The sequence below is a fragment of the Pleurodeles waltl genome, chromosome 9 (genome assembly GCF_031143425.1).
Source record: "Pleurodeles waltl isolate 20211129_DDA chromosome 9, aPleWal1.hap1.20221129, whole genome shotgun sequence".
NCBI lineage: Eukaryota > Metazoa > Chordata > Amphibia > Caudata > Salamandridae > Pleurodeles > Pleurodeles waltl.
In genome coordinates this window covers 186,016,834-186,088,922 of record NC_090448.1, presented here as the reverse complement: position 1 = coordinate 186,088,922, position 72,089 = coordinate 186,016,834, and positions in this window count along the sequence as shown.

Below are 72,089 nucleotides of genomic sequence, written 5' to 3'. Positions count from 1 at the left end.
TTGCCAGCCAGCAAGCTCAGGCAGATTACCCAGGGCAGCAAAGTCCTCCGCAGTTGGCTCAGGGGCCTCCTCCTCTGGGCCCCCGTCAACCACCACGCGAACTTCTGGGACCAGTTTCCCATACCGCTTGCCCCTCTCCTTTGAAGTTATCTGGGCCATTGTTCCAGGCTCCAGACGGCCTTGACTCCCTTCCCTGGCGGCCAAGGAACTTGTGGTCATGCAGACCCACTCAGGCAAACCTAACATCTCCGGGTGAGACTTGAGCTCTACCTCCTTCCAGGTAGTATGTTCAATGTTGTTGCCTAACAGACAATCTACAGGCATGGCAGGACTCACAGCTACTTTTAGAGTACCAGAGACACCCCTCCACTTTAAGGGAATGAGAACCACTGGTAGGTGACTCTCACGATTGTCAGCAACTATGACCTGGTTGAATTGTTGGAAAGTGGATTATTGGTAAGGGCAGGTAAGCACCTACACAGAGCAATAGGCCACTAACACCCACTACATTCAGTTAGGTCGCAATAAATTAACCCCAGCTCAACCCTTGGTAGCTTGGCAGCGAGCGATAAGGCTTAACTTAGGAGACAAATAGCTTGGCAATGAGCGATAAGGCTTAACTTAGGAGACAAAGGGGGTCATTCTGACCCTGGCGGTAAATACCGCCATGGCGGAGGTTGGCGGTAGCACCGCCAACAGGCTGGCGGTGCTCCGCCGGGCATTCTGACCGCGGCGGTACAGCCGCGGGCAGAAGCGGAAAGCCGGCGGCGTACCGCCGACTTACCGCCGACTTACCGCTGCCCATGGGAATCCGCCATGGCGGCGCAGCTTGCTGCGCCGCCATGGGGATTCTGACACCCCATACCGCCATCCTGTTCCTGGCGGTTCGCCCGCCAGGAACAGGATGGCGGTATGGGGTGTCGTGGGGCCCCTGGGGGCCCCTGCAGTGCCCATGCCAATGGCATGGGCACTGCAGGAGCCCTCGTAAGAGGGCCCCACAAAGAATTTCAGTGTCTGCTTTGCAGACACTGAAATTCGCGACGGGTGCAACTGCACCCGTCGCACCTTCCCACTCTGCCGGCTCCATTCAGAGCCGGCTTCCTCGTGGGAAGGGTGTTTCCCGCTGGGCTGGCGGGCGGACTTTCGGCGGTCGCCCGCCAGCCCAGTGGGAAACCCAGAATGACCGCCGCGGTCTTTTGACCGCGGTACGGTCTTCTGGCGGTTCCCGCTTGGCCAAGCTTAGAATCAGGGCCAAAGTGTAAAGCATTCAAATGTCACAAAACAGTAATTAAATAAAACACAGGAAACAGTTTAAAAATGAGGAACCAGAGATATGAATGTTTAAAGAATTAAAGTGTTTTTTAACGCAGAGAAACGATTAGCACCAATATGGTCATCTGGTCGCACCTCAACAGGGGCAAAGTCAAAGTTTAAGGCCGACTGCGAGAGAGCCCTGCTCGGCTACAGCAAGTGGGGGGCCTTGGTCAAAAGTTTACCTTCGGAGTTAGTTGTTTTCTTGAAAATTTTCTTCAGCAGGAAAAAGTTGCCAGTCCGATACGACCTCCTGGAGCCCTTCCTCGGATATGCATTGTGGGATTCCTCGATGAAGATTTCTACGTTCGGACTTAGACAATTTTTCAAGCTGAAAATCCTTCAACCAGGGCAAACCTGAATCTTGATCCGACACCCCTGGATCCCCCTTCGGATGCCCTGTGCAGTAGGTCCTGGGTCAAACTTCTACATTCAGACTTAGTCACTTTTTTGGAAATTTTCTTCAGCGGGACAAACCTGCAAGTCAGGCCGGGTCGCGGTTGAGTCAAGCCAGCTACAGCTGTCCCTGTGGGTCAGTCCCTTTATAGAACTTTTTCCAAAAAAGTTTGCCAAACTTCCGGATCTTCTTTCAGAAGGTCTTTTAGGAGTCCACAGCTGTCCCCAAGGTTCCAGTTGCTCCTTGAGAGTTCAGACTACAACTCCCAGTATGCACCTCGTGCAAACTGGAAAATGGCTACTGGACGGTGGTCAGCTTCTTCAGGAGTTGATGCAGGGAACTCTGGTTAGCGTGCAACTGGTGCAGTCCTTCAGAGTGCAGTGTCCAAGTGCAGGTGAGGGGTCCAGGAGGGCAGTCCGTCTTCTTCTGATGTTTTTCATTGTAGGGATCTGAGGGGGTGGGTGCAGCCCTGCCATATTTATCCAAGCTCTTGGGTGAAAAACAGGGGGTCCTGGTATTCCAATCAGATGAAGGGTTCTTCCCCCTGTAATGACCACTTCCTGGGAAGTGTGGCACAAATCAATCCCAGGGAGCGACATTCTTCAAAAATCCATCATGGTTGAAACTGATTTTTGGAGGTTACGTCTGGCTGAGCGCACACACTGGTGTGGCTAAACATCCTATACACACCCCTCTTTTGCACTCTCCCAATCTAATAAAGAGGGCACCTTATTGTCTGGGGTTACAGGATGTGAGGGAGGTGCTGTGTTGCTCCCAATGTCCTTCCCTTCCTTTGAAGACCAGTTTGGAAGCCCTCCCCCCTTCCTGCTTCCCCATCTGCTGAGGGAGTTAAACTCCCCAAGGCACATTCTTTGTGTTCAGCCGGGGCCACTTCAAACCACATTAAGTCATTCTGGCCAGGCTGCCAGAGGCTGGCCAATCAGGGAAGGGCACTACAGAGCTGAAGTTGGCAACTTTTATAAATTAAAATAAAGTCTCCCCATTTTAGTATATGAAGGCGGTTCACTACAGTGAGAGAAAATTTGGCTATTTTGCCTCACCAGGGCTTATAAAACAATTGTATAAGGTCCCTGCTTATAGTTACATGAAAACCAACCCTGGGTGCACATAGGGCACACCTTAGTGGTGACTTGTATGTAAACATAAAGAAGTTTAAGACTTTGGAAGTACTTTTAATTTCAAAGGTTAAATTTGCATATAATTTTAATTTGACAGCAGCCAGCACGGCAGGCCAGCCTTCAAAATGACACTGGGCACCTCAGCATTGCATCTATGAGTGCACTACCTATGCTTGGGTCCCTAAACCTACATGCCCTACCATATTCTAGGGAGTTAGAGGTAGGTTGATACTGCCAATTTGAATTAGCCTAATTTGCATATCCACTATACACAGAGCACTGGCCCTGGGACTAGTCAGCAGTACCCAGGGCACAACCAAGAGTCAGCAACCACCAGTATCTGTCCAAAGAGTTTGGGGGTAACCAGGGCAAAAAGGAGGACTTTCCTACAGGACTGTATTGGGGATGACCTGCTCTGCTGACACCAGCTGAACCCTGACAGTAATCATGCTGGCTCCTGTGTCACGCATAGCCTCCACCCTTTGTCACTAATGGTGACCCACTGCCTATATTTGGAAGTATTTGCAGGCATGTGGCATTTGGCACCATTTCCTCAACTCCCAGGGACACTAGGGTTACCACTATCCCCCCCCAAAGCTGTATGGGACTACCTCCTACCCGAGTGCTAAACCTGCCAGCCCAGTTGTCTGCTCTCCAGTGGGGGGCTGTGCCCTCTTAGGACACTTCAAGTTGCCCTTATAGTGACCGTAGTTGGTGCACTCTAAGCATTGGGGTACAAACCTCCCTTTCTTCTTATCAAAGAACCCTGGTTTCCTTTCATAATCAGGTTGGGATTTGATACCACCATGCATGTGGCAAAATCATTTTAGGCCTTTTGAGAACTCCTTATTTTTAAGTTTTTCACCCCCCTCTTTCTTCTGATGGGACCGTGACCACTTTTGTGGGTATCCCGCCAGATACCTTTTTGGACACTCTGGTGCTAGCCCAGAGGTCCGTCTCCTCAGCAAGCTTCCTATGATCAGTCAGCTTACTGTTAATCAAGTGCTGGTGCAGCTCTGTAAAGCAAACACTGAGCATTTGCTCTCTCAGGATAAAGTATACAACCCCCACATAACCATTTACTTTACTGCCCTGCACCCATCCATTCAGTGCCTTACCGGAAAAATCAAAAAACTCTACCCAAATTTGTGTGGAGAGTTTGGTGCTGTCCCTGAACCTCTGATTGTACTTCTCAGGAGTCAGCCCAAACTGCAATCAAAATGGCTTTCATGAGGAGGGATGTATTCTGATTCTTTGGGGCTAATGTGAGGAGTATGTCCCTCCCAATAGCTGGAACATGTTTCCACAGACCCGCCCGCCATTGATCTTCGGAAACCCCATGGGCCCTTAGTGCAACTTCATATGCAGCAAACCATTTATCAATGTCATCTCCCACCACATAACCGAGCACTACTTCTTTGGGCATACAAACCTTATTTTCCTCAGCAGGTCTTGCATGTATGCTGCCACCATCACTGCTGGACTCAGACTGCCTAGAATTGAGCTCTAGCTCTTTGAGCCTCAGTTTGTGAACCAGAAGAAGTTTCTTTTCAGCCAAGGCCCTTTGAGTCTCAGCTTACTGGGCTTCTCTCTCAGCTTTCCTCTCCTCTGCCTCCATGTTTTACCTTGCCAATTGCAGTTGAAATTCTCTCTCCTCTCTCCTTTCCTCTGCAGTCAGGCCATGACTAAAAACACTGCTCCCCGGTTGAGCAGGGGGCACAATTCCAGGGGTAACATCCCCCACTGTTGGTGGCAAAACCTTTGGAGAGCACTCTTTTTGGTCTCCCAATTCAACATTCTCCTGTAAATGGGCTTCTCTCCAGGCCCCCAGCCCCTTTTTGTACTCCTCCTTCTTGGAGGCACCCGGGGTAGATACTCCCATACCCTTGCAGAACCCTCTCAGCTGGTTAACAGTGTATGTCTCCAGCTTGGCTAGGTCCAACTCTCCAACTTATCCTTGAGACCAAGCCAAAGACATGTTGTTGAGGATTACCATAAAATATCAAGCAGGAAAAACGAAATTGCAGAAAAAGAGAAAAAATCAAGTTAACCTTTCACTGTGAATAGGTAGTGTACACTTAGCTATTGTAGTTTACTGCACAAACACAAGTCCTATACTCACACCGATCACCAATGTTAGAAATGGGGTCTCTAGTTGGTAGAGGTATACACCCTTGTACAAGTAGGGACCACAATCCTAGTCAAGGTAAGTCACACACAATCCAAATTATCCTGTGCCCAACCTCTGGTAGCTTGGTGATGAGCAGTCATGCTTAACTTAGAAGGAAATGTGTGAAGTATTTGTGCAATAAAACATGCAATAATACAGTGAAAACACCACAAAAATACACCACACAGGTTTAGAAAAATATAAGATATTTATCTGTGGAAATTAAGGTCAAAACGATCAAGATTTGATGAGCACAAGTTGAAATATCACTTTTGCAATGATAAGAAGAGACTTGAGTCTTAATAAATCAACAATTGTTCTGTGTGCACAAAGTATCTGGTATGCGTCAAAATTACATGCACAAAGACCACAGAGGAGGAGATGCATGGAAAAAGGAAGGTGTAGTCAGATTTCCTGATGTGCACAGACGATGCGTCTATTCTTCCTATGCTGCGTTGGCTTTGAGTCGATTTCCAGCACGCAGTCTTAGATCCTCACTGTGATGTGGGATCTGGGCGAGCGGGGCAAAGTCACTGGGGCTGCATCGATCCGGTGTTGCGAAGCGTCGGAGTTTCTGTTTCATGGCAGCCACTGCATCTATTCATCACGCAGGAAGTTGGGCTGCGTCATTCCGGCTCAGCAGTGAGTCTATCCGGTATGGCTGTGCATAGTAGTTCTTGTTTTAAGGCAGGTGATGTGTTGATCCCCACTCAGGGAGCTGGGCTGAGTCGTTCCAGTTCAGCGACGCTGTGATTTTTTCACTACTGGGCAGACTGTGCATCAATTCTGGCAGGCTTTGCATCGATTTTCGCTGCACAAGCAGTTTCCTTGAAGAATAGAAGTCTTTTTGGCCCTGGAAAAGGAACAAGAGGCAAGCTCAATCCATGTCCTTGGAGAGTACTTCTCAATGGAGCCAGAGGCCAGCAAGGCAGCAGGGCAACAGCAAGGCAGCAGTCCTTCACAGCAAAGCAGCCCAGGTGAGTCCTTTGGGCAGCCAGGCATCTCATCATGGCAGGTTGCAGGATCTGGTTTAGAGTGTCTGTACCAGGTTGTGTCTGAGTTGGTGGGGTCAGGGACCCAAGATGTATACCCAAAAGTGCCTTTGAAGTGGGGGAGACTTCAAAGAGTGGTTTTGAAGTGCACAAGGTCCCCTTTCAGGATGGGTCTGTCTGCCAGTGTCCCAGTAGGGGGTTTGGCAGTCCATTGTGTGAGGGCAGGCCGCTACCCTTTGAAATGTAAGTGTCATTCCCCTCCACCTTTCTAGCCCAAGAAGACCCATTCAGTATGCAGATGAGTGCAGGTGTATGAGTATCCTGTGTTTGTGGTTGCCTGGGTGAAAGGCACAAGGGAGCTGTCAAACAGCCTAGTCCAGACGTGGACTGGAGACAGGCTGTAAGGCACAGATTGATTCTAAGTGCAGAGAAATGCTCACTTTCTAAAATTGCCATTTCTAAAATAGTTATATAAAATCCAACCTCAACAGTAAGCAGGATTTTGTATTACCATTCTGGCCATAACTAATATGACCTGTTTACCCGTTTCTGATGGGAATCTACCACTCGAACAGTATATGAGGGTAGCCCTAACGTTAGCCTATGAAAGGAGCAGTCCTCACAGCAGTGGAACATGAATTTAGGAGTTTGTCAGTACCAGAACATATAAAACACAGAGGTATATTTCCTGCCTTTTACCTACAACACACTCTGCCCTATGTGTTACCGTGGGACTACCTTAGAGGTGATCTATAGGTAGAAAAATTGGAGTTTAAGGCTTGCCAAATACTTTTAAATGCCAAGTCAAAGTGGCAGTGAAAATGCACACACAGGCCTTGTAATGGCAGGCCTGAGACATGGTTAAGAGGCTTTTTATGTGGGTGGCACAACAAGTGCTGCAGGCCCACTAGTAGCATTCAATTTAAAGGCCCTGGGCACATGTAGTGCACTTTACTAGGGACTTACAAGTAGATCAAATATGCCAATTAGGCATGAACCAATGTTACCATGTTTTAAGGGAGAGAACAGATGCACTAGAGCACTGGTTTGCAGTGGTAACATGCGCAGAGTCCTAAAGCCAGCAAAAACAGTGTCAGAAAAGTGAAGGGAGGCAGGCAAAAAGTTGAGGGGTGACCACCGTAAGGCTGTCAGGTCTAATAGCTCCTTTGTCTGAAAAGTGGTACCTGAAAAAGGCAATGCCACGCTGCAAGAAGACACACTTCTCACAATGCAGTGTCAGACCATGATCCTGCAGGTGTTTGAAGATGGACCTGAGTCGTTCCAGATGTTCCTCAATGGTGGGGGCATGCACCAGGATGTCATCACGAACGTGTATCACTCCCCCCAGTCCTGCTAGCACCCCCCTGACCATGTCCTGGAAGACCTCGGCAGCACTGGACACTCCGAAGCTGAGGCATTTGTGTCTTCTGAGCTGAGCATGTGTGGAGAACGTGGTGATGGACCTCGATTCTGGGGCCAGCAGGAGTTGGTGCTAGCCTGCCTGCAGGTCCATCTTTGAAAACCATTGAGATCTGCTCAGCTCCGCCACAATGTCGTCCACTGTCGGGGTTAGATAGCATTCCCGGTGGATAGCCAGGTTTGGTAGTCTCATGTTGATGCATATCCTCACCTCCCCCGACTGCTTGGACTTGCGGGTGATAACAATTGACGAGACCCATGGAATTGGTCCATCTACCCGTCCATGATGTCAGCAAGGTCTAGCTTCGGCAATTCCTCCTCCACTTTGGAACACAACCCCGCAATGTTTTAGGGCAATGGGTTGGATCGATTCATCAATGTCAAGTTGTATTAGTCTTCCTGTGAGACACCCAATGCCTTTGAATAGCGGAGAATACTCTGCCACCAGTCCCTCAATGCTCTCACGATGTATACTGAATGCAAAAGACACCAGGTTCAGTTTCTCCGCTGTCCAACTCAGCAGCATGCTGGAACCTGTCTTCATGACATAAACTTAGGCATGGACTGTTTGAGTCTCGTGAGTAATTTCAGCCATGAAAACCTCTGCCAGAGGGAGTGGCGTGGGGGAGCCAAAAGCGAAAGCCTGAGGGGTTGTGGGGTGGTGAACCGGGCAGATCCTTAAAGTCTTTAGAAACGGACTGAGTAACGATGTTAATGGACGCTCCTGTGTCATTAAGGGTCATCACTGGCCGCCCAACCACTAGTAGGTTGCATCTCGGAATTCGATTCCTGGGGCCTTCCCCTGGTTGCATGGTGTGAACTACGTGGACAGCCCCATCCACATCATCATCATCCACATCTCTTTCACTTTCAAGGGGTGCAGACATTTGTGCGACATGGATTGTCTTTGCTTTGGTTGATTTTTTCGATAGGGTAGAGTGGCAGACTTTAGCAAAATGGTTGGGCATGTTGCAGTTTGTGCATCATTTTCCTTGGGCAGAAAGGGAACCTGGGTGAGGATAGGACCCTCTTCACATGTAGCACACTCAAGCCTTGGTGATGGTTTTTGGTCAAGGTTTCTTCCTGCCCGAGGATGCTAGGTTTACTGCATTCACCAGTTCAGTCTTCATTTGTCACTGCAAAGCCGCCTCCATGTGTGCTGCATGAACATTTGACAACTCCTTCGTTCGGCCCATTATGAGCATATCTGCCATTTACATGGCCGGAACTTGCAGTATACTCTCTCTCAGTTTCACCGAGCAGCAGCCTTGGATAAATTGTGGTCTCACCTCATCATTGGTGTCGGGAAATGTACAAGTGCTCACTAGTTCTCTGAGTCGGGCATAGAAGGTGTCAACTGTTTCTTCTGGAAGTTGTTATGTCTGCTGAAAAAGGAATCTTCCATAATCGGGATTTGCCAGAGGCTCATGGTTGGCAGTTAGAACTCTTTTCAGTGTCTGATATGTAATTGGCGGTCCTGCCTCAGCTACTGATTTTATAAACTGTTGCCCCTTCCAGATGGAGCAGCATCAGTCATTGTCTAGGGCCACAGTGGCAAAATAGGTCTCCAATCTTTCAACCTACTCTTTCCATCTGGCCACCTGTGCAGATGCCGGTCCATTGGTCAAGAATGTCTCTAGCGCAGGTATGGACAACATGATGCGTTAATGAGTGTAGAAGCTGTCAGGGAACTCAAGCTTGCTATGCCTGTTGAGATTATCTGTGTCTGGTTTGGCACCCTGCTGTGGGTGTGGGTAGCAATGGACTCCTTTACCTTGTGCCAGGCCGTGACTTAGTCCATTTGGGGCCTCATGACACTTTTGTTATGACACTAGCATCAACTCAGACAATCTTGCACCCTACTGGATGTGAGGGAAGGCAGGGGTTTCTTTGGTTGACACACCATGCGTCGTGCAATACCTTATGTCCAGTTACATTTATATACAGTATGTTTCTTTTGTCCCTTTTCCCTCTCAATGCCTTGTAGAATGGTGGAAACCATGAAATTATTCAGATATATGGTGTAGCCACCTGAAGTGGCCCACAGTGACAATAGCAGCTCTGCCCTACTGGATCCTGATGACCAGCCCGGACCATCGTGGGCCTCGGGACAGTCGGTTCCCCTTGCACAGGCACAGCCCAACACTGACCTTCCACCCTCTGGTAACACCAGCACAGCACCCACCCAGCGGGCCCCAACCTCCCTACCCAGGACAGGTCAATCAGCGGTGCGTCCACCACTACAGGGAACCCAGGATAACCCACCACCCCAACAACAACAGGGACCTGGGGGCAGTGGTAGTGGGCACACGGTCCATGGGACGGAGGCACTGGAACACAGGGGAACTGGGAGGGCTGCTGTGCGACAGGGGACGGACAGGCCAAGGGAACCCACTCTCCACGAGGCCCTATCCTCCATCATGGGAGCATACCACCACTCCCAGGAGACGATGGCGACAGTCCTGGACAAGTTGCAGGAGACCCTGCGCCTGCAGGGGAAACAGTATTTGGGGTTCAGGGAGGAGCTCAGGACCATCAGCTCCGTCTTGGGCACCATCGTAGGGGTGCTGAAGGACATACAGCAGACCATGAGGGACACTGTGGCACTCCAAGCGGCCCCTGACATTAGCCAGGACGATGAACTGCCCACCACCTCCGCCGGTGCTAGTGGACAGGACGCCCCGCCACAGGACCACCACACCAGCACCCCACCCCCTGCAGACGGACAACCACCACGCAAGCGGTCCCTCAGATCCAGGAACAGGACAGAGCAAGATGGCAAAACCCCCACCAGGAAATGAGACCACCCTGTTTGCCCTCCCACTGTCCCACCTTGTTACCCTGTCCATACTTAAACTGCCCCAGCTCCACTTCCTGTGCCCAGATGGGCAGTGCACCTGTGAGACTAATAGACTGGACTCTGCCATGGACATTCCTCCGCCATCACCCATCCTCATTTTACAACCCCCTCCCATTTCTGAGCACTTTAATAAACACCCTTGAAACACAAAACAATCTTGAGTCAGTCTGTGATTTTGTAAATATGTATTATCAATGACAGTGTCATAATGTGTTTCCTATTGTAAGGCTAACATACCTATGTCACACATCACAAGTCCTTGAAGGATGCAAGCAGATGAAACGTTGGTAACCACACCTGTGAAACCGTAATGGAAAGGTACAACTCAGTTACCAAATAGTGGTTGAAATTGACAGACAGGATAGAGGTAGAAGTGTGAAAGTTCATGTAATGTTAAACATGAAAATGTTCTCACCTGTGTGTCACTGGAAATATTGCTGTATGACTGACTCCCTGTTGTCGTTGTCTTCTTCCTCAGCTTCCTCCTCATCACTGTCCACAGGCTCCACAGCTGCTACAACACCGTCATCTGGATCATCCTCCTGCAGAAAAGGCACCTGGCGTCGCAAAGCCAAATTATGAAGCATGGAGCAGTTGATGATGATCTCGCACACCTTCTTCGGTGAGTAGAATAGGGATACACCTGTCATATGGAGGCACCTGAACCTGGCCTTCAGGAGGCCGAAGGTGCGTTCGATCACCCTCCTAGTCCGCCCATGGGCCTCATTGTAGCGTTCCTCTGCCCTGGTCCTGGGATTCCTCACTGGGGTCAATAGACAGGAAAGGTTGGGGTAACCAGAGTCCCCCAATAGCCATACACGGTGCCTCTGGAGTTGACCCATCATATCAGGGATGCTGCTATTCCACAGGATGTAGGCGTCATGCACTGAGCCAGGGAACATAGCATTTACCTGGGAGATGTACTGGTCTGCCAAACATACCATCTGTACGTTCATAGAATGATAACTCTTCCGGTTCCTGTACACCTGTTCACTCCTGTGGGGGGGGACCAGCGCGACATGGGTCTCATCAATGGCACCTATGACGCTGGGGATATGTCCAAGGGCATAAAAGTCTCCTTTAACAGGGCAAAGACCGCCATGGTGGAGACCGCTGAACAGGGCAAGCACCGGGTAGGAATGAATAGACCGCCACATCAGGCATCCTTATCCCATGTGCAGCTGGGACAGTGACAGGACAGGAACTTTCACGGGTGGACTCATCCAGTCTGGGCACCAGTCCCCCTCCAGAACCAGTGGAGACATGCATCCACTACTTCAGTCCTGCACAGGATGAAGCACTCTGGGCACCAGTCCCCACCAGTACCAGTGGAGACCTGCATCCACTTGAGAGACTGTGGCTTTGCACTCCCCAGGATGGCACAGTGGGCAAACCACCCACTGTAGAGACTTGAGAGACTGTGGCTTTGCACTCCCCAGGATGGCACAGTGGGCAAACCACCCACTGTAGAGACTTGAGAGATTGTGGCTTTGCACTCCCCAGGATGGTACAGTGGGCAAAAGACCCACTGTAGAGACTTGAGAGACTGTGGCTTTGCACTCCCCAGGATACATCAATGGGCATGGAGCCCCGTCGTGGACTGGCTTTGCAGTAATCCGGCTGAGGTGCCCCCCCTTCCCTTCCCCCTGAGGTGCCTGTAACATTTCTATCTGATGCCCCGGCAGTGTTCCCTCCGATTGTGGTCAGGTATCTTTTGTGGACCTCGCCAATGCATTTTTGGACTGTTGGTGCACGGACATTGTTATGTACATATCTGCACTACTTCTCGTAATGTATAGATTTCTGACTGAATTTCGTATATATCTGTATATTTTTGTAAGACATGTATATTGCAACATTACAATGTTTGAACAAATTACGCTTTGTCTTTTCCTTATTCCGGGGGGATTGTGGGTTGTTACTGTGATTTGTGTGCATGCATTGGTGTATATGTTGTATTATGCGAGGTTGGGGGTGGGGGTGGGGGTGTTTGGTGGGTGTCCCCCTAACTTTTGCCTACCCCCTCCCCCATGTCGTAGGTGCAGTACTCACCGTTGTCTTCGGCGCCTACGTAGATGATGGTCGTAGAGGAGCAGAAAGACAAGGGCAGGGAGTATTTGGAGTTCCGGGTCCATGGAGTCCTCGTTCCTCGTGGGATGTGTTCAAGTGAGCGTTTTCCCATTGAAATGGCTGTTTCTGCCGTGTTTTTATCCACGGTGAATCAACCCCGGAAAAGGTGGCGGATTGGTGGGTTGTGATACTATGGGCGGTACATTGTCTCCCACCTGTCTGTTGGTGGTGACCGCCGCGCTGCTTGTCTGTACCGCCGTGGCGGGCGGTGTGTTAAAGTGGCTGTCTTTGTTGGCGGTTTCCGCCAGGGTCATAATTCCCTTTTTTTATCCACCGCCCTGTTTGCGGTATTACCACACCTTTAACACCGTCCGCCAGGGTTGTAATAACCCCCTACATCTTATTTGAATCTGAGGCAGTAGTAGTGGTGTAGATGGTGCATGCTTAGTTTAGTAAGCAGGATGGCTCGTTTCAGATATGATAGACCCCGTTTCCAATAGAGCAGTCAATCAAGTTTAGGAACCCTGTTTGAAACGCAAGAAGTATTTTAGTGTACCATCTTTTAAAATGCTTCTCTGCAGCCCATATTCCGACAGGGCGAGGCCAGCCAGACATAGGCTGCTAATTAATGCTTTTCTAGAAAGGGCAGGCCATGCCCACCTGCTTCTACGGGTAACTGTAATGTTGCAAGTGAGACACAGTGACGTCCACTCTCTCGAATCAAACTTGATATCATTTGGTCTACATATTTAAAACATATCAAGGCAGCAATAAAGGTAGGTTCACAAAATAATGTAACAGCAGAGGGAGTATAATCATTGTGGTGCGATAGACTCGACCTTCGCTGAATTAGTTAAGGTAGTCCAAAACTCAGTCTGTGGTTTGATGCGAGGGAGGATCCTCCTGCTATTAACTTCTTCAAATTCAACAGGGGTATGACGTATCTCTATGCCTAGTTTGTTATACTTTTTTGTTTCTCATTTCTGCCGGTTGCATAGTAATCTACCGAAGAAAGGTGAATAGGTTGTATTAAGAGTGAATATTTCGGACCTCACCCATTGTACTTGGAGTCCCAGTAGTTTGTCAAAGTCTGTTTAAATTTAAAGGATAGAAGTAAGGTCCACTTCAGCATCTCTAATATAAATTATTTGGATGTCACCAGCATATAGGGAGGCAATAAGGGTATTGTTTTGTATTTTTATCCCCCAGTACATACCCATACCACGAAGGTGAACAGCCAAAGGCCTTACCTACATTGTAATTAGCAAAGGGGATAACTGATGCTTTGATTTGCAAAATCTAATTTTAGAGTCAGTACGTAATACGTGTATCCGTTTACACATAAAGGCCCTCATTACAAACCTGGCGGTCGGTGATATAGTGGATATAGTGGCAGTAATACCACCAACAGGCCGGCAGTAATAACCATGAAATTATGACTATGGAGGGAACCGCTCAGACACACAGCCACTTTAACACACTGACCGCCAGGGCGAAATCAACAGGCACCACGGCGGTAACCGCCTACAGACAGACGGAAGACAATGTTCCGCCCACCGTATTATGATAGTCCAATCTGCCACCTTTTCCGGGGCGGTACCAACAACATCAAAAGCCTGGCAGAAACACTGCACAGAAGGGAAACTACTCACCTCTGGAGACTCAGGGAATAACCACGGCGCCATGAAGCCGGAGTTGCATGTGTTCCCCATGCTTTTCTACGTTCTACTCCACTACGAACACCAACACTGGCGAAGACGACCACGGTGAGTACATGCTGCCTAGCACACAGTGGAGGGGGGAGGAAAAAGAGAGTGACACATACATGCAACACACAACACCCCCACCGCCAACACCATACACATAACCAGATGCAATAATATTACATATTCACCCCGTACCCCTCAGGAATAATGCAAGGACAAAATGAATTGATTAAAGTGAGTGTAATAAGATAAAATAGCATAAATACGTGCATCCAAATCAACAATTATCTCAATGTGGGCAAGTCTCTCAACTGGGTGACTTGCCCACTGACGTCCTGGAGAGTGAAAGACCACAGTCTCTCAAGTGGGTGACTTGCCCACATGCTCCGGAGGGGGCAACAAGCCCTGTGCCTGATCAGTCTATCAAGTGGATGGCTTCTCCACTGGTTCTGGAGGGGGCACTGTGCCCCTGTACCTTCATCCTGTGGAGGATGGGGTGAGTGGATGGCTTCTCCACTGGTTCTGGAGTGGGCATTGTGCCCAGTTATGCAGATCTTGGGGAGTGCAAGGTCACAGTCTCTCACGTGGGTGTCAGACCAACAGGATTTGCAGAGTCAAGGCCGGACAACAGCCCATGGACGCAGGACTACACACTGTCCACCGGCAGTGAAGGCTGCTCAGTGGTGGCAGTGATGCTGCTAATGGTGGAGCTGGCAGTGGTGGGGAGAGGCTCCAGCCCATCCCCTGCAGCCTCAGACTGCTGCCCACTGGGGCTGCTGCTGGTGGTGGTGGAGCTGGCAGTGGTGGGGGGAGGCTTCAGCCCATCCCCTGCAGCCTCGGACGGCTGCCCACTGGGGCTGCTGCTGCTGGTGGCGGTGCTGGCAGTGGTGGGGGGAGGCTCCAGCCCATCCCCTGCAGCCTCAGATGGCTGCACCATCATGGTTGGGGTTCCGACCGAGTCTCTGCACCAGGCCCCTTGTCTCTACTGCCTGCTGTTGCAGGCCCTTTGCCCCTCCTTCGTGCAGCTGATGCTGCCTCCTTGCCCTTTCTTCCTGTAGCAGGGGCTGCCTCCTTGCCCTTTCTTGACACACCTGGGGCTGTCACCCTGTCTGTCTGGCTGGCTGGTGGCCGGGATCCTTTCTCACCTGGAGGAGTTGGGGACACCACTGTGTCCGTGGACTGGGTGGCTGAGGTGCTTGGCTCGGTTTTGACCACCCTGGTCTGACGTGAGGGACGGGGAGAGGACTAGTGAAGAAATCAATGTTGGCGAGGATAAGCTTCTTAGGGATATTGGGGTGGGAAGAGGGAGATGGTTTGGGAGTGGAGGAAGAGGGAGTGGTGGTAGGAGGTGTCAGTCTGTTGTGTTTGGGTGCAGGTGCATGGGCTGGATGCTGTTGTGAGGTAGATGACTGTTGGGTGTCAGAGTGCTTGCATTTGTGTACTTTGGGAGGAGGGGGCTCTACTATGTATCCCCAGAGCTGCCAAACCAGCTATCTGGGGTTTTCTCTACAGCTGCAGCTGCTGCCACCCCACAGATAGGGTTCTGCCCTCCTGGGGCCTGCAGCCCAGTCCCAGGCCCAGGAAGGCAGAACAAAGCATTTCCTTTGAGAGCAGCGTGTTACACCCTCTCTCTTTGGAAATAGGTGTTGAAGGCTGGCCCTCTGGAAATGCATTGAAGGGCATAAACCTTGCATTAACCAGTCTACACCGGTTTAGGGAACCCCCAGTCCTTGCTGTGGTGCGAAACTGGACAAAGGAAAGGGGAGTGCCCAGAGTTCCTCCAGTGTGTCTCAGACCTCTGCCATCTGGTTTCTAGAGGTGTGGGGGCACTCTGGAGGCCTCTGAATGGCCAGTGCCAGCAGGTAACGTCAGAGACCCCTCCTTATAGGTGCATACCTGACTAGGTGGCCTGTCCTCCTCTGAGGGCTATTTAGGGTCTCTCCAGTGGGCTTTTCGTCAGATTACGACTTGCAAGAATTCATCAGGTTCCTCTGCACTTCTCTCTTTGACTTCTGCCAAGGATCGACCGCTGACTGCTCCAGGACGCCTGCAAAACTGCAACAAAGTAGCTAGAAGACTACCAGCGACATTGGTGCGCCCAATCCTGACGGCTTTCTTGACTGTTTCCTGTTGGTGCATGCTCTGGGGGCTGCCTGCCTTCACCCTGCACTGGAAGCCACAAGCAAGTCTCTCATGTGTCGACTGAATCTTCCCCCTGCTCCAGCAGGCACCAAACTTCAGCATCACCGGTACTCTGGGCCCCCTCTTATCCTGACGAGCATGGCCCCTGGAACACAGGTGGTGGACCCAAGTGACCCCGACTGTCCAGTGGTCCAACTGTCCAAATTTGGATGATGTAAGTCCTTGCCTCCCCTCCCCTGACAGTAATCCTGTGCACCGTGTGATCTGCAGCTACAAGGGCTTCTGTGCACATTTCCAGGAAATCCTGCTTGCACAGCCGAGCCTAGGACCCCAGCACTCCATCCTGTGAAGCTCAGCACCCTTAGTTGATCTCCGGTGTCATGGGACCTCTCATTGCAGTGTTGAGACGACTACTGTGTTTAGACTTCTTGAAACCCATGTTTAAGGACTTCTGCGGATGCTTCCTTCCTGTCTGAGGGCTCTCCACATTGCTGAGGGCCCCCTCTGTCTCCTCTCCCAAGTGGCGACATCCTGGTCCTTCCTGGGCTCAGGCAGCACTCTTTTCTCCAACAGCGACTATTGCAATTACCAAGGCTTGTTTGCGGTATTTTGCCAAGAAAACAACTTGGCATCCTCCAGCACACCGTGGGACATCTTCTGCACAAAGAAGAACTTCCTACCTCCTTTCGTTGTTGCAAAACCTGCAGCTTCTTCCAACCTGAGACAGCCATTTTGCACCTTCATCCGGGGTTTAGTGGGCTCCTGCCCCCCCTGGACACTTTAGCGACTCTTGGTCTTGGTCACCTTCCTTTGCATGTCTTCAGGTCCAGGAATCCATCATCAGTGCTTTGGTGTCTGTTGTGGTCCTTTGTTTCTGGGGAAATAGTAGTACTTTACTCCTACTTTCCAGGGTCTTGGGGTGGGGTCTCCTTTACACCCTTGGGCCCATATTTATACTTTTTGACGCAAAACTGCGCTAACGCAGTTTTGCGTCATAAAAATTTGCGCCGGCTAACGCCATTCTAAAGCGCCATGCGGGCGCCGTATTTATTGAATGACGTTAGCCGGCGTTAGCCGCCGGCGCCGTCTGTTGTGCGTTAAAAAAAACAACGTACACCAGGCAGCGCCGGCGTAGGGGGATATGGGGCTTGGGCATCAAGAAATGGGTCAAGTCAGGTTGAGGCAATTTTTTCGCCTCAACCAGATTTGCGCCATTTTTTTCCACTCCCAACCCCCATAGAAATGACTCCTGTCTTAGAAAAGACAGGAGTCATGCCCCCTTGCCCAATGGCCATGCCCAGGGGACTTATGTCCCCTGGGCATGGCCATTGGGCATAGTGGCATGTAGGGGGGCACAAATCAGGCCCCCCTATGCCACAAAAAAAATAAAAAAAAAACACTTACCTGAACTTACCTTAATGTCCCTGGGATGGGTCCCTCCAGTCTTGGGTGTCCTCCTGGGGTGGGCAAGGGTGACAGGGGGTGTCCCTGGGGGCATGGGAGGGCACCTCTGGGCTCCTTCAGAGCCCACAGGTCCCTTAACGCCTGCCTTTTGCATGCGCTAAAAAACGGCGCAAAAGCGGCGTACGTCATTTTTTTTGACCCGCCCACTCCCGGGCGTGAATTTTGCCCGGGAGTATAAATCTGACGCACATGCCTCGGAGTCGATTTTTTAGACAGGAACGCCTACCTTGCATATAATTAACGCAAAGTAGGTGTCCACGCTAAAAAATGACGCTAACTCCATGGACTTTGGCGCTAGACGCGTCTAACGCCAAAGTATAAATATGGAGTTAGTTTTGCGTCGGAATTGCGTAAAAAAAAACGACCCAATTCCGGCGCAAACGGAGTATAAATATGCCCCTTAGTGTTTTCTTACACTCCCAGCGACCCTCTACACACTACACTAGCCTAGGGGTCCATTTGTGTCCGCATTCCACTTTCTTAGTAAATGGTTTGTGTTGCCCCTAGGCCTATTGCGTCCTATTGTGTTTTACAGTGTTTGCACTACTTTCTGACTGTTTTACTTACCTGATTTGGTTAGTTGTGTATATTTTGTTTTATGTTACTTACCTCCTAAGAGAGTATATCCTCTGAGAACTTTTTGGCACATTTTCACAAAAATACCTTACCTTTACTTTTAGTAACTATGAGTAATGTCTTTCTTATGATATAGTACCTATATGATATAAGTGGTATTGCATGAGCTTTGCATGTCTCCTAGTTCAGCCTTGGCTGCTCTGCTATAGCTATCTCTACCAACCTAAGCTGCTAGAATACTACTACATTCTAATAATAAGGGATAACTGGACTTGGCATAAGGTATAAGCACCATTGGCACCCACTAGAAGCCAGGCCAGCCTCCTGCATTGGTAGTGCAGCGGTGGGATAAGTACTTGTAACTGCTTTACCACTTTGTCATTGGTGCTTTTCATAAGAAAACCATATTGTAAATACTTAGAAATATACACAAGTAAACTTAACAGTCTTACTTTCACTCTAATACCGCTCTAAAAAAGTCTCTAAAAAGTTTGAAAAAGCTATTTTCTTTTCTTTAAAAATGTTCCAAACTTTTTCTCTTACCCCTAACCTCATTCCTTTAACCATGTCTGTGGTAAAGGCCACTCCCTAAGTTGTGAAGACAACCTATGATAGTCTAAACTTTAAAAGTTTGAGGGGTCTCTGTATAGAAAGAAGTTTGCGGATTGATAAGAACCATACTAAGGATCTCCTTCTTAACCTTCTCCTTGAAAGTGACCAGAGTCAGACTGGTCAAACCCAGGATCAGGAGGTAGAAGAAGGGGGTTCCCAGATAGATTCAGGGGAGGGTCCTGAGATTTCTGGGGAGGGTACTTCCAAAGACCTTTCACTTATCAGGCTACCTAGTGAAGCTGGTAGTGGGAGGGGGTCACACAACAGTAGGACACATTTCACTCCAAAAGGCCAGGTCACTAGGGTCCAGGTAGTTAAAGAAAGGTCCACATCTACACATTCTCACATAACCTCTGTATCAGAGAATTCCCAAACCCCCCTACCCTGAGGACAACACCCTAGACAGGGAACTCAGAAATCTGAGGTTGGAAGAGGACAGACTGAGGTTAAGACAGCAGCAGTTGGCCTTAGATAGGGAATCCTTAGATGCAGAGAAAGAGACACAGAGGTTGGGGTTAGTTCCCCATGGTGGCAGCAACAGCAGCAATCTTGATAGTCATCCTGTTAGAGAAACGTATTCAAGAAACCTGCATAAAATTGGCCCCCTTACAAGGATGGGGATGACATAAATAAAGGGTTTTCTGCACTTGAGAGGGCCTGTATGGTACAGTTGGTCCCTCAAAGGCAGTGGGCTGCTATATTGTGGCTATCTTTCACTGGCAAAGGTAGGGACAGACTCCTTACTGTCAGGGAGAGTGATGCCAACAATTACAAAGTTTTGAAGGATGCACTTTTAGATGGATTTGGCTTAACCGCTGAACAATACAGGATAAAGTTCAGATATACCAGAAAAGAGTCCTCTCAAGACTGGACAGACTTTGTAGACTTTTCAGTTAAGGCCTTGGAGGGATGTTTACATGGCAGTAATGTGACTGACTATGAAAACCTGTATAATTTAATTTTGAGAGAGCATATTTTGAATAATTATGCTTGTTGCATCAGTACTTGGTAGACTCAGATCTGACCACTCCCCAAGAATTGGGAAAGAAAGCAGACAAATAGGTCAGAACAAGAGTGAGGAGAAAAGTTCATACAGGGGGTGACAAGGATGGCAAGAAGAAGGATGGTAAGTTTCATGACAAGGGTGGGGACAAAGACAATAAGAATTCTGAGACTTCATCAGGCCCACAAAAATCCTCTGAGGGAGGTGGGTCCAAATCCTCTTCACACAATCAAAAGAAACCATGGTGTTATTTATGTAAAAGTAAAGGCCATTGGGCAAGTGATCCCACTTGTCCAAAGAAAAACACCAAGGCTCTCATCACCACAACCCCAACTGCGTCCACTAATGCCCTTAATGATAGCAGTGGTGGAGGGAAGAACACTACAAATAGCCAAACAAAGGGTGTAGCTGGGCTCACCATTGGTAATGTAGTGGGTATTGGTCTAGTTAGAGAGACTACAGAGGCTGTTTTAGTATCTGATGGTGGTATTAATTTTGCCACCTTAGTTTGGTGTCCCCTTAATATGGGTAATTACAACCAACTACCCCTAATAAATGGTGTTGAGGTTGAGGCCTACAGGGACACAGGAGCCAGTGTCACCATGGTGATAGAGAAACTGGTTGCCCCTGAACAACACCTACTTGGTCAGCAGTACCAAGTGACTGATGTTAAAACAACACTCTAAGCCGCCCCATGGCTGTTGTGAATCACAACTGTGGGGGGGGGTTACTGGCACAAAGAAAGTTGTGGTAGCCACTGATTTACCTGTAGACTGCTTACTAGGAAATGATGTGGAAACATCGACTTGGGCTGAAGTGAAGTTGGAGGCTCATGCAGCAATGCTGGGCATCCAGGGCATATCTTTGCTCTCACAAGGGCTCAGGCCCAGAAGCAAGGAGGACAGGGAAACTTGGATCCTGGAAAAATGGACCAAGTGCTCCCAAAAGCTTGGGGTATAAAGGGTAAATCCTTGCCCACTATCCCTCCCTCTCCAGAAGATTCTCCTTTTGAGGAAGTGGAATCCTCTCCCTGTGCAGAACCTACGGCAGAGGTGCTGTCAGCTGACACTGCTGAGCTTTTGGGTGCAGGGGGTCTGCTAGGAAAGAGCTGAGTGTGGCACAGCAGACCTGTCCCACACTAGAGGGTCTAAGACAGCAAGCTGTCAAACAGCAAAAGGGGGATGTCACTGATTCCCACAAAGTCTATTGGGAAGACAACCTTCTCTATACTGAGGCAAGGGGCCCTAAATCTGGAGCTGCCAGAAGATTGGTCATCCCTTTGCAGTATAGGGAGTTTCTTCTGACTTTGGCTCATGACATTCCTTTGGCTGTGCATTTGGGCCAAAGTAAAAGATGGGACAGACTTGTTCCATTGTTTGACTTGCCTTATATGTCAGAGGACACAAAGGAGTTATGTCGCTCCTGTGTGACCTGCCAAGCCAGTGGCAAGACGGGGGGCACACCTAAGGCCCCCTTAATTCCACTTCCAGTGGGTGGGGTGCCCTTTGAGAGGATAGGGGTTGACATTGTTGGCCCCCTTGACCCCCCAACAGCTTCAGGAAACAGATTCATCCTAGTAGTAGTGGACCATGCCACTAGGTATCCTGAAGCTATACACTTAAGGACCACTACAGCTCCTGCAGTGGCAAAAGCCCTCCTGGGAATCTTTTCTAGAGTGTGTTTCCCTACAGAAGTGGTATCAGACAGAGTTAATAAGTTCATGTCTGCATTTCTAAAGGCAATGTGGAAGGAATGTGATGTTACCTACAAGTTAACCACCCCATTTCATCCACAGACAAATGGATTGGTTGAGAGATTTAACAAAACTCTCAAAGGCATAAGCATGGGACTCCCTGAAAAACTCAGGAGGAGATGGGATGTTCTGTTGCCATGTCTCCTTTTTGCTTATAGGGAGGTACCCAGAAAGGAGTGTGCTATAGCCCCTTTGATCTCCTCTTTGGGCACCCTGTAAGAGGTCCCCTTCCTCTTGTGAAGGAGGGTTGGGAACAACCTTTAAAAGCTCCCAAACAAGATATTGTGGAATATGTGCTTGGCCTCAGATCAAGGAAGGCTGAGTACATGAAAAAGGACACTAACAACCTTCAGGCCAGCCAAGACCTTCAAAATCAATGGCATGACCAGAAGGCTGTCCTGACTCAATACCAACCAGGACAGAAGATGCGGGTATTGGAGCCTGTGGCACCAAGAGCACTGCAGGACAAATGGAGTGGACCCCATCTCATTGTGGAGAAGAAAGGTGAGGTCACCTATTTGGTGGACCTGGGCACTGCCAGAAGCTCCCTTAGGGTGCTTCATGTCAACCACCTTAAACCTTACTATGACAGGGTTGACTTAACCCTGCTCTCGGCCACAGATGAGGGGCAGGAGGAATTGGGTGACCCTCTCCCTGACCTCTTCTCCACCACTGAAGCTGATGGCTTAGCGGAGGGAGTTATATTTAACCACTTTTTAAAGTGGTGGTTTTTTTTTATTCGTTTTTGCCGTGACTGTGTGAATTGCCTTGCTTGTTTGTGGCACACCCCCCCCCCTTTTTTTCTTCTAAGTAAAAAGGCTACATACATCTTGCAGAGTGTGTTTTTAGGAGACTGTTTTAATCTGTTTCTGTGATTTAAATTGTGCTTAAAAACTGTCTGCCCCCTGTATTTTTGCCTTTAAAAAAGCCCGATTTCAGAGCGCGTGCCCAGCAGTATTCCAGTGTTTGTTTTTTGAGCAATCTCTACCTTACCTGGAAAGTAGACTCTGCTAGCTTGGAAGTGTGGATTCAGCCTGTCTATATCCAAGGATATGAATAGAGCAGCAGTTGCCTTTCCCCCTGACTACAGGGACTGGACTTCAGTTAACTAGCTCCTTTTATAAGTTCCTACTGGTTGTTGCATATGTTGTTGTGATAGGTTGTTGGGAGATGGTCTTTCCATTGGTTGCTGACACCAGGGCTGGGGTTATGATTGGTAGATAGGGCTGAGAATCTGATTGGCTGTTGGTTCTAGGGCTGAGAATCTGATTGGCAGTTGGTTCTAGGGCTGTGATTGGTGGATAGGGCTGAGATTCTGATTGGCTGTTTGTTCTAGGGCTGTGATTGGTGGATAGGGCTGATAATCTGATTGGCTGTTGGTTCTAGGGCTGTGATTGGTGGATAGGGCTAAGCTTTTGATTGGCTGTTGGTTCTAGGACTGTGATTGGTGGATAGGGCTGGGATTCTGATTGGTTGCTGGTTTTAGGGCTGGGGCTGTGATTGGTGGTCAGGAATAGGGCTATGATTGGTGATTAGGGCTGGGTCTCCCATTAGTTGTTTGAATCAGGGCTTGAAATTGGAGTGGCTAGGGTTAGGACCAGCTTCTTATTGGCCAGAAGAGCTATTAAAGGCTACGACTCAGGGCATCTCAGCCCGGGCTGAGAGGACAAGGGCGGAGAGGACAAGGGCAGCTGCCTGTTTGGGCTGTTCGGGACAGGTGGGACTAGGGGCTAGGGCCAGAAATGCTGCCCAATTCTCAATGGACCAAGAATGGTTCCAGCCCCTACACATCCCTCAACATGCAAACACATATTCTACAAAGGCATCCAACTCGTGCATCACAAACTGACCACAGACAGATTGCCTTGTTCCATCACCCAACACAATACCCTTTATACAACACATGTACACATATCCCCCCACAACTACAACAGTCAAACACCTGCCTTCTCACAGCAAACACTACTCTGTCCACTCCCACTAACACAACCTGCCATCACCCACACAACACAAAACTACAGTATACATTCCTCAGTCTCAGCCTTCCAGATACACACTCTCTGCTCATACTAACCAACAACATTATCCGCTGTTTGCTCCACACAGACCACCTGTCATCATAACAATGCCAAAACACTGCATTCAAACACACCATCTACAAACACTCTTCCCCTCTCTTCACCAATCACACACAACCATACAATTCCCACATTTCACTCCACCACACATATTACCTCTTCCAGTCATCACAACTAACACTAACTCCCCTGACACACATCCATCACCTCTTACAAACCTCGTACATTCATCTCCAAAGCACATCAACACCCCATCTAACACTCAAATTCCACTCACCAGCACTAACTCACATACAAATCCCTCACCAAAAACAACTACAGCAATATCCCCTCTCACTATTCCACAAAAACAATACAGACCACAAACATCAGCACATGAAATCAACACAAACTTACATTACACTTATCATCATACCCACTCCCACCCTCAGGACTACACAAAGAATACAAATTCCATCCTATCTCCACCCCTACTTTCTCACTCTTCACAAACACCTACCACAAGCACCCCAACCCAGCAACTTTCATTCACTTGCCTCTCCTCCATTGCACAATTTAGAGCCTTACATCATGATCCACATGCTCCTCCACCACCCCAACCCATACTCCATCCACACTAAACAAACACAAACAAAATAAAAAACATGCCACTCATAGCAACCTCACATCCCCTTGTCAATTACATAATAAAACTACCCTACAAAAAACAATACACTCCTCATGGCTCTCTCAGCCACCAAGTCCATAACCCACACACACAGACCCAACAAAATGCCTCCTTAACCTGCTGGAAGAGGCACACTATATTGAAAAGCAAGACTATTGTGAGCCTCAAACAGTTATCACAACTAGCAACACTCCTGCTTCAAGCTCACATTATACTACTTACCCTTCTCCTAAACAAAACAACACTACCACTAACACACCTTTTCTAAACTGCCAGCTCATAAATGCTCGATCACTCTCAAAAAACAAGCACCACATCTACGACATGCTCACAGACACACAACATGACTTACTATTCATAACTGAATCCTGGTTGGGAGATGACATGGTCCCAGTGTTGCACGAAGCCGTTCCTCCAGGCTATCAAACCATCACACAAAACCGTATAGGCAAGAGAGGAGGTGGACTAGCTATTATATTCAAACAGGCATTGAACTTCAGTAAAACAGACAACATCTCCATACAATACAAGGTTGTGAAGCCCTCCTTACCAGATGCCACCCTACTCCAACTTCCTCCTGTAACTTTCTCCTCCTTTACAGACCTCCACCTAACAGCTCCACATTCCCAGATGCTTTTCTAGACACAGTCTCAAACCTTATTACACAATACTCCAACCTATGCATTCTTGGGGATCTAAACATTTGATTTGACAAACCCAATATGCCCCATCCAAAAGCTATCACCACTGGCCTAGTCGCATTGAACCTACATCAGATTGTACACAATCCCACACACATCGCTGGACACATCCTAGATGTCATTTTTGCTAAGCCTGAACTAGTTACTATTCATAGCATCACGCAAATCACTTGGTCAGACCACCATTTGATAACTTTCCGACAAACAACTCCACAAATCAATACACCCCACAACTACTTATATACATGCACCTATCGACCAAGGAGCAAACTCAATTTGGATGACTTAGAAACACAACTAACAGGCAACACAGATCTAGATACAATTAATTCTGTGCCAAAACTTTATGAGTGGCTACAGGAAGCTTTTGATATCCTAATACCAGTCAGAAAAGGTAAACACAACAAAAGAAAACCAACACCATGGAGAAACACATACCTTAAAAAGATAAAGCAACAAATCAGAAAGTTGTAGCGGACCTGGCTCAAAACAAACAACAGTCAAGACAAACTGCAGCTACACAAACTTAACAGGATATACAAATCATCAATCAAAAAAGCTAAAAAAAGGTACTACTCAGACAGAATACAAAATGCTCAATCTACAACCAAGGATTTTTTAAAAATTCTCAATGAATTTCGAAAACCTACATGCATGGAAAGAAGTCATCCCACTACTCAAGATTTCACAAACAAATTGGCAACTCACTACACAACCAAGGCAGACACATTGGACTCCTATTTAAAAGAGAAGAAAAACATCAGCACCAAACCCTTTCCTAAAAATACCCTCTAAGAATAAACCAACCCAACCTCTACAGTCCTTCATACAAATATCCCAGGGTGAATTTATGGATTTGGTCAAAGCAAGCAGACCTTCTGATTGCCCTTCTGACCCTTGCCCACCACAAATCTTCAAGAACATTCTTCTATCTACTTCTGCTGCCACACCTGTAAGAAGAAACATCAACAACTCTTTAACTTCAGGAACTTTTCCTGTAGACCGGAAAAAGGCATACATACGACCTTTATTAAAGAAAACAAACCTAGACCCGCAAGACCCCAACAACTACAGACCAATCACAAATGGACCTTTCCTGGGCAAATTGATAGAAAGAGCAGCATTCACTCAGATGTCACAATTCATTGAAGACAATTCTATACTTTCAGACTTCCAAACTGGATTTCGCCCAGGAAGAAGCACTGAATCGGCACTCATAGCAATCTGGGATGATCTTAAAAACACAGTCGACCAAAATGGAGTTGCTGCACTACTTCTCTTGGACCTCTCAGCTGCCTTTGATACAGTTGACCATGACACCTTAATTCAATGACTTCATGAAGCCGACATACAAGGAATTGCTCTCAACTGGATTACTTCCTATCTTCAAAAAAGATCTAATATCATCCACTCTCCCCCCCCTTCTCATCCGAACCCTAACTCACAAAAGCACAAGTCCCCCAAGGATCAATCATCTCACCTTTGCTTTTCAACATCTACATGATATCACTACCAGAACTGATCAATGATTTCCATCTCACATGCTACAACTATGCAGATGACACACAAATACTACTTAAATTAGTATGCCCCAAAAACATTGAAAACTCACAAATCTTCAGTTGCCTCAGAGCCGTTGATCAGTGGATGACCTGGATTCATCTCAAACTAAATACCTCCAAAACAGAAATACTCATATGTGGTGACTGGAAAAATTATGACCCGCTATGCGTCTGGCCTGACGATCTAGGACCACTTCCTCAATTATCCAAGGAAGTTAAAAACCTAGGAATCACCATGGATTCCAAGTTAACTATGAATGCCCAAGTGGACAAATTAGCACAAACAAGCTTCATCACCTTGAAGACTTTACGATGCATCTTACCCCACCTCGGATTTCCACACAAGGTTCAAGCCACTATCTTGCTTGTACTATCCAAACTTGATTATGCCAATGGCCTCTACCATGGATCATCTCTATCTATTATGAAAAAACCACAACGTATCCAGAATTCCGCAGCCAGGCTACTATTACATGTAAAGCCACAAGCCCACATCTCCCCTGCCTTGAGATCACTACACTGGTTACCCGTTGCCAGAAGATGCACTTTCAAGCTGCTTTGTATCACCCACAAAGCTATACATGGAACAGGACCGCTTTTTATCAGAAACAAAATAACCAAATACATCCAACAAAGAAACCTCTGATCAAGATTGGCACCCCGCCTTAGAACACCACCATACAAGAAAAAGACTATAGGTGGTACATCCTTCTCCGTTCAAGCAGCCAAACTATGGAATTCATTACCCCCAACTATAAGAGCCACAGATAACTTTCTTGTCTTCAGAAAACTCTCTTTAAACCTGTTTGACTAAGTATATTTTACCCATGGTTCTAATTATGTATTGTATGTGCATATGTGTGTGTATTCATGTGTGTGTGTGTGTGTATGTAAATATATATGTATGTATGTATGTGTATATGTTGTTTCTGTGCTTGGCATGTTCGTGGGTCATTGCATGGCTCTTGGTTGGGTTGTTATATACTAGATATCTATGAATTCCTGCTCTCATCTTATCACACTTATCTACCCATCATCATATGTCATGTCTCTATCAAACTATCCTCCATTCTCACTCTGACTCATCCCAAATCCTTTCTACTACTTCCATCTCCTAAATTACTCTGCCTAAGCTCTTCCCTCCGCTTCCACATCTAACTCACCAAACCTCACTCTACTACCGTGACCTCCCACACAACCCTTCTAAATTCTCCCGCATTTATCTCACCCTGCTACTATGCTCTCCCTAACCCTTCCACATACTTTTCCCTCCTCCATCCCCCTTTACTCCTCCCAAGCCTTTGGGTTGAGTAAATTAAGGATATACTCCCAATTAACACTTCTGGATTTCTTTACTCCTCCACCCCTCCATTACTCCAATCAATCTAACTAACAAACTCTCATATCTGCGGCTCAAATTAACTCATAATAATACTAAACCTGTACTCATTATTTCCTGATACTAATCCATCACTAATTCTTGTTGGGTTCCAGAGTAGCATGCTACTAACCGACAAGTGCTTTGACGCCTCGTCAGGGGTAGTAAGCGCTATATAAATACGATTACAATACAATACAATACAAAATTGGCAGATTGCCTTACTGCTGAGCAGAAGGACAACTGCATAAATCTCCATGATCAGTTCTCTGACCTCTTCTCACTAATTCCAAGTAAAACTACCTGGTTTGAGCACACAATTGATACTGGAGACAGTTTACCTGTCAAAAGTAAAATTTATAGACAGCCTGACCATCTCAGAGACTGTATTAAACAAGAGATACAGAAAATGTTGGATCTTGGAGTGATTGAACCCTTTGAAAGCCCCTGGGCCAGCCCGGTGGTGCTTGTCCCCAAACCTCATAGTAAAGATGGAAAAAAGGAAATGCAGTTTTGTGTGGACTATAGGGGTCTCAATCAAGTAACAAAAACTGATGCTCACCCTATACCCAGGGCAGATGAGCTAATAGATACACTGGCTTCTGCCAAGTATCTAAGTGCTTTTGATTTAACTGCAGGGTATTAGCAGATTAAGTTATCAGAAGATGCTAAACCAAAAACTGCATTTTCAACCATTGGAGGGCATTATCAGTTCACAGTTATGCACTTTGGATTGAAAAATGCACCTGCCACTTTTCAGAGGTTGGTGAATACAGTCCTCTAAGGATTGGAAGCTTTTAGTGCACCATATCTATATGCTATTGCTGTCTTTAGCTCCACCTGGGATTATCACCTGGTCCACCTGTGGAAAGTTTTGGAGGCCCTGGAAAAGGTAGGCCTTACTATCAAGGCCTCAAAGTGTCAGATAGGGCAGGGGAAAGTGGTTTATCTGGGCCACCTGGTAGGTGGGGAACAGATTGTACCACTGCAAGGGAAGATCCAAACCATTATGGAATGGACTCCCCCTACAACTCAAACCCAAGTGAGAGCCTTCCTAGGCCTCACAGGGTACTACAGGAGGTTCATAAAGAATTAAGGCACTATAGCTTCCCCTCTTAATGACCACACATCAAAGAAAATGCCTAAAAAGGTATTATGGTCAGCTAGCTGTGAAAAGGCTTTTGATGAACTCAAACAGGCCATGTGCTCTGCACCTGTCCTCAAAAGCTCTTGTTACTCCACAAAATTCATAGTTCAAACTGATGCTTCTGTATTGGGGATAGTGGCAGTTCTATAACAGATAAACACAGAGGACCAGGATCAACCTGTTGCTTTTATCAGCAGGAGGTTGAGCCCTAGAGAAAAGCGTTGGTCTGCCATAGAGAGGGAGGCTTTGCTGAGGTCTGGGCATTGAAAAAGGTGACACCATACCTCTTTGGAACTCACTTTATTGTTCAAACAGACCACAAACCTCTATTATGGCTTAAACAAATGAAAGGTGAAAACCCTAAATTGTTGAGGTGGTCCATATCCCTACAGGGAATGGACTATACAGTGGAACATAGACCTGGGAGTACCCATTACAATGCAGATAGACTCTCCAGATATTTCTACTCAGACAATGAAGACTCATCTGGGCAAGGTTAGCCTTATTGTCCCTTGTTTTGGGGGTTGTGTAGGAAAGTATCATCTTTCTTGGCATGTTACCCCCAATTTTACATGTATGTCAGTATGTTTTTGCCTGTCTCACTGGAATCCTGCTAGCCAGGAACACAGTGCTCATAGTTTGTGGCCTGAATGTGCATACCTGTGTAGTGCCTAACTGTGTCACCGAGGCTCTGCTAATCAGAAGCTCACTGCTGATGCTCTCTCTGCTTTTAAATTTGTCACTATAGGCTACTGACCACTTTTACCAATTCAATTGGCATACTGGAACACCCTTATACCCTAGAACATGGTACCTAGGTACCCAGGGTATTGGGGTTCCAGGAGATCCCTTTGGGCTGTAGCATTTCTTTTGCCACCCATAGGGAGCTCACACAAACCTTTACGCAGGACTGCAATTGCAGCCTGAGTGAAATAATGCACATGTTATTTCACAGCCATTTTCACTGCACTTAAGTAACTTATAAGTCACTTTTATGTCTAACCTTCACTTGCTGAAGGTCAGGTGCAAAGTTACTACGTGTGAGGGCACCCTTGCACTAGCAATGGTGCCCCCACATAGTTCAGGGCCATTTCCCCAGACTTTGTGAGTGCGGGGACAACATTACACGTGTGCACTACATATAGGTCAATACCTATATGTAACTTCACATTGGTAACTCCAAATGCGACCATGTAACATGTCTAAGATCATGGCATTGTCCCCTCATGCCAAATCTGCTATTGGGGAGCCAATTCCATGCATCCTGGGGGCCACTATGGACCCCCAGTACTGCCAAACCAGCTCTTTGGGTTTTTTCTGTAGCTACAGCTGCTGCCACCCCACAGACAGGGTTCGGCCCTCCTGGGATCTGTGGAGACCAGTCCCAGGAAGACAGAACAAAGTGTTTCCTCTGAGTGCAGGGTGCTACACCCTCTTTCTTTGGAAATAGGTGTTAAAGGCTGGGGAGGGGTAGCCTCTCCCAGCCTCTGGAAATGCTTTGAAGGGCACAGATGGTGCCATCCTTGCATAAGCCAGTCTACACCGGTTTAGGGAACCCCCAGTCTCTGCTCTGGTGCAAAACTGGACAAAGGAAAGTGACCACTCCCCTGTCCATCAGCACCTCAGTGGTGGTGTCCAGAGCTCCTCCAGTGTGTCTCAGACCTCTGCCATCTTGTTTCCGGAGGTGTGGGGACACTCTGGAGGCGTCTGAGTGGCTAGTGCCAGCAGGTGACATCAGAGACCCCTCCTGATAAGTGCACACCTGACTAGGTGGCCAATCCTCCTCTGAGGGCTATTTAGGGTCTCTCAAGTGGGCTGTTCCTCAGATTACGACTTGCAAGAATTTATCAGGGTTCCTCTGCACTTCTCTCTTCGACCTCTGCCAAGGATTGACCGCTGACTGCTCCTTGATGCCTGCAAAACTGCAACAAAGTAGCCAGAAGACTACCAGCGACATTGTAGCGCCTAATCCTGCAATCCTGCCAGCTTTCTTGACTGTTTCCTGGTGGTGCATGCTCTGGGGGCTGCCTGCCTTCACCCTGCACTGGAAGCCATGAAGAATTCTCCCTTCGGTCAACAGAATCTTCCCCCTGCTCCAGCAGGCACCAAACTTCAGCATCACCGGCACTCTGGGTCCCCTCTCATCCAGACGAGCTTGGCACCTGGAACACAGGTGGTAGACACAAGTGACCCAGACTGTCCAGTGGTCCAACTGTCCAAATTTGGAGGAGGTAAGTCCTTGCCTCCCCTCCCAGACAGTTACCCTGTGCACAGTGTGATCTGCAGCTACAAGGGCTTCTGTGCACATTTCTAAGAAATCCTGCATGCACAGCCGAGCCTAGGTCTCCAGTACTCCGTCCAGTGATGCTCAACTCCCTGAGTTGATCTCCGGTGTAGTGGGACCTCTCTTTGCAGTGTTGAGATGACTGCCGTGTTCAGACTTCTTGAACCTGTGTTCAAGGACTTTTGTGGGTGCTTCCTTCCTGCCCAAGGGCTCTCTACGTTGCTGAGGGCCCCCTCTGTCTCCTCGCCCAAGTGGCAACATTCTGGTCCTTCCTGGGCCCGGGCAGCATCCTTTTTCTACAACCACGACTCTTGCAACTTTCAAGGTTTGTTTGCGGTATTTTGCCAAGGAAACAACTCTGCATCCTCCAGCACGCAGTGGGACATATTCTGCACAAAGAAGAACTTCGTACCTCCTTTTATTGTTGCAAAACCTGCAGCTTCTTCCAACCAGAGGCAGCCATTTTGCACCTTTAACCGGGGTTTAGTGGGCATAGCTGCTCTGCTATAGCTACCTCTATCAGCCTAAGCTGCTAGAACACAACTAAAGTACCACTAGTACCCACTACAAGCCAGGTCAACCTTGTACAGTTCCCTATCCAGGGACTGGTCCTCAGGGTTAGAATTATGTGAAGCCTCTGAAACAAAGGTAAGACAAGAGTGCGCAGAGCCAGACCTATCTCTAACAGGGGCCACTCTAGTGTCCTGGTCCCTAGGGGTGAAGGGAACCCTACTTATGTGTGAACCCTTACCACTACCAGTTATACTAGGGGGCTTGTTGAGCGATAGGTCAGTGGAAGGACCCTCCCCAGGATTGTCATCTTGCTCCTCTGAGCTTTCCTGGTTGAAGTTATCCTCTACTTCTTCCCCTGTGTGATCTGGACCAGTGCTGAGTCTCTGATCATCTTGGAGGAGAAGATTTAAGAGGAACTCCTTATTGGGGTTCTTCCCAATCCCTAAACTTCTTTCAATACAGAGACCCCTCAAACTTTTAAAGTTAATATTTTCATAAGTAGTCTTGACAACTCTAGAGGTAGCTTCTACAGAAGACATATTGAAAGAAAAAAAGTGAGTAAAACGTTAATAGAACAACAGAGCTAACTTTTTAGAGAAAAGAAGAAAACTTTTCAGAACTTTGAAAAACTTTTGCAAGTTAAACAGAAGTTTTAAGAAAGTTAGAAAATTGTTTCTAGGTATATATTACATATGCTCTAAGTATTGGAACAAGTTTTTCTTGTGAAAAGAACAGGTAACAAAGTGGTAAAGCAATGGCAAGTACTTATCCTTGGCTGCACCACCAATGTAGGAGGCTGGCCTGGTTTGTAGTGTGTACCTTGGGTACTTACACCTTACACCAGGTCCAGTTATCCCTTGTTAGTGAATGTAGTCATGTTCTAGCAGCTTAGGCTGATAGAGGTACCTATAGCAGAGCAGTGTAGGCTGAACTTGGAGACATGCAAAGCTCATGTAATACCACTTATAGTTACACAGTACTTATACATAAGTAAAGACAATACTCATTGTTACCAAAAATAAAGGTATTTATTTGGGTGACACAGTACCAAAAATACTCAACAATACTCCTTCTGGAGGTAAGTATTATACACAATACATACACTGGACACCAAAATTAGACAAGTAAATAGTCATAGAAGAATGCAAACAGTAGGAAATCCCATAGAATGCAATGGGAGAAAATAGGTCTAGGGGCAACACAAACCATATACTAAGAAAGTGGAATGTGAATCACGAATTCCCCCCTAGATAAGTGTTTTGTGTGCAGAATTGCTGGGAGAGTAAGAATACAGTAAGAATACACCCCACCCCAGAGCCCAGAAAAGCAGGAGTAAAGTACTGCAAGTTTCCTTAGGGCACACTACACCTAATTTTTGGGATTTTGCAGCAACCAACCAAGTCTGCAAAGAACAACTGCTGGATTATTGGACCTGCAAAGGAAGGGGACCAAATCCATAAGTTGAAAGAAGTTCCAGGAAGGATAGGAGCCCCTGCCAACCCAGAAGAGGGTGCAAAAGAAGAGTCCCCGGTTAGTGGAAGACTGCAGAAATGCACCCTAGGAAGATGCCAGCGGGTTCCTGCATGATGCAAAAGATGTCCCACGGCATAAAGATTGTTGCAGATGAGATTTTGTGTTGGAAGGTGCCAACAAGCCTTGGCTACGACAAAAGTGCGTTTTTCATCAAAATGGCGCTGGATGGACCCAGGAGGGACCTGGGGGCCTCAACTCTGTGAAGGGGAAGAGGGGGCTCTCAGCACTTTGGAGAGCCCTCAGCATGCCAGCCAGCACCCCCAGAAGCCGCAGGATCCAGGTTCAAAGGAGGAGCTAAATGTGGTTGATGCATCACAACAAAAGAAGGTCCCACGCAGCAGGAGAACAACTCAGCGAGTTGACCATCGCAAGGTGGAGTGCTGGTGACCTGGGCCAGGCTGTGCACGAAGGAGTTTTGCAAAGAGTGCATAGAGGCCTCAGGAGGTGAAGAAGATACAAGACACAGGGGTTCCGCTGTTCTGGGGGAAGGCAAGGTCTTACCTCCTCCAAATTGCATCAGCAGGACCTCAGGACAGTCTGTGTCGATGATGTCCATCCTCTGTGTCCTTAGGAGCAAGCTTGTCACCATGCGAGGAGTCCCAGGGTACTGGTTGCAATGCTGCAGCCCATAAGAATCCCTTGAAACCCCAATGCCCTGGGTACCTAGGTACCATAGACTAGGGACTTATGAGGGGGGTCCAGTATGCCAATAGAAATTGGTAACTGAAGTCACTGGCCTACAGTGACAAATGTAAAAGCAGAGAGAGCATAAGCACTGAGGGTCTGGTTAGCAGAGCCTCAGTGACACAGTTAGGCACTACAAGGGCATACATATTAGGCTGCAAACTATGAGCACTGTGGTCCCTGCTACCAGGATCTCAGTGACACAGGCAAAACACACTGACATATAGGTTTTTATCTATGAGCACTGGGGTTCTGGCTAGCAGGATCCCAGTGACACAGTAAAAACACACTGATAGACACTCACAAACAGGCCAAAAGTGGGGGTAACCATGCCAAAAAGAGGCTACTTTCCTACAGCTTGGTTGGAGTACTTTCACATCAGAACCCTGCCCAACATGTGAACTACTCTGCAATGCCAGGCCTGGGCTAGGGGCACCCACAGGGCTCATTCCCCACCCGGATACCACCCCACCAGGCGTAGGTTCTATATTAGGGCACTGCACTCACCCCCTTGTGGCTGCTGTGATGCCCCCAAGCGCCCATCTAGCTCCGGATAGGCCACTGCCTGTATGCGGGCCATCAGGAGGGTCAGGGTTCGACAGGCACCCCTTCCTCGCTGGGATGCCATCCCAGCTGGGCCTCCAGCATCTTCTGTGCCCAGCATCTCAGGTCCTGACACCGTTTGCGACAGTGGGTGCTCCGCCTGCAGTAAACCCCCAGGGTCCGCAGTCCTTGGCGATAGCATGCCATATACCCTTCTTTTGATGGGTGCTGACCTGCAAGGAAATGGACACAGGGAAAGGCATAAGTTTGACTGTCCTGCCTGTTACACTCATGGCCCACAATGCCCCTTCCCAGCCCCATTAGCACACACATGGCCCACCATACATGTTGCACGCTGCCCAGGGCCCATCCACTAACACCCCCTACATGAGGCCTTCACACACAGCACTCCATGCGTCGTACTCATGGTGTATTCACCTGTTGGTCTGGAGGCCCATACAGCAGTCGGTACTGGGGTAGGACCCCATCCACCAGTTGCTCCAACTCTGCCGAGGTGAAGGCAGGGGCCCTTTCCCCAGTAACACGAGCCATGGTTGGTTCCAGACACAGGTCACAGCAGCACATGCAGTGTAGGTCCTCTCCTGTTGAAGGTCAGGTAGCAAGTGAAGATTCAGATAATAATGGTGGTCACGTTCAAGGTGGTGCGTACCGTCACACCGGGGTACATCACCATTGGCCGCTGTACCCCAAAGGGCCCAATGTTAATGAGGAGTTGCACTGCGGTTCGCGGCCGCCTCCCGCAACGGCACACAACGGCAGCAGAATTACCTCATTTCCACCTGTCCCTCCATAAAGGACAGGTGGACGCCATTTCGGGGGGGGGGTGCAGACCATGACTCCTAACTGGGTCACAGTACACAAATGCACCATTTGGACATTCAGCCACAGACACAACTTCGCCACACCAAAGGTCAGTGATAAACTAGCTCTATCCAAACCCACACCGTTATGCCAACAGAACTAAGCCCAGAACATTATGACCCACGAATCACCACGGCAGACATTCAGTGGTGGTAAACCATTGGCGGTACATACCGCTGCGCTAAAAATGCACACACACACACAAAACAACACCACATTGGACAATTCAAAATACACACACCTGACACCCATACACACACCACACCCACACGCCCACACCACTATAAAACACCCACCCACATTACCCACAACCCTTTACGACTACAAACCATTGCCAACAGAGAGCAACAGCAAGAGCACTCACACAACCAGAGCCACATACCACCATCACCAATACACCACCCATGCACCTTACATCACATACCCCAACATATCACCCCACACACCCTCACCCACACCACCCACACTACACCCTTGGCACCACAATGACACCCCAGATTCTCTGAGGAGGAGCTAAGGGTCATGGTAGAGGAAATTATCCGGGTAGAGCCACAGCTATTTGGATCACAGGTGCAGCAGATGTCCATTGCTAGGAAGATGGAGCTATGGTGGTAAATCATGGACAGGGTCAACGCCCTGGGACAGCACCCCAGGACAAGGGATGACATCAGGAAGAGGTGAAACGACCTACGGGGAAGGCGTGTTCCATTGCAGCAAGTCACTAGCTCGCAGTAGAGAGGACTGGCGGTGGACAACAACCTCTTCCCCCACAACTAACAACATTGGAGGAGCAAGTCTTGGCAATCATGCATCCTGAGGGCCTGGCAGGAGTAGTAGGAGGACTGGACTCTGGTAAGTCAACTCTCTATTACTATCACCCCCCTACCTGCATGCCATCACATACCCCCACTCCACTCTCACTCGCATCACCCCACAGCCTCCCACACATCCCACCATCACAGCCCACTCATCCCAATGCCAAGCCCAGCATGCACCACCAATGCATGGATACCACTCACAGGCCTGCATGGACACCTATCACTAAAGCTTGCACACTAGAGACAATCAGCTAGCCCACCACATAACAACTCACACAAGTGAAAGCTGCCAGGGCAATAACAACCATAGAGAGCAACCCACCCATGCACAATATGTCACACACAGAAATAATAACACTGTATTTACATGCCCACAGGTATCCCAGCCAATGTCACTGGAGAAGAGGTGCCAGCAAAATCCAGTCCCCCCCACAGTGATGCCAGCGCTCTGCTCGCCTGGATCTGGATGTCCAACCTTGCCCATCAGGGACCTCCGGACAGTCAGTTACCCAGGCACAGCCTCACACCACCACAGAGCCTCCCCCTCAGGAAACACCACCACAGCACCCACCCAGCGGACCCATACCTCTGTCCCCAGGACACGTCAATCAACAGTGTGTCCACCACTACAGGGACCCCAGGGCAGATGACAAACCCAAGACAATCAGGGACCTGGGGTCAGTGGCAGTGGGCACACGGTTCATGAGACAGTAGCACAGGACAACAGGGAAGCTGGGAGGACTGCTGTGTGCCAGGGAGAGGACAGACCCAGGGAACCGACTCTCCAGTAGGCACTCACTGCAAGCCTGGGAGCATATCAACAGTCCCAGGATATGCTGGGCCAGATCCTGGACAAGTTTCAGTAGAACATGCGACTGCAGGAGGGACAGTGCCAGGGGATCAGGGAGGACTTGAAGTCCACTAACTCCACCCATTGCAGGGGTGCTGGCAGACATGGCCAACATTATGATGGAGGCAGTGTCACACCTGTGGGCCCCTGCCACTAGCCAGACTACTGAACAGCCCTCCAACTCTGCTGCCGCTAGTGGACAGGAGGCCCCGCCACAGGACCAACAAGCCACCAGTACCCCTTCCCCTGCAGAAGGAGAACCACCCCGCAAACGTTTCCTTTGATCCAGGCAGAAGCCAGAGACTATTGCCAAGACCCCCGCCAGGAAATTAGACCCCCCTGAATGTCACCCTTGTGTCCCACTCTGTCACCCTGTCTTCCTTGAACTGCCATTGCTCCCCTGCCTATGCCTCATTGGACAATGCACCTGTGAAACAAATAGACTAGACTCTAACCTGGACTTTCCTCCATCATCACCCCAGCCCATTACACTTCCCCTTTTTCTTCAGAGCACTGCAATAAACACCCTTTGAAAAAATACAAGTATGGAGTATGTCAAATGATTTAAGTATGCATTTGTTTAACAAGGTTTAAACATTGCAATTCAACTGTACAGTAATGTATACATAGGAAAGACCTGTAGTTGGCTGCAGTGAACACACCAGGAGCGGTAGTGGGGCACCAACATCTGCAAAAAGAGATGCCAAAGGGTACAGTGAGTGGGCATAGAAGTTGGAAATCACAGCGTGCCAGTGACAATGTCAAACAAAAAACCTTCAGTGAAAGGTGAAGTTACACTGTCTTACCAGTGTGTCATTGGAAGTATTGTCTAATCACTGCAATTCTGTTGTCCTCATCCTCATCCATCCTCTGCCTCCTCATCTTCACTCTCCACAGGGTCCACTGCTGCTGCCCTGCCATCTCCAGCCTCTTCCTCCTGCATGAAAGGCACATGGCGTCTCAAGACAAGGTTGTGCAACATGCACCATGCCACGATTATCTGGCAGACCTTCTTGCATGAATAGCACAGGGATCCACCTTTTAGATGGAGGCACTGAAACCTGGCCTTCAGGAGGCCAAAGGTACGTTCAGTTATCCTTCTTATTCGCCCATGTGCCTCATTGTAATGTTCCTCTGCTCTTGTCTTGGGATTCCTCACAGGGGTCAGTAGCCATGAGAGGTTGGGGTAACCAGAGTCACCTGCAAATATTGAGGGACAACTGTTAGCCACACACTAACCCTTATGGCCCATAAACCAACATCCAATGGGTGGGAACCAGGGCTCACCTATTAGCCACAACCTTTGCCTTTATAGATGGGCCATCACATTTGGGATGCTGCTAATCCTCAGGACAAAAGCATCATGCACTGAGCCTGGATACTTAGCACTGGCATGGGAGATGTACTGGTCCGCCAAACACTCCATCTGCACATTCATCGAATGAAAACGTTTCCGATTTCTGAAGACCTGGTCATTTTGCTGGGGGGGGGACAAATGCAATATGTGTTACATCAATTGCCCCAATGATGTTGGGGATATGTACCATTGCATAGAAGTCAGCCTTCACTGTGACCAAATCCTCCACTTGGGAAAAAACAATGTAGCTGCACATGGGTTTTATCAGGGCAGACAACACTATGGTAAGCACTATTGAGAACATTGGCTGTGACATCCCTGCTGCCAAGCCCACTGTCACTTGGAAAGAATCAGTTGCCAGGAAATGGAGCACAGATAGCACTTGCACAAGAGGGGGGGTCCCAGTGGGGTGACAGATAGCAGATATCAGGTCAGGCTCAGGTTGGGCACACAGCTCCGTGACTGTGGCCCTGTCAAGTCTGTAGGTGTGGATAATGGGCCTGTCCTCCATTGTTGCCAAGTCCACCAGGGGTCTGTACAAGGGGGATGTCTCCATCTCCTATTCATCCGCAGCAGTTGCAATCTATGGGGCAAAAGAGTGAGGAGCCTGTCATAATATGTACATTGTAGCCACTACAGTTCAACGCATGATGTGAGATTTTAATGAATTAGTGGCATATGTCCTGAATGTACAATTGTGATCTGTGACACAGTTATGATCCATGGCCTACCCCCCCTGAAATGTCATCCGCCTGTTCTGTATGGAGGGACAGGTGGAAGTGAGGTAATTCTGCTGACGTTGTGTGCTGATGTGGGAGGCGGTCAGGAACCGCCATGCAACTCCTCATTGGTTATTATTGAGCCCTATGGGGTACAGTGGCCAATAGTGATATACGCTGGCGGTGACGGAACCTACCATGGCGCATGTGACTGGGGAAAGGACCCCTGCATTCACCTTGGCAGAGTTGGAGAGACTAGTGGATGGGGTCCTACCCTTGTACGGACTGCTGTATAGGACTGTAGACCAACAGGTGAGTTCATTATGAGCATGATGCATGGGGCATAAATGCATGGAGTGGTGTGTGAAGGCCTCATGTAGTGGGGTTGGTGGATGGGTCCTTGGCAGCATGCAGCATGCAGCATGTATGCTGGGCCATGTCTGTGCGTAAAGGGATGGGAAGGGCTATGGTGGGCTATGAATGTAACAGGCAGGACTGTCTAAATAATACCTTTCCCTGTGTATATTTCCTCTGCAGATCGGCGCCCATCCAAAGAAGGGTATGTGGCGTGCCATTGCCAAAGACGTGCGGACCCTGGTGGTCTAATGTAGGCGGTGCACCCACTGTCAGAAACAGTGGAAGGACCTGAGACGCTGGGCATAGAAATCGGTGGAGGCCCAGCTGGGTATGGCCTCCTAATGTACACAAAGTACACAAACACAAGCTCTCAGACACCCAACAGCCATCCACCTGACAACAGCATCCAGCCCATGCACCTGCACCCAAACACAGCAGACAAATACCTCCAACAATTACCCCCTCTTCCTCCACTCCCAGACCTTCTCACTCTCCCCACGCTAATGTTCTTAAGCAGATTTTCCTCTCCACCATTGACCTCTTCCCTGCCCCTCCCCCCGTCCTTCACGTCTGGCCAGGGTGTGTAAAACCCAGGCAAGCACCTCAGTCACCCAGTCCACGGGCCCAGTAGTGTCCACATCAACTTGTGGTGGGAAAGGATCCCAGACACCAGGCAGTCACATGGAAAGGGTGCCTGCCCCAAGTGCTGCGAGGAAGAGCAAGGAGCCATCCCAAGCTGCTAACAAGAAGAGTGAGGAGCCATCCCCAGCACTGCAAAGAAGGGCAAGGAGCCATCCCCAGCTGCTGCCAGGAAGGGCAAGGGGCCTGCACTCGCAGGCAGAAAGGACAAGGAGCCTGGTGCTGGGTCTCAGTCGGAGCCCCCACCACCAACCATGGTGGTGCAGCCGTCCGAGGCTGCAGGGGATGGGCAGGAGCTTTCCCCCACAACCACCAGCAGCACCACCACCACCACCACCAGTGGGCAGTATTCTGAGGCTGAAGGGGATGGGCAGGAGCTTCTCCCCACCACCAGCAGCAGCATCAGCATCACCGCCACTGAGCAGCCATCACCGCCGGCAGACAGTGTGTAGTCCTGCATCTATGGGCTGTTGTGCGGCCTGCCCTTGCAAATCCTGTGGGTATGACACCCACCTGAGAGACTGTGACCTTGCACTCCTCAAGACCTGCACCACAGAGCAGGATGCCCCCTCCAGAACCAGTAGGTATGTTACCCACTCACCCTATCCTCTCCAGGATGTAGTTCACAGGGCAGGATGCCCCCATCAGAACCAGTGGGGAACATACCCATTCACCCCATCCTCTCCAGGATGTCGTTCTCAGGGCAAAATGCCCCTTCCAGAACCAGTGGGGAACACACCGACTCTGCTCATCCTCTCCAGGATGAAGATAACAGGGCATGTTGCCTCCTCCAAAACCAGTGGGCAAGTCACCCACCTGAGAGACTGTGGCCTTGAACTCCCCGGGAGCAAGCACAGGGCATGTTGCCCCCCTCCAGAGCCAGTGGGCTAGTCACCCACCTGAGATACTGTGGCCTTGAACTCCCCAGGACCAAGCACCGGGCATGTTGCCCCCTCCAGGACCAGTGGTGTTGTTCCATCTGCCAGCTGAGGTGCCCCCCTTTCTACATCCCCCTGAGGTGCCTGCCTATTTTCAAACTGATGCCCCTGCAGTGTTCTCTCCGTGTTGGTGCAGGAGCCATGTGGGGCCTTGGAATTTGTAATGTGGCCCTGTGGCCCACACATATTGAGGACTGGGCAGTGTCCCTTTTTTTGTACATATGTATATACTTTTAGATAGAATTTTCATCTTTATTTAAATTATTACACTCAAATACATTGATTCCTGTAGTCCTTGCATTATTCCTGAGGGGCACTGGTGACTATGTTATGTTACTGCATCTGCTTGTGTGTATGGTGTTGGGGGTGGGGTTGTTGCATATGTGTTTGTCACTCTCTTTTTCCTCCCCACCTCCCCTGTGTGCTAGGTGGCTGTACTCACTGTGGTTGTCTTCACCGTCATTGGTGTTCGTGGTGGAGCAGCAGGTAGTAAATCATGGGGATGATCAGCAGTTCGGGCTCCATGGCGGCGTGGTTCTTCCTTGAGTCTCCAATGGTGAGTCATCTCCCTTCTGTGTATTGTTTCTGCCAAGCTTTTCATGTCATTGGTACCGCCCCAGAAAAGGTGGCGGTTTCCAGATTCTTAATACGGTGGGCGGAACATTGACTTCGGCCTGGCTGTAGGGGGCTACCGCCATGGTGCCTTTTGATTCCACCCTGGCGGTCAGTGTGGTAAAGTGTCTGTCTGAGTTCTTTCCGCCATGGTCATAATTTGGCATTATTTACCATCAGCCTGTTGGTGGTATTACGGCCACTTTATCACTGACTGCCAGGGTTGTATTGAGGGCCATAGTCTTCTGTTCGAGTATCATACGTTCCCAGAGTCTTCCCTCTTGGTAGCTCAGAGAGGACCATTTAAATCTCTTGAATTGTTATTGTTTGATTTAAGAAGGTACTGAAGTCTGCTGGAATTTTAGGGAATTGAAGATCTGGTGAAAAAGTGTCCTGTCCTTTAGCGGAGAATAGATGACTGTCCCCAAAAAGTGCACTACAATAGTCATTAAAGGCAGTATTGATGTCAGTTTGCATATATACTGTGTCCCTGTTCAGTAAAGTAATAATTGAAGGTCATGTATGGTACATATGGAATTTAGTAAAGTGAGCCAACAATGTGTTTGGTTTGGTTTGTCCCCAGCATTGTGGATCCTAGCCTGATATGATGTACAGTCATGGCAATGGAGGATTTCTAGTTTTTCATGGTATTTATTTTTTAATAAACCAATAAATGAACCGTCCAAGACAGTGATCCCACTTCTCCCAGAGTGCCAAGTAGTCCAGTACGTGCAGCTTTAAGTGTCCCATATTGTAATCTATTGCATACATATATGTCACCTATAAGTGTTACCCCAGCTTCTGTCCATGGCCTAACTTTGTGTTGGTCAGACATTTTGCAAAGGATTGGGACTGCCCATATTGGGAGTCTCGTGGAGTACAGGTTTCCTCAGCTGTATATTTTTGTGCCAATGATGTCTGGCAATTTTAGTCAATTTGCCTAGAGCAGACCGGACGCTATTAGGAGCCATCAGCCAATCAACAGGTTGTCGCCCCCTGAGGTCCCTCTGTATTGCTGCCCTCTGTAGGGTGAGGGCAGGCGAGAGTCATTGCATAGGTCATGGTATCTGTGCTGCTGCTTAATAAAGTTGATAGTGTGGAGCACCCATGCTGCCCCTCTTCAGGGGGCTATATAGTTTGCTCAAGGCTACTTGTTTTTTGTGCCATCCCCCATATTAAGTTGGTCAATACAAAACATCTTGTGTAGGGTTATCAGGAGTGCTGAGAAGTGTTACAGCAGTCTTTGTAGTACCAGTATCATGGCAATTGCCACTGTGCCCATTGGGGAAAGTGGCAAGGACTTCCAAAAAGTCAAAGATTGCCATGTGTTTGACAGTACAGAGTCCAGAGTCCCCTGTATTTGGTCATCATCAGCTTGGTATATGTTAACTCCCAGGTACAGAAACGTGTTAAAACACAATTTGAGGCCAACATTCAATAGGACCTTCCTCTCATTTTCTGATAACCCTCTGAGTGGGAATAGGCATGTTTTTGCCCAATTCAGTCACAGCCCAAATGTTTCAGTGTTTCTATCACCTCTGGGAAAGACCTTTGTATATATCTCAGGTACACTAGTGCACCACCCTTGTACAGGGATATACTTTCCCAGAAGTCACCACTCAGTAGTCCTCATTCTGGTCTCCTCGGCACAGCAACAGTCTGTTGACTATCACTTTCCTTTGTAATGCTAATAGTAATAGTACTTACCATACAATCTATGTTTAAAAGATAGCAGGGTCTATAAGATTACAATGCCAGAGGGTCCCGGCCGGGTTTGGGGAGCACCACAATCAACACCACTCTCAAAGTAAGCGAGAGAGCTACTGCTTCCATGGCATCTTTGAACAGTTGCAAATCTCTTAGACCAGTTTCATCTTGTATGTGGAGCAGAACTCAACCAAGTGTCCGTCTGTCCCAGGAAATCTGTTTCCTGCCATCTGGTCGATAGCTGTTCAGGTCTCATCAGTCATGAGTGGCTCATCCCATGTGAGGCACTGCAGTGGGTTGAGGCCTGGAATTGGCTCCCTGTTTAGGCATGCTAAGAAGAGAGAGTTGCCGGCTCCCGCCAATGCTGTAAAAAGTGATATTTAGTCCAAAAAGACTTTGTTGGCCTCCACCTGTGTGGTCAGAATGTTTCCAGTTAGATATTTGATGGCATTCACCAGAGAACTGTCTGCCTCAGCCTGTAGTAACCAGGATAGTGAGCTGCCCACTTTATCACAGTTAGCATGCTGCTGTGCCAGGCAATCCTTAAAATCTAGTCCTCCTGGTCTGTTCTTCAAGGACCAGTTCCCTAAAGTCCTCAATAACTTGGGTGTTGCTACGACCCACCGTTTCTTTTACTTCATTATCTTTAGTTCCAGCGCCAGGGGCTTCTATTTTTTTTATAACCTTTACTCCATATGTGGTTTTAATACAAAGGTTACAAATAACTGACACTTGAACGTGTTCCATTCCACCCCCTCTGCTTGTTGATGTACCCTCACTGTTGTTGAAGTATTGGTATATGTCAATAGCTGGTCATGAACTGCTAGGTCAGATATGGGAGGCCTTGACTCCAAAGTATGGGCAATCTCTTTCCAAAGGCACTCTGCTGATGGAGAGCCCTCCTTTTAGTGGATGCCAAAAGAAATAAATCACTTATAGTGAATGATACTTGAATTGGCACCAAAAACCTCCAGATAAAAGATTTGCAGAAGGGCAGGATGTACTGGAGAAGGTAAAAACTCTATCTGGAACAAAAGCAAGTAAAAGGACTAGCTAGAACAACAGAAACAAACTAGCAGCATGCCATAATCCAAGAAGCAATTGTGACACACCATTTCACCAAACTCTCGACCCTTAAATACTCTTGCAAGACCTGGAAAGAAAGGAAGGGACCCAGTAAGTTATTACCACCATGATGTATTGAGAATGCAAGGTGAAGCAACATTAGTGGGCTGTCATCTTGGATTGGGAAATATTAGAAGTTTTTATGATGGTGCCCACTACCCCAGAGTGCAAAGCTGACCTGTGGGAGAAGGTAGACATGTGCTTAACCACCTCCACTGTAGCCACCATCCCACATGCACCATGGGAGAGCCTCCTGACCTAACCCTGGTCATTGCTTCACTGAGCCCCAGGTCCCATGTTCTGTGCAGATAAAGAATTCAGAAAGCAGCACAAGATCAATAAGATTGAAACATGAGTAGTCAGTGGCCAGCATATGGGGAGCCATTTAACAGTTGGACAGTAGTAACTCAATTTTAGTGTGTATTTGGTGTACTCTAGAGAAGTAATATTGCGAGAGCATCATGCACCACATGTTGTGTCGCTGCTTATCTCAAATCCCAGCTTTCATGAAACCCAATGCTTGCGGTGCCCTGCAAAAGGGGAGGAGGATCTGTCCAATACTATATTATGCATGCTGTTGAATTCCCTATGCAAAAGCCTGGCACGCAGGTTCTGTACTAGCATGTGAGCCAGAATATACAGAAACTGAGTGGTTTATGTTGGGAGCATACAGAGCCACTTATATTATTTGTGCACCAGCCAGTTTATCATTGATTATCACAAAGTGCCCCTCTGAGTCGACCTATGTCAAGAGTGCCCCCTCACGTATGCTGAATAAGTGGTGCCTATTGTTTGCTCCTTCCATCTTCTGGAGAGTCAAGGGAGTATGGTGGCGGTCATGTGGGTCTCTTGGAGGTATGCAACATTTATTTACCTACACCTAATATATGAGAATATCTGATGTCACTTTTTTGGATGTCATCAACCTCACAATCCAGGTTAACACATTATACCTGGGTATAGATCCTTTCCAGTCAGTCAACATGTAGCATGGTGTTGTGTCTGTATCATGCCTCCCTCTTGCCCACCTCGGGTGATCATAAAAAACTTAAGGCTCATAGCTATGTTATCAGCCCCTAGTCCCCGCTCCACCTGAGCAGCAATATTAACATGCACCACAACTCCCACTCCCACGTCATTGGAAGAACTAGCCATTGACCAATTGAAAACTAAGGCCCAGATTTACAAGAAATATTACACAACTGTGCTAGTGCAGTTGTGCGTTAAAAGATTTTTATGCCAGCTGCTTCTGCTATATTTACAAAACAGCGCAACATGGCAGTAAGAATGGTTAGCATAAAGAAAAAACGACACTAACCCTTGTGGTATGTCAGAACAAAAATGAGGTTACTGTCGGAAAAGGGGTGTTAGCATGATTAGCAGCACAATTTATTTCCGCTAATTGTGCTGGCGTCACTTTTTCCTTAAACACGTCAAAACCCTCCCCTGCAAAAACGTCAGACAGAAGTCACATGGTAGAAATTTTTTGAAATCAGGACAGGAGGGATCCCAGAGAGACCACAATCATCCCAGTAGAAGCCAGGATGGACAGACATACCTACAGGAGAAGGGGAAAAGGAAGAAGAAGAGTTACTTCAGTGAGAAGGAAAACAACATCTTGGTTAGAGAGATGACGGAGCATCAACATCAGCTCTTTGTCACCTCTAAAGTGCCAATAAGTAGGAAAGAGGCCATATGACAGCCCATAGTCAATAAAGTCAACAGTCTGGCAGAGGTGAAGAGAACTGTCACTGATTGTAAGAAGTGCTGGAACGATTGTAAGCGCAGAACTAAAAGGAAACTGGCAAGCAACTGAAAGGCAGCACTACAGACCGGAGGTGAAAGTCTGGCACCCCGGAAGGAGATGGAGGAGTTAGCGGCACCGGTCAAGCTGGAGGAGGTTGTCACCGTATTCCCAGGACAGGACACTGCGGCACATGATGAGCAACAACAAACACAGGGTAAGTTGCAATATGGGGGAAATGTGTTTGAAAACTAATGGTGCAAGGGGAAGCACAATTGCATGTGAAAATAGTTGCATGGGGGCACAATAATGGTGAAACACCAAACACATGTAATGTGCACTGACCACCCCAGCATATGTACACACAAATTCATGACCATCACACAACTCCCTTCACCTTCTCAACCGAACCATCTGGTCATGTTTAACTTTCATTGGTCATCATGAACCAGGGCTGTTGAGCAGAGTGGGCCAGCAGGGGCAGGGATATGCCTTCTTTTACCACTAGGAGAGGCCAAAAATGTAAGATTAACTCAACATATGGGGCATTTCTGTCATTACTGTTTGAGCATGCAGTTGGGCATCAAGGGACATCTTCCTACACAAAAAACAATCAAGAGAATGATTTACCTCTTTGTATGTGTGCTGCAGAAATATGGCCAGATTTACAAGGTCCTAGCCCCTCTTAGCACTACACTAGCATCATTTTCTTTACACTAATGTGGCGTTAAGGAGGCCTTTCACCTATCCCATTATTTAAAAATTGGTGCAGTGCTAACATTGCACCACTTTGTAATCCCTTGCGCCACACTATACCTGCACCAGGTTTAATGCATGCAAGTGGGTTGTTCCCAAGCAGGGGACCTGCAAAAAATGATGTACTGAAATCTACAAGCCTTTACTGCAACATTTTTTCAGTAACTTTCAACACCTGCTCAGGGCAGTTGTTAAAGTGACAGGTGAAAGTAGCCTATGGGCCTCCTTAGTGCCTTGCTGAACTAGCTCGATAACTTACAGTGCTAATCCAGCAAGGCACCACAATAGCATCACAAATGATGACGCCATTGTGGAAACGAGCACCATGGTGCACCATATTGTAAATACGGCGCACACATGGTGTCGTTAGGGGGGGTGTGGGAGGTTTGAAAAAAAGTGGCACCTTAAAGCTGATGCAGCACTTTCTTGTAAATCTGGCCCATAGAAAGAGGAAAAATCATGGAGAAAAATGATATTTAGCCCTGTTGCATCACCTCTACGACACCTCTGAGTTGGCGTAGGAATCAGAGTTGTAAATCTGGGAATGCATCACATTCCTTAGTGGATCATGGGTGTTGTGGAACACCCACAGCAACACCAATGGAATGCCCCTTTCATGCAGTTACATGCATGAAAGGGCCCATATTTACAAGACCATGTAAGCCACACAAGGTGGCTTTGTGTGGCCTTGTAAATATGGAATGACACACTGCGCCAAAGGACCGTTAAGAAAAATGACGCTTTGGTGGCAAAGTGTGCTGCTAGGAGCTTGTAAATATGCCCCTGTGTGTGATGCACAATGCAGCACATAGAGTAACATTACTTTACTAGGACAAACAAAGATTACACTCATCCCCATGTCACTACTACGCAAACCCTGAGGTGGTGAATGAAACTTCAGCATTCTCGGGTTCAAAGCTGCGGAAGTTGGGTGGGGTACATGTGTGTTTTGTGGGAATAACCACAGCAACACACATGGAATAACAACTATGTGCAGTGTGAGGTATGAAAGGGGCATATAATACCAGGCCATCCAAAGACATACAAGGTGCCTTCATTGGCCTTGGAAATATGAACTGGCTTTCTGCCCCACTAGGATGTAACATAAAAAATATGCTCAGGTAAAGCAGTGTGCAGTCAGTCTCTGGGAAATTCAGGGAATTGTCACCCATATGTGATTGTTAAACTTGGCATCCTTGGCGTGGTCTCTCGTAACTTTTTTCCTCTGCTTCCCAGATTGTTGATGTATGCTGGACTCTGTTTCTACTGTTTTTGTTACTCTGGGCACTTTACCACTGCTATCCAGTGCTAAGGTGCAAGTGCTCCTATGTAAAATGAATGTATAATTGACTTTCCATGATTGGCAAATCTAACTTACTAGTAAGTCCCTAGTAAAGTGAACTGTAAGTCAAATTCTACTAGTGGGCCTGCAGCACTGGTTGTGCCACCCACATTAGTAGCCTTAAAACCTGTCTCAGACCTGCCACTGCAGTGTCGTTAAGTACAGTTTTAAACTGCTAATTTGAATTGGCAATTGTACCTCCTTGCCAGGCATAAACCTTCCCTTTATATACATGTAAGGTACCCCTAAGGTAGGCCAATGGGCAGGGTGCAGTGTATGTTAAAGGAGGGACATGTTCTTATGTATTTTACATGTCCTGGCAGTGAAATACTGCCAAATTCGATTTTCACTGTTGCACGGCCTATCTCTCTCATAGGTTAACATGGGGGCTGTCTTTAAATATGATTAAAACTTAGATTCCCTTTGGGAGCAGATAGAATTGTGGAATTTGGGGTCTCTGAATTCACAATTTAAAAATACATCTTTTAGTGAAGTTGGTTTTTGATTGTGTGTTTGAAAATGCCACTTTTAGAAACTAGGCTTTTTCTTGCTTGAACCATTCTGTGACTCTGCTTGTTTGTGGATTCCCTTTCTGTGTCAGTTTGACAGTTGGGCTGGTTGCACCTCTCCTCAAGACAGTGACACAAAGGGAGCTGGGGTGTAGCCTGCATATCCTGATGGGCAATCTGGGCTGAGGGGAGGAGTGGTCACTTACACCTGAAAGGGCTATGCCTGCCCTCACACAATGCAGTCTCCAATCCCCTGGAGTGTGTCTGTGGCCTGGCCTGGGCAAGGCAGGATCTTGAACACAACAGAGACTTCTCTTTGAAGTAGGCATACTTCAGAGGCAGAAAAGGAGACGAGTTGAGAAGCTGGAGGAGGAGTACTGCCCCTTTGCCTGTGACTGTGCTTTGATGGGTTGGCCTGCAGTAGCTGCTTCTGCATGAGAGAGGACAAAGACTGACTTTTGAGTGACTTCCCACTGGTGAAGAATCTCCAAGGGCTTGAACTGAGCTTGACTCCTGTTGTTTAAGTCTCAGAGACATAAAAGACTTCTCTCTGCCAGCCCTTGGGATTTCTGCTGAGAGTCCTTACTGCCAAGTGGTACCCTAATCTGTCTCCGGGCCCTTGAAAGGTGCAGCTGGTGGAAAAGGACAGAAATCCACGCAAAGACCGCCATGCGGTGAAACTTTAGATGCACCCCCCCAACAACGTGCTGCCGGCCTTGTGGCTAATATCGACACTTCACCTGCATCGTGGTGGGAGATAGATGCAATGCGGCTGTAGAAACGATGCACAACACCCACAGCAGCTGCTGTTAATGATGCAAACCCCCACTAAGCACGGTTTCCTGATATAGTGCGACCGGATTTCGACATAACTTCACTGGGCGTGGAAAATCAACACAAAGCCTGTCTGGACCCATCCAGGTCGACGCATCACTCTCTTGTGGGAGAGAAGAAATGATGCACACCGACACGACCGGAGGAGGAATGATGCACAGTCTCGCTTGCGAGTGAGAAATCAATGAATCGCTGGCCTTTTCCAACGCACACTCACCCGTGCAGCTTTATTTTTGATGTTATCCAGGTACTTTTGTGCTCAAACAGCATTCTCACTGTTTTCTAAGAATTGTGGGTTACATGTAAGAAGTTTAAGAATTGCAAGTTGGAAATAGCGACTCAATGCAACTCGCTATTTCCGACTCGCAAAATGGGATGTAAGAAAAAATTGCAATTCCATTTTGCAATTCGGTGTCGAGTTGCATCCCAATTTGCGAAATCACAAATTGCGATTTCCTAAATTGCACATGGGTGTGTAACAGAGTCGCAAATTGATTTGTGAACAGGTGCAAAAGAAAAGGAAAAACACACTTCCTGGTGCTGTTTTATGACATCAGAACCAGGAATTACCCCCCTGGGACTAGGAGCAGTCTAGCCAGCACAGACAGCAGAGGCACACCCAGCTGAGAGGAGCATCTGCAGCCATGGCAACTCAGACTAAGGAGGCAACCAATGCAGGGAGGAAGAGAAAGCTAAAATTCTCTAATAAGGAGCTGGAGGACCTGACTGAGGAGTGCTGCCTACACCATGATGTCCTGTTTGGCAAGGCAGCAATGAGTGTCCCTAACACACAAAAAAAGAAGATTTAGCTGGACATACAGAGCAAGATCAATGCGATAGGAGTCAGCCATCGCACCATCGAGGAGGTTTGCAAAAGGTGGTACACATCAGGTCCAGAACCAAAGTAAGGGCGCCAGAGCGGATGAAGGAGGTGCACGGAACAGGTGGAGGACCATCCACAGTACCACCTCCTACAGCAGAGGTCTCCAAACTTTTTAATGTCGCGCCCCCCCAGTTAAAAAATAAAAATCATTGGGCCCCCCTCAGAATTTTTCACAATTATTTTATAAACATGGCAATGTTTAAATATGTCTTAACCTATTTAAACATTTCAGTTAAGTACTGTTACCTTTTTAAAACTGCAATAACATGCTTCTGCTTAAAACAAAGGCCTGTTATCTGTATAATATTTATTTTGGCCAGAGTCTGGGGCCCCCCCTGGGATAACTTCAGGCCCCCCTAGGGGGGCCCGCCCCACAGTTTGAAGACCTCTGTCCTACAGCTATAGAGAGCATGGTGGAGACCACTCTGGAGCCAGAGGCTGTCGAAGGAATTGGGGACCTGGACAGTTCAGCACCTTAAATATCCAAAAGTAAGTAGCAAATCTCACGTATTTATCCCATTCAAGACACCATGCACACAGCAACCGTCCACAAAAGCATGCACCATCCAAATCTTTCAATGCCTATATTGCAACCTCAAGGACAGTGCATAATGGGCAATGTAGTGCAGTAATCCAACTGTTTAGGAATCATTAGTTTGATACACCACACATCAGAGAGGCACTGACAGTGTATCCCCTGTGTCCCACAAGTCTCCTTCAAGTATCCTCTGATGACTCTAGTGTCAAGGGAGATGACGATGTCACCATGACAGCAGACAAGGTGGTCAGCATTTCTGCAGGGGAGTGCAGTACCACACCGATTGTCCACCATGCACGTCAGACTATCGAAGTGACATATGTGGACACTGACGCAGGAAACCTCACACCGGGGCCACAGAGAGGTGTAAGTCCGCTACTTCCAACAGCTGGGTTTGGGCGGAGATGGTGTTGTCGAACACAGGGTGCAGGTGAGGAGGATGTCACAACTGAACAATTCCTTGGACTAGAGGCATCCCTACTGAGCAGTCACCGCCTGCAAAATAAACAAATGTGGTTAATGAACCGGAACCTGCACAGACTGCAACAGACCCTCACACAGGGATTTGCCAATGTTAAATCACAATTTTCCAACATGAACAGCAACATGGTAAACCTCACCACCGCCATCAATGACCTGTGTAGGGAAATGGTTGTGGTGGAACTACAGGTGGAACTAGGCCATTTTGCTCGAGATGTGGCAAGGGGACTAAAGCACAGCAGTGCTGCAGATGACCTCACACAGACCTCACAGGAAGCAAGGGGTATTGGTGACACCCCACAGGACAGTGAGGACATCCCAAGCGTGAGCAGCGTTTCTTCCTCAGATGCACGCATCCTGCATAGTAGCAGTGCCCGCCAGACATCAGGGGACCAACCAAGCAAGGGCCATGGTGGCGTAGCCGTAGGAGGGTGTGATGTTTTCTACCTGGGTTTAGTGTGAGGCACATGATATTAATGTGTCAGACTTTGTTACATTTTACTTCTTTACTGCTAGCTAAACGTCAACATTTCAATAATACACTCCTGACAATAAAGGAATTTTTTGTTGCACAGCCTGGCTATGTGTGTCTTACATTTGTGAGTGCTGTAACGGTTGCCACATACCTGCCAAAGTAGTGAGTTGCAATGTGGTCCCATCTCCCTCTCCCCTCCAGTGCGATGCTACCATCCCTAGGCTGTCATTGTGGTGGTTCTTGCTCCTCATCCTCCGAATCTGTGTCATCTAGGGTGAGATGTAGCCCACATCTGGCTGCTATGTTGTGTAGGATGGCACATGTCGCCACAATTTTGCATGCAGCCTCTGGGGCATACTGGAGTGCACCTCCACTTTTGTGCAGGCATCAAAAACGTGACTTTAACATGCCAAAGGTCCTTTAAATGACGGTTTTGGTTCACAAATGTCCAATCTTGTAGTGCTTCTCATTCTGATTGGCAGGTGTTAGAAATGGGGTGAGCATCCATGCCTCAGAGCATATGCACTGTCACCTGTGAAACAAAACAGCAGATATGAGCATGGCTTCACATGGTTATGCAGTGACATGTATTTATGACATCGGTGTGTACTACACAGTACCTAATAAATATCCTTCACCAAACTCCCCACGATCTAGGCGTTGGTGTATCCCTCTGTGCCTGAATATGTATGCACCATGTGTGCTCCTTGGAACTTTTGCCACTAAATCAGGTATTACATTATGGGCATCACACACCACCTGGATGTTGAGTGAGTGAGTGCATTTCCTATTGTGGAACACATATTCCAGATTTGCAGGTGGGCAAATGGGTACACGTGTCCCGTCTACACACCCTATTACATGTGGAGAGTTTGCAATTCAGTAGAAGTCCAATTTGGTGTTGTGTATTTCCTCCTCATTCATGGGTAGGTATATATATCTGGACATGTGTGTGAGTACGGCATCTAAGAACCGTCTTCAAAATCAAGACAAGGCACTTTGATACACCCCACCAGGATTTGCATTCACCCCCTGGTAGGTACCCAAGGCCAAGAGGTGCAGTGAGCAAAGCACTTGCACATGTGTGGGGATGGAGCAGCTGTGCAAGGCCTAACATTCTAGCTGAAGTTTCAGCAGTTCAATAATCTCTAAAATAACTGTGCTGCTCAGTCTGTATTTTTGTCATATATTTCCTCCTCAGTTTGTTGAAATATGGTCTGCCTGGTTCTGTATATCCTCTCCTGTCTCCGCCTCCTCCTCCTCTGCTGGGCAGCCTGAACTCGCCTCCTCCATGCAATCACATACAGTGCAGCCATTTTGAGAAACCCAGATGCCATCTGGGTCTGCTTTTATACTTTGGTTCTGATTACCACCTGTTTGGAATCAGTGCTAATCTGGGTGTGCAAAACGGGCTTTTTGCAACAATTCGCTATTTGCGACTGCCTTGTACATGCGGTTTGTGACTCGCAAATTGCGATTTCTTAACTGCGAGTCGCAATCACCAGTCGCAAATTTTTGCAATTCGGTAATTGATCGCATCGCTATTTGGGACTCCATAATGGCAATAGAACATATCACTTCACTTTTTGCATGGTCACAATAGTGCTGCAACCAATTTGCGAGTTGCAAAAGGTATGTACATGGTGCCTTAAGCCTCTTATTATTTTTAAACTGTTTATCTTGACTTGTGTATGTTGGATGTTTGACGTTTTGGTCTTGTTTTGTTTAGATAAATATTATCTATTTTACTAAACCTGTGTTGTGTCATTTTGTAGTGTTTTCACTAGGTTACTGTGTTTGTTGGTACAAATACTTTACACATTGCTTCTGAAGTTAAGCCTGCCTGCTCCTGCCAAGCTATCAAGGGGGTGAGTGGGGGTTTACAGAAGGTGATTCTCCTTTACCCTGACTAAATTGAGGATCCTTGCTTGGACAGGGGGTAACCTGACTGCCAACCAAAGAGCCCATTTCTAACACATGTCCATCATTCTCATGGTCTGTGCTACATATGTTGCCACCAGTGCAATCAGTTCATGGGAAGCACAGACTAGACACATCAGCAACCATACTGTACTCATCCTGCTTTAGCATACTGTTATCTTGATTTACAAGCCCAGGTGGCTTAAGTCAGCGCAGCAAGTGTCTTCCTGTGCCACTAGGAAAGAACAGGAATGCCCCATACCTACAAGATATGGCACATTCATGTCCTGCCTCTCTGCGCTACCGCCCAAATATCTACTAGCACCAGCGCAAGCACCCTTGCACCATGGTGCAAGGATGCCTTCATTGTGGAGATGATTGTCTTTTGTGGAGGATGTGACAACTTCCTACATACAAACATTCACACAAGGCATTTACCACTTTCTATTTGTGCTGCAGAATGAAGCACACATTGCAAGTGGAAAAAATTGGCAAAATTAATGGTGTTTTCCCCGTTGCGAAAGCTCTACGCTACCTCTGAGGTGGCATTGGAATCTGCAGCATTTCCAGAGTTGTAAATCTGGGAATGTGTGAGATTCCTGAGCGTACCATGGGTGTTGCTGTGGGAACACCCACATCAACACCCATGGAACATCCCTTTCACATAGTTAGATGCGTGAAATGGCATATATTTACAAGGTTATGAAAAGCCACATAAGCTGAATTTGCATGGTCTTGGTAAGAAAAATTACGCAGTGGCACAGTGTGCCAATAGGGGCTTGTAAATATGCCTGTATGTAAATGGTAGCTGTTAGACCTGACAGCCTTAGGGTGGTCACTCCTAACTTTCTGCCTACCTCCCTCCACTTTTTAGATTCTGGTTTAGATTGTTGTGAGACTGCACACTTTACCACTGCTAACCAGTGCTAAAGTGCATATGCTCTCTCCCTTTGAACATGATAACATTGGATCATACCCAATTGCATTTTTTTATTTACTTATAAGTCCCTGGTAATGTGCACTATAGGTGCCCAGGGCCTGTAGATGAAATGCTACTAGTGGGTCTGCATCACTGAATATGCCACCCACTTAAGTAGCTCCTTAACTTTGTCTCAGGCCTGCCATTGCAAGGCCTGTGTGTGCAGTTTCACTGCGCAGTTCGACGTGGCATTTAAAATTACTTGCCAAGCCTAAAACTCCCCTTTTACTACATATAAGTCACCCCCAATGTATGCCCCAGGTAACCCATAGGGCAGGGTGCTGTGTAGGCAAAAGGCAGGACATGTACCTGTGTAGTTTACATGTCCTGGTAGTGTAAAACTCCTAAATTAGCTTTTACACTGCTGTGATGCCTCCTGTGTAGTTTACATGTCCTGGTAGTGTAAAACTCCTAAATTAGCTTTTACACTGCTGTGATGCCTGCCCTTTTCATAGGCTAACATTGGGGCTACAGTCATATACTGTTTGAGTGGTAGCTGCTGATCTGAAAGGAGTCGGAAGGTCATATTTAGTATGGCTAGAATGGTGATAAAAAATCCTGCTGACTGGTGAAGTTGGATTTAATATTACTATTTTAGAAATGCCACTTTTAGAATGTGAGCATTCCTCTGCACTTAAGTCCTTCTGTGCCTTACAATCTACGTCTGGCTGGGTTCAGTTGACAGCTCCCTTGTGCATTCACTCAGACACACCCCAAACACAGGATACTCAGCCTCTCTTGCATACATCTGCATTTTGAATGGGTCTTCCTGGGCTTGGAGGGTGGAGGGCCTGACACTTACATGTCAGAAGACAATAGCCTGCTCTCACACAAAAGACTGCCACACCCCCTACTGGGACCCTGGCAGACAGGATTGAACTGAAAGGGGACCTTGTGCACCTCTAAGCCACTCTTTGAAGTCTCCCCCACTTCAAAGGCACATTTGGGTATTTAAACAGGGCCTCTGCCCCTACTAACTCTGACACTTCCTGGAGAACAGAACCTGAACCATAATCTGCAACCTGCCCAGAAGAACTGCCTGCCTGCCCAAAGGACTCACCTGACTGCTTTCTGTGAAGGACTGCTACCTTGCTGTTGCCCTGCTGCCTTGCTGCTCTCTGGCTGTGCTGAGGAGTACTCTCCAAAAGCTTAGATAGAGTTTGCCTCCTGTTCCCTGAAGTCTCAAGACCAAAAAGACTTCATCTCTACAAGAAGGACTCCTTGTGCAGTGAAAATTGATGCACAGCCTGCCAGAACAATGCTCACCCTCCATCTTGGTGAAACATTCACTGCACGCTGAAGCAGAACGACACAGCCCAACTTTGCAACAAGAAGATTGATGCGGCACCAAAGTAGTGACCGGAAATTCGAAGCACGGCCCACTGGATCGACGCACAGCCGAGGCGGAACAATGCACCCTGACTTCCAGAGAGGAATCGACAAAGCGCCTGCCGTGCGGTAAAAATGTCCACGCAACGCCCACCAGATTGATGCAGCCCCCATGACTTCATCCTGTCAGCGCTGGAAATCCATGCATTGTCTCTGGGGTGTCTGAAAACCCTTCAACCCGAAGAGGATCCACGACCGAGTGGCGGGAATCGACACACAGCAGTCACTGCGTGAAAACGAAATGACGCATCGACGTGTGTGGCCCAAAAAATCGACGCACAACTCTCTGTTTTCCACACATCTCCTCCTCTGCGGGTCTTTGTGGAGATTTTGAACGCAAACCAGGAACTTTGTGCTAGAAAGAGACATTTAATGATTTAAAAAGACTAAAGACACTTTATATCACTTTTACAGTGATATCTCCACATATACTTATTGCATTTTAATTGTTTTGACCTGCATCTTATCAGATAACTATTATATATTTTTATAAATAATGTGTGGTGAATTTTTGTGGTGCTATACTGTGATATTGCATGATTTATTGCACAAATACTTTAAACATTGCTTTCTAAGTTAAGCCTGATTGCTCAGTACCAAGCTACCAGAGGGTAGGCACAGGATAATTTGGATTGTGTGTGACTTACCCTGACTAGAGTGAGGGTCCTTGCTTGGACGGGGTAACCTGACTGCCAACCAAAGACCCCATTTCTAACAGAAGCATACGTGCAATTGGTACATACCATTACATTCAAAATACAACTGCACACACATCACTTGCACTACACATTACACATACAGATTGCATATAACACATAATTTGCCATTGACAATAGTATACTTATGTTGCTAAGTACTCAGAAATGGCATCATACATGTATCAGTGACATACAGTGGATAGGCCAAAATGACATGTACACATATGTAGCTGATCCTAACATAAGTGTCACTACTACAATGTTATGTCATAGCTGATGATTTCAAAATGCAAACTTTTTTATACATTGATAATTGTGATGTCAGTCTGCACATACATGGCTCACAGAACACACTCAGCCATGACTGCCTTTACTCCTGTCTGAATTGTGACATCAAATGTACAGGACTATGCAAAATACAACAGTGCACACACTGGGACACTGGAGCATAATTTTTTCTTGATGCACTGGTAAAACAGTGTGCCATTCCGTTTTTACAAGGCCACATGAAGCCACCTAACATGACTTTTCATGGCCGTGTAAATATGGGCCCTTTCACGCATATATCAGCGTGAAAGGGGCATCCCATGGGTGTTGCTGTGGGTGTTCCTACAGCAACACCCATGGAACGCAAAGGAAACTCACGCATTCCCCAATTTACAACTCTGGGAATGCGTCAGATTTTGATGCCACCTCAGAGGTGGCGTACAGGTGATGCAATGGGGAGAAATGTATCTATTTCTCAATTTTTTCCTCTATGTGTTCTGCATTCTGCAGAACACATAGAAAGAGGAAAGTGCCACTTTTTCTTGTTTCTGTGCAGAAAGTGTTCCCTTCCTGCACAAAACAATCATCCCCACAAAGCAGACATACTTGCACAATGGTGCAAGAGTGCTTGCACGGGTGATGCACAGCAACTTCTGTGCCAGCGCCGGGGTAGAGGACAGATATGCACCCTAGCTTGTAGACACAGTGCATTCCTGCCCTTCCCCGGTTTCCCAGGGCAGCACAGCAAGACACTTGCTGTGCTGCACTGTACCACCTGGGCTTGTGAATCTGGCCCTAAGCCTTTTGTCTTTCTAATGCTGCAGTGTAGCCATTGTCATGGTTGCACCTTTTCCAGCAACACTATACTTACAACCCTGCCTGTGCCAAAGGAGGATCTATGGCCAACAGACATGTACCTGCAAAAATCAATCACAAAGTTTGCTTACTCACCAACAGTTCCTCCGACCTCAATGCCAATGTGGTCTAGAAGGTCCTGCTCTCTGCTGACAACCACTGCCCAGAGATCTTACAATTGCCAGTCAGTCTGCTCCACCTCAAAAATGTACTTCATTTGGGAGAGGACCTTCCTCCACTGCAGCTTCCTCACCTGGGTGCTGTAACCCTGGATTACTCGCCCACCCATGGCCACCATGTTGGGCAGATAATAGAGCTCCAGCCATGTAAATCCTCCTAAATCTTCAGGGATGGCGTGACATGCTATTTCCCTTCCCAACATATTGCCACACACCCTCCATACACTGAACCCAAAACAAAATGTTACCCCCAACAAACCCAAATATCCTAAATAACTATGCTATCCCAGCAATACAATAACACCAAAATATTAAAGTCTACAGGAGAGGACAATACTGAGGTCAAGGACAATAAGACATAACAGCAAACAGCACAAAATGACACCTCAAACAACACTGTCTCACACAAATCTCAAAAACACCTCCTCTCACCAAGACAGAGAAAATGCATTTGACTGTAAGAGAAAGTGAAAGTAATTTAGCAGTTCCTGGTGTGCCTGGAGATAGGACATTTACACGTTTTTGAAAGTGAGTAATGTTTTCATGCAAAACACGTGTGTTAATATTTGTTTGTCACATGTCAAGACAACATTAGACAGTCTCAACGCATCTCATGGTATGTGTCATTTTTGGTAGACACAATACAAAAAAGTTTGACGCATAGTGGAAATGCGTCATTTTTTATAAAAGTCATGTTAAATTTGCTAAAATGTATGTTTTATTAGGAAAAATATTGTTTTGCAATTTAAACAGTCATGTGTAGTGTTGTGTTATTAGTGGATATGTAAGATCAACATACAGCTATCTTTACTTGTGTCTAAGGTATGTCTTGTAAATGTTCATGTGTGATGGTACATGCCTTACAAGGAAAATACATTGCATAGTTCTGATTTCACATATGTCATGTTAATGTTAGCTGCACAGGGTGGCATTATGTGAATACTTTGTGGTACATTTAAAGGTCTTTGCGCACATTTGTGCCCATGTTTTGTCATGCAATTTTATATGCCAGTGGCACTAAACAGGGCCTCACCATGCGTCATATATGTTAAAGTGGCTCAAAGCTAGCATTGTGCCACTTTGTAAACCCATTGTGATAGTTCATGCCTGTGCAATGTATGATTTGCGCAGGATGGGCATACCTCCGCAGGGATGCCAAATACCTATAGCACTGTGGAAGTAACTAGCTGTCTTTGCAACATTCTTTTCCACATTTTGTAATGGATGGCATGGCAGGCGTAAGACTGATACTACTGCTATTGACTATGGTTTGTCCTCATCTTTTGTAGGCTAGTGAACCAGTTTTGGGTGCCAGTCCAGAAAAGCACCAGAAAGAGTCCATTGTATTTGTCACGTCTGTTCTTAAGAATGCCATGGACTACTGTATTTAGAATACCGCGCTACCATGGTGTGGTTTGTGGGTGCTGGGCAACCCGATGACAGTTAGACATCATAACCAATTCATTCAGTTTATTGGGATTATGGCCCTATGTGTGGTGACCTTAGACCACTGATTAGCTCACACCCAGGGTTTGCATGGACTCACTATGGAATGTGGCCCATACAACAACATGTAGGACTTGACACTTGTCTGAGAAAATGTGCTTGATCACAATGTATAGACAGCAAGCTGTCATGCAAGGGCTGGGATTCTTTGAATTGCATTGTCTGATCAAGTGTGGTGATCAAATTGTCTAGCCACTTGCATGACTGGAGCTTCACTATTTCACACCTGTCTTCCCATGTCTACAACATGTTTTCTGTAAGTGGAGGTACATGCATTTTTGCAATATGACTGCACAGATAGGACATTTACACTATTAATGTAGCCACACAGCTTATGATAGATAGCCTATGTGTTCAACATGTTCACTCACACGATATAATTGGTAATTTTTTATCCTGGAATGCATTTGACTTTACCTAGATCATGGCCACCTAATCCACCCAATGGCAGTGCATTTGTATGTTTCTCTAGTGTGTGTCCAAAGGAGGAGACATCAGCATGTCATGCAAGATGGATAACGTACAGTTCCCCATAAAGGCAAATGTGGTGATGTTTACAACAGACATGAGCCAGGTATGTCTTAGTCATGCCATGCATGTGCTTGGTTTGTGTTTATGTTTGATGTCTTCCATCTAATACAGTAGTATATCTGGGATAACAGTGCTACAATCTTCGTAATGCATTCACGACTCTTAGTGCTCCTTCAGATCTGTGCTCAAATGAGTGACTAACATGTTGCACTCTGTAGATACATTGGTATTGTTTGTAAGTGTTAAGTGTGGTTTCCCCTCACACAACGAGCTATGATGCATTGTCAATTTTGGCTATGGTCACAATTGTGGGGCACACAGAGCTAGGGGCTCCCTGGGGGGATAGTAGGATCACAATTTGTGACAATGTATTTTGAACATACAACTTGACAGCTCAAATCCTCACCACATAATTTAACTCAGATTTGCCTTCTAGCACATACTATGCATGGCAGAGTTGCACTCAGACAGGGACTATACATCAGTGCCCATGCAAATGCAGGTTTCCAAATGTCTATCTACACTCTCCTGCCTTATTACCTACTAGGGTCTTACAGGATGTAGAGGTCAGCCTTGCTCAATTATATACTGGGGACTTACATGGAATTTCTGTCATTTTTGCCCTATTATCTATTAGGGTCTTTTAGGAGATTTCTGCCAGGATTGGACTCTTATCTACTTGGTATCACAAGTGTTGGTGATTAACATTTCTATTTTAGCCTTCTGTTTTTTGGCACTTCATTGGAGGATAGTGGGAAAGGCACATGTCAGTAGACGCAGGGTACAAATGTTGTCAGTTTCAACATGCGTCACTTTTAATTGCTTTTGCTGGACAGACACACAGGTGGACTTGCAGAGAGTGTGACTGGGATATTAAGTATTGTACACAATATGTGTGGTAATATTTATGCTTTTACATTTGTATTACATTGTATTGTTGATTGACATATTTGTATTGAGTAGACATTCCCACCTGTAGAAGCCGAATAGTGTTTTTAGGACTCAATTTCCAAATAGCTGACAGTGTTTTGACAAGTGGTATTAGGCAATCACCTTCCTCATTCTCACTGTCCATTCCTTAACGAACATCATTGTATTATTTCCATGTGATATTCGGCAATGACACTAGAGTTTGCTACAGGAAAAGCAATATTAACTGTTGATGATCCATTGTATGCAGGATGATAGACTGACATACACACATCTCTGGACTCCTGCCACAGCACTATGTTGTCTGTAAGTCACCTCCACAAAGTGACGGTGCCAGTTTAGTACAGGAGAATCTAAGCTATCCTTCAATATGAGTGTGTTTAACAGTAGCACTCACACACAGCTGTTGTGTACATCCTTTGTAAGATGCACAAAGAGGGTGGATGGATTGGATATGTACTCCTGACAGCTATGTTACACACATGCATTTGTACATAGGTCTGTGTCCAGATTAACAGATGTTTTTTGTCAAAGGAATGAGGGATGCAGTAACATTTTGAGACATACATGGGAGATGCCTAGTTAGGACAGGCCTAAGCATACTGGTGCTTTGTCCTCTGTATATTATAGACTTTTTGTCATGCTTGTGTCTGTCACTGACAGATGTGTTATGATTTTTCTCATGTGATTGGGACTTGAAGAAATTGCGTTGTCCCATTGCTGATATTGACCAACTGTTGCGGGGCTTGACTGCTCTTGTCCTGCTAGGGGGTGATATCTGGATAACATTCATCACAAGGAATACCATTGTGACTGCTATTATATTTCAAGCCAACGGACCTGTGTAATATATATATGTTTCAATGTAACATGTATGTGAAACTGGCATAGCAAATATGACACACACAAAATCCATTCACATTGCTTTGTGTGTAGTTGAACGGTCTTCCTGAGTGCGTTCCTATTTCTTTTCACACTGTTTTGGTGTAGTCTCACTTTCCAAAATGTGCATGATTAGCTTTTGCATTTGCATGTTACAGATACTCCAAGGCACTTGTGTGATTAAGTGATGTATTCACAAGTAGGTTGAAGATGACACATCAATGAATAACTTCAGGAGAAACAATTGTCAACAATGTGTGCACGCCTGCGTGCCCCAGCACTGGTATGAGGTCCATCCCCATCTTGAGGTGGGTCATCATTGTCCTCATTCTTCACCCTGGGGTCCTCCAACTGTTCCTCCCTAGGGACATTAGTCCACACACATATATTGTGCTAAACTGCACAGACAACAATCATCTTACACATTATTGGAGGTGAGTACAGCAGCCTCCTCCCTGAGATATCTAGACATCAGAATCTTGCTTTGAGCATTCCCAATGTTCGTTCAAATACGTTTGTGGTGCAGACATACATCACATTGTAGGTCTTCTCACCGTCACTCTGTGGATTTATATAAGGTGTCATCACACAGGGCTGAATAGCATAACCTTGGTCAGCTGAAATGGACGAGGAGAGACAGTGTCAGAATTGCCCTTGTAATTTGTTCAGACTGTCATTGCTTAGTGTTTGTGAAGTAGAGATACAAACTTGCTTAAGCCATTTCATGGTTTGCCATTTCCAAGCATGTGTGTGATAGTGTACCTTCCAGTCACGGACAGAGGCTTAGGGGCTTGCTGATAGTGTGAATTGTGTATCTTGACAGATTACCCATGCGGGATGTGTGTGATTTTGCAGATACTTGTAAATATATCCAGTGACATGGGACCTGCCAATGAGCCATACTGTGTGACTTTCCCCCAGTTTGTGTTATGTGTGCCATGAGACAGGTGCTGTGCCCTGTGTGCTGCATGCCCCACTGTGACATTGTACACCTCCTTTGCACACAGAGCTGCTATCCATATTGCCTGTCAGAAATGCATGTGTGGAGATCATGTAAAGTGTTTCATAGTGGGTTCTGATCTAATGCAATGTATGCAGCTGCTTTACAAGGCCCTGTGGCATAGTGTAGGGCAGGAAATGCATTGGTGCACCACCCAGCACCACCATGACAGACCAGCGATACACCATAACGACCAGATACAGTAGATTTGCTACTTGGGCACCATTGCACTAGGGTGCACAAATGCATGTGTTGTGGCTGTGATTGATTGTGTGCAGGGAGATGGTCCTTTCTGCACATGATCAAGCAATGATGGATATTTAGTCTTCCTATGTGTGCTGCAGAATGCAGCTGAAATAAGAAGATGGTATTACTTTAGTGACATCAGGTATTTATGGCTGTTACACCATGGTAATGCCACCCTTAGGGTTGAGTAAACATTTGAGATGCAATATTGTGTTATCAGTTATCCATAAATGTGAGGATGTGCAAAAATATGATTGCAATGGGTGTTGTGAATGGAAGACCCACAGCAACACCCATGGCTCACACCTTCTACACTAAGGGCCATATTCTTGGGACATAGTGCATTTCTCCCAATGTGCCTGATTTGATGCGTGCCCCTTACCCCACCTAACAATACCAGGGTTGTGCAGTGTTCACTATCTGGCACTATGTGGATTTCATTACCAAAAACAGAGTCACTTTGTTTGACGCAGTTAAGGTGCTTCAACTGGACTTGTGTAAATTATTTTTTAAATGATAGTGCAGAGAAGGTCAGGGAGATGCATACATTTTGGGTGGGGATTCATGTTTACGCCTGCCCTGAGCAGGCATTTGTACTAAGGTTAAACAGTACCACAGTGAGATGCAGTGATTTTCCTTGTGCCAATTTGTTCTATCATCCCTGCATGGGAATGCCACCTTTGCATTCACTATGTCTGACACAGCCATGATATGGTGCAATAGTTTGTTAAGTGGCACAATGCATGCATATTGCTACTTTGTCATGTGACACAGATGTATGGGCACTTTACCACCGGCTTTGCATTATAGAAATGACACTAAGGTGGCAGTAAGAAAGCACCATGGGCATTACAAAATTTCCCTAAGTGTTTTGTGTGGCGGTCTGGCATTGAAAAGACAGTGTTAAGCAACAATAAATGGTTTTAAACTGCCTTGTAAATGTGGGCATTGCACCACCAGAGCATCAGTACAAGTGATGCTCTATCAGTGAAAGAGTGTTGTACATAAGGCCATATGTGTGGGGGATGTGTATTGGATGTGTGGAGTGATGCATTTTGCATATGTGTTGATGAGCAGTAACGTATGAGTGACAATTAGTGTGTGCAGAGTGTCTACTGTGCATTGGTTGGCCGATGAGTCTTTTGTGTTGTATGTGTTATGTAGTGTCAACTGGCTTACCTAGGAGCAGGCCATTTCCATATCTCCCAGGGGGCCCTTTCTCAAATTGGGGATGGGTGACCTGATGTAACCAGTGTACTTAAATGTAAGTTACCGGTTTTTCTACCCCATTAGAGGTGGTTTTTCTTTTTATTATGTTAAGAGGTTAATTTTTGTTCCTGATGAAGCGTCAATGGATCCGGATGGACCGACAGACGCGAAACATGTTGACCTGTTCCTAAAGACCCCTAAAAATATCTGGAGCCCTTAATATTTTGTGAAAGTACCACGAGCATTACACTCGACATATGACTTTCAATTTTTGTTTTTAACCTTGGTCTTCATCTTTACTACACTGATTAAAATTATGATGTTGTTTGGGAGATGTATAACCAATTTTAATTAATCTTTTCGACCTCTTTTTTGCACTGCTGCTTGAATGAAAGCACTTTTTTTGACTGTATAACAGATTTTAATTAATCTTGATTATATGAACATGGTCTAGAGCCCCCGTTTGGGCATTGCAGCGCCAGCTTGGTGTGGAGCACTTCCCGATGATGATACTACTCATCCATTGTGATGCTTGAGGGTTCTTGCTCCTGAGACCAGTGGTCCCCTAGGATGATGATATATAACCTTTGGAACAGTGTACTTCGTATATTTTGACTATAGTTTGGGAGAGTGTACACTGGACCACAAAAATCTCCCAGTCCCTCCTTCTATTTTGCTTCACGACATTTCCATATAGTCCATCCTGGAAACATTGATTGATGATAGAGTGCCTGAAGAAGAAGGCATCTTGATTGCTTCCAGGATATTTTACTAGGACATTTATAAAGAGGCCACGATGGTCCACAATGGCCTGCACGTTTATTGAATGTGAATGCTTCCTGTTGCAGTACAGGTGTTCCATAGCATCAGGAGGGACAAATTGCACATGTGTGTAGTCTGTGGCACCCAAAACATGAGGAAAATCAGCAATGACATAGAAGCCTTGTTTAATAGCCTGCTGAAGTTGTTGCGTGTTGGGGAAGAGGATGTAGTGGGGAGCTAGACTGATGATGACCTCCAGTAGAGTAGACAGGAATTGTGAAAGGAGGACTGGGATATTCCAACCACTTGTGCAGCAGTTGTTTGGAAGTAGCCAGAGGTCAGCATGTGCAGCACAGTGAGGATCTTTGTGCGGGGTGGAATGTTGGTTTGCATTCCTGCTCTTGCCATAATGGCTGGTGCAACTTCTTGAAGAAGCTGGATGATTGACTCCCACTTCAAATGGTAATATCTCATGATGTCTTCTTCTCAGACACCACAAAATGTTGCCCTTTGTGGATACATGTGCTGTCTCCTACTGCGCTGGCTTTCTGGTTGATGTGGTGGTGATAGTGAGTGCTCAGGTGGTGCTTGTGGTGCCTGGCGTCATCGCTGGCATCATCTGCGGGTTCCAAATTGAAGCAACAGCAAGTCCATGGTGCCCTGTAGGTTGCCAGAATGTTTTGTGAGTGTTCTCCTTATATACATTTGTGTAATTTTATCGCCTGGTCTGATCCTGTGTTAAAATACTTGACTAGTGTCATTTTTCCTTATCATGCATCTTTTTTCGTGAGGCTTGTAAATATGATGCTAGAAGGCTAGTGTCTTTTTTTTACAAAAGAACTCCTACCTTGCATCATTATTGGTAAATGACAAAAGGTAAGGGGGCACTCTAAAGAACTGACACAAGCCTTGTAAATGTGGTGCTAGACATGTCTATGCTACTTTGTAAATATGGGCTAGGTTTGTGCTGCGATTGTGCCCAAATTGGTGCTTTCTGCCAGCATCCTGAATCACATGGCTGAATAGATGTGCTTTTGAGCTTTGTGTATTTTCTCCCAAACTGTGAGACAAAACAGGGCTGAGTGGTGGCAGGATGGGCCATTCTGCCAAGATGTTTGGGGCGTAGCTGTTTCCTGTGCCACTTCCACTTACAAGAGCTTTAGGCCCGGGGGAAACATAATTTGGATAACTCCTCACTACACTTGTAATTCAGAGTTCCTGTCAAATTCCACCATCCGCTGCGTAGCAGAATTGTATTCCTATTTGCACATGTAAGTGTGTTTGCGAATGCGAACAAGATTTGCTGCCTGCTACAATGATTTTCCACCAACACAAAGCCTTCCAGTACCATGTTGTGACGCCGGTGATCGCAAATGGTTGTGCAGGTACTTCTTGAATGGAGTTCCTACTAGAATAGCAGCTAAATTAACTCAAAAATATCTTTTTGAGTTGATATTCTACTCAAACAGACACTTCAGGTTGTTTTTTAATGCTAAAAGCATTTTTTTACTTGTACTTTTTTCCAACAGGAAGGAAGTGCCCCAAAGTCTCCAACTTCCAGTTCCTATCTAGAAGGTTCCACACAGTACATTGTCCATCTTCTGGTCACTTTTCATTTGGATTTCAAGGTGAAAAGATCACTCTCTTTGTCTGCAATTCCTGCTACATACATGCTACTGGATTGTAAGGATTTGGGTTGGGCATAGAACTTGGCGGTGTTACACCTAAACTGCCACAGTGAAGGTCCCGAGAAGATTGTCAAGTCAATGGTATTGTGCCTGGTGTTACAGGCCTGCAGGAAGTGTACTGGTGGTGGTTTTCTGATGGAGGAAGGACATTGTGGGACCCAATGGACATCAGACAATGGGAGTGGCTGTGGAATACAAGTAAGTCACACACACTGTACTTTTGCCTTATGTGTCCACCTGCATCACACAACAGAACACACCACATACACTCTATTAACCATTGCCATTCTGTCACAACACTAGATTTACATGCTGCAATCAGACATTGCCATATATCCATGACACAACATACAAAACCTATTGAAACTGCACCCACACACGACAAAACCACAACAACCAACACAACTACACACTCACCTACACAAACACAGTCACACATCACAACTACACATATCATGACAATGACCACCACACAATAACTCTCACCTGAGTGTTACATTGAGCAACACAACACAAAACACAGCATACACAACATCAATGCCATATGTAAGTGGCACAGATGCTGACACAACCACTGCACCCACTCCAATTCCCTCCACCTCAACCAGCCGATCGCACACACACACATCCTCATTTGGGAGGGAGGGCTGTGTATTCTCCATGGTCCAGCAGCAGCAAAGACAGAGGGTTTTGTCCAGTCACGTCCAGCCAGAAACAGAAGTGGAATTAGGAAAAAAGTGAGTTTTTACCCCTTTCCCCCAATCGCCAAGTCAGAATTGGTCCGATCACCATGCTTTGCTTGGTGGTAAGGCACATTCAAATTTGCACGGCAGTAGGTGTGGCTGGAGTCCTGCTGCCATCCACTCTTTCCTATGACACCATGATGGTGGATCGAAATCCTTAGCAGAGTCAGTGGTACTCGGGCAGATTATCGTCTATGGGATCACCAACAGACTACCGGGCAGACTGCTAAGCCGGTGGATGGGTTTCTGTTGAAAAAGTGGCAGCAGACCCATTACCGCCAACATCTAAATCAGGCCCTTTGTTTTTTATTCAATTTTTAAATGTAATTGATGCTGTAATTGATGGAGTTGTGTTAAGGGCCCAGTATTTTTATTGCATTTAATTGTTTGCATTTTAGAAAATGATTGCACAGCTAAGCACATTTTCTCCAAGTTTTTTATATTTGCATTATTTGTGTATTTTGCCATGAGGCTTAGGCTTCCCATGGGCAATCCGTCAGTAATAGTCATTGCGTATATGAAACAACTATTTTTGTTGTATATGTTCTTTTAAAACATCTATGGTTTAGGCCTGGGACAGCATTGGATTAAATGAAAAATGTTGTTTTTTGTATTTCACTTTTTTCATGCAAAAACTGTATTTTGGTGTTGTAATATCATGTTACATGAAGATATTTGTTGTTGTAAACATTTTCATAGTTGCTTTTTAATTTTCGTTTTTGGCTTTGCTGATTTATTGGTAGTGTTTCGTCATTGTTTACCATGTCTCTTTTGCCTGGCTACTCTGTATGTTTGTATAGCTCACCATTTTGTCTTTGTTCTCCATACCATGTGGTTGGCAGGCATTTTTTGAAAACAGTGTCCATAGGCCTTTGTTCTCCATGCCTCCTTCCTTCTTCTTTTTGTTTGACCATTTGGCCAGTGACATTTTGTGTAGCCAGTCAGTGCTTATGCCATAACCCTTCATGTGTTCTTTCTTGTCCAGGCCTCCCTGCTGGCTGCTGTTGTTTGACCATATGGCCGGCAGTAATTTTGTGTAGTAGTCAGTCAGCGTGATTTGCCATAGTCCTCCATATGCTCTTTGTTGTCCAGGACTCCTTGCTTGCTGTTGCTGTTTGACCATGTGGATGGGTTCCATTTTGTGTAGCCTGCCAGTGTGCTTTTGCCATAGGCCTGCATGTGTTCTTTATTTTTCAGACCTCCTTGCTTGCTGTTGTTGTTTGACCAGGTAGCCAGTGGCCATTTTCAGCCAAAATGGAGTCAGTGGTCAAGATGGAGCCATGGTTAAATACAGATAGCATTACAGGTGTGGATTGGACTTGATACACTATTAGTGTTAATTATTTGGGTTACCCACACTAAACTATATTGCTTTTACTATGAATAATTCAAACTGAAAAAAGGCCACATTTCAGTAAATGATTTCTTTTTTGACAGACATCATCCACAGTACTGCCAGACAGGAGGCTGGCACAAAGTGACATGACCACAGCATGTGACTCCTCTGCTTCTGCTTGTGCAGCTAAGTGCCAACTGACAGAGCTTGAGGATGGCCCCAAAGAAAGGTATTCATGCCAAGCAATTTCCAAGTAAAGACAAAAAAGAAGAAGCTGATTGCCACTACTGGCACGCTACTCACCATCTTTTTCAGGAAACATGGTGGACCTGCTGCACTCTGCTCCAGGAAGCAAGCTGGGAGCAGCAATCCTGCATCAATGACAGCAACCCCTCTACCTAAGCCCAAGGCCATGTCTCTCAGTAAGGCAGTGTAATCATGTTGGAAAGCCCTGATTCTTAATTGGAATTGTCCCAGTTGCAAATTAGCACCCAGTCATTACAGGAAACTCAGCAAAGTGTACAAAATGAGCCAGAGCCATCAATAGTTCTTCCTGAAGTAGAAGCAGAAAAGGAGGGTGAGATTCCTGCTGAGCAAGATTTCTTTTTTTCATGAAAAAGAAAGGGGACTCCACGATCTTCTCCAAGCCCCCATTTTGATGATCTGGACACGGATTGGAAGCTGGCTGAGACCGAGATCGCCACGAGAAATAACAGAAAAGGAAAGTTCCTAAAGCCTTAGAATTTTTTAAAGAGAGGAGACTTCTTTGTCATGGAGGCTGGCTCAGAAGAAACCAACATTAGCGCTCCTATTCAACCTGCTCAGAGGGATGTGGCACTAGTTCCACCACCAGCAGCACTACCAGTTTCCATATTTGTAAGCCCCCACGAGATCTGCATCCACCACTACCTCATTAGAAGCAGGCACAGAAGAGAGGGAATCAGCAACACACATCTACCTCCAGTTCTTTGGACATTGGCAGAAGCACACTAAAAAGTTCGCTACCCATGCTTAGAACTTCTTTACGATTGGCAAGCAGGAGGATAACATTTCCAAATGCTCCATTTGCCATGTGAGTCCTTGTTGAGGTAAGCCTGGTTCTGGAGGCCAAACGACCCATATGAACAAAAACATCAAGCAATCTGGTGGGAGGAACACCTTAAAACATTTTCTGAATGTGGTGGCGCTGATGGATTAGGGGAATCAGCTCCAATCACCATGGGAGGGAATGAGGTAGAATAGGGTAGCAGCTTTACATAAAGCAGCCCTGTCCCAGCAGTGCACAGCAGCATCACTGGCATCAGCAACCTTGAAATGGCTCAAGACTCTCATAGAGAAGCCACCACATACAGTGACAAATACCCCAAGAATCACATTGGGGCTCATTCCGGAAACCGCCCAAAGACTGCACTGCGGTCAAAAGACCTCACCGCGGTCAAATGACCGCGGGGGTCATTTTGACTTTCCCACTGGGCCGGCGGGCGATCTCCAGAAGATCGCCCGCCGGCCCAGCGGGAAAACCCCTGCAACGAGGAAGCCGGCTCCGAATGGAGCCGGCGGAGTTGCAGGGGTGCGACGGGTGCAGTAGCACCCGTCGCGATTTTCACTGTCTGCATAGCAGACAGTGAAAATCATGGTGGGGCCCTGTTAGGGGGCCCCTGCACTGCCCATGCCAGTGGCATGGGCAGTGCAGGGGCCCCCAGGGGCCCCACGACACCCGTTCCCGCCATCCTGTTCCTGGCGGGTTTTACCGCCAGGAACAGGCTGGCGGGAAGGGGGTCGGAATCCCCATGGCGGCGCTGGATTCCCTGGGCCAGGGGAAAACCGGCGGGAAACCGCTGGTTCCCCTTTTCTCACCGCGGCTTTACCGCCGCGGTCAGAATAGCCCTGGAAGCACCGCCAGCCTGTTGGCGGTGCTTCCGTTGCCCTCCACCCTGGCGGTTTCAAACCGCCAGGGTCGGAATGAGGGCCATTGTGTCTACCACCTCCTGGTTCTCTCCAGAAGTCAACCGCATAAGTGGCACCACACAAAAGCTAAAAAAAAAAACATGTTTTTATTATACTGGGCATGCATAGAAGAGACACCAAGGTACTTTTTGTTATTTAGAAGAACCATGATATGTAAATAGTATGAAAGTACACCAGTTTGAAATTTTCTTTGTTTTTATTCTTCTATTTTTGTTCAGTACATCAGTATAGTAAAAGTCTTCATAGGCAGCTGACACATGTTTTGTACACAGGATATTTTCAGGTCTGCGAGAAATTTACATGTAGAATCTAATTACTCACTGAATGATGACATCTCTACACACTGCCAAAAGAATGAACCCAACGTAAAACAGAAATATCCCAGAGGAAAAAGACATCCATGTAGAAAGACAGAGATAACCTTGAGGTATATAACAAGAAGGTCTGGTGAAAAATAACCATATCAATCAACTGGAAATGTAGAGGAACTGAAACTTCTGTGAAAGGTTTGTGTGGAGCAAGAAGTGTTAGAAAATCATTTATCAAAACCAAGCCTCTACATGACCGCAACTACACCATGTGTACATACACCACACTCTAAAAGGTACAAAATGCATATAATGCTGTCCTGCAAACAATCACAAGTGGCATGTTCAACAAAACACACATAAGTTCCTATTAGCCTGTGCATCTGAATGTCACAATTAATGTCTATCTAGAAATAGGAAATTA